This window comes from Schistocerca piceifrons, chromosome 2, assembly GCF_021461385.2.
Source record: "Schistocerca piceifrons isolate TAMUIC-IGC-003096 chromosome 2, iqSchPice1.1, whole genome shotgun sequence".
Lineage (NCBI taxonomy): Eukaryota > Metazoa > Arthropoda > Insecta > Orthoptera > Acrididae > Schistocerca > Schistocerca piceifrons.
In genome coordinates, this window is record NC_060139.1 from 604,574,560 (window position 1) to 604,646,648 (window position 72,089).

Here is a 72,089-nt window from a genome sequence, read left to right on the forward strand (position 1 = left end):
CGTAATCATTAATACTGGTTTATTTTATTAAAAATGAAATACATTGTAGTGACTGACAGTCAGTATCAGTAAGAATAGGCCTACACTTCTACCTGTTGACTTATGAATTTATCGAACCTCAGGTACTCCGGTTGATCTCTAGTGACAATGGACCATGTGGCTTGCTTTCTGTGATGCGAAGGCATTGATGTCTTCACTGTCAATGGCTATAGCTGTTTCGCTTTCGATACTGAGGATGTTGAGTTGACTAAGTGTGTCTTGGGTCGAAGAATTCCGAAGACGGTTCTATTTAAGTCTAAGCTTCGAAAATGCACAATTAGCCGAGAAAACAATGACAGGAACGGTTACAAACAGGAAAAACGCTATTTTGTTAAGTCAGCTACAGAGGTTAATGAGGATATGTCTTCTTTCAGAACATTTTTGAAACCTATAACCCGGTCCGCGAATTTGCTATACAAGTATTGTGAATTTCTTCTTCTGAAGCATAAATTAGATGTTTTAAGAAATTAATTTTGAGAAAATTGTTAACATTATGCGTACCCTCAAATGTACTTTTTAATTCGGATACAGTAATAGTCAAAAGGCCATCAAAACAGCAGCTCTGAAATACATATTTTATCCACTGGTCTATTATCCTGAGCCGGCCGGTGTGGCCGAGCGGTTCTAGGCGCTACAGTCTGGAACCGCGTGATCGATACGGTCGCAGGTTCGAATCCTGCCTCGGGCATGGATGTGTGTGATGTCGTTAGCTTAGTTAGGTTTAATTAGTTCTACGTTCTAGGGGACTGATGACCTCAGCAGTTAAGTCCCATAGTGCTCAGAGCCATTTGAACCATTTATTATCTTGACACAATTCATCAAAATGTTTTTTTCGCTTTTTGAATTCTTTTACTTTCAAGTTGTGGTGAAGTGCCCCACTTCTCTGTCAAAGATGCAACTGATGACACTGCTTCCTCAAATTTTTTTCGATAGTAAGATGAATTACCAGCTGCATTCTCAACAGGAGTAGACGCTTTAGCAACCTTTACGTTTCCCGATTGCATAATTTGAGGTGCTAAATTAGTAAAATCTAAAATCTTCGGTTGCATCACTATCTGAAAACAAATTTCTCTAATTGATTTTTCAAAACAACAGTTGTTCTCTTTCTTCCCGTTTGTTGGATATCAACATTGATTTTGACATAAGCATAAGGAAGGATTTTAACAGATTACTATCCCGAAGACCAACGTGTTGGGCAAAGCTTTTTTAAGGTAAAGAAGGTATAAAAGTTCTCATCTTTTAATACTACCACTGAAAGAAATATACAACCTTTCTGCTGTGTCATAAAAATACTTCACTTCTTGAATTACACATGTATTATCGATAAGTACGAGATTTAAATTATGCTTTGTACAATTCACATATTTTGAATTTCTTTGTCTTTGTTGAATTCTCCTACTAACACCTTTGTAGATGTTTGACGTATTGCTACAACGATCATAAACCTCTCCACGGCATTTTGTTAAAAAGTGTCCTTTTTCATCTGTTGCAGCTAGTATTTTCTTTTCTATTCCTAAAGTAATTCAATCTTTTATTTCACAAAAACCTAGAAAGCTTGGGAAACTGTAACATACCTAAATATCTGAGTTAGTTGAGCTCTTTTTGTAATGTTCTACGTCGTATTTGTAATAAAGAATGGGTCGGATTTAATATCATTAATAATTTCAGTTTCAACGGCATGGGATAGGACATTTATTAACACATGATGAATAGAAGGGCTAAGGTAGTTTTGCGTATTTTTGGTTTCTTTATTACATCGCTTAATACGGGATCGTGCTTTGCGGGAAGTTCGATAAATGCTAAAAAGATTATACTGCTTTTTTTTTCCAATTCCCTTCGTATGACCCCAAAAAGCTATATTATTGGAAGCCAGTGTTAACTTCACATTCACAACACACTCAACGATATATTTTCATAAGTTCTCACTTATCTCTAGCTTTTAATCCATACCCGCTTCAACTATGTTTTTCTTACGACACATCCGCTTTAATGTGCACAGCTAGTTTTTGTTGCACTATCTTTGGTTAGTCACCTCCCATCCAAGATGACGACAATTTATGTCCTCTAAAGAGCCTAGAAGGTTCACAGTGCTCTGATATTTTTAGATGAATAACACAGTTATTCTCTCCAAATTCTTTATCCTATGAATGTGAACTTTTCGTAATGTTTAGTGGAGAAGGACGTGTTTTCCTGCTTAACACCTTTGGGGAATGGACCCGCCACCTGATAATGGTTTTGTCTAACAAAGACCTTCGCAGTTTCATTGCTTATATCTAACCGACAACCTGCCCGATCATTTGAACAGAACAGTCTGCTGTATTAATAGACCTAATTATACCTATTATATATGGCGATTTTGTGACAGTCTTATTTTTCGCTTTCACGACTGCTGTTGCCATTTGCACTTCCGAAGCGCATTCATTTCTATAAGCATTGAGTTAACACTAAAACTATGAAAGGAAAAAAATTACTCATTTTTATTAAATTGTTTTTATTTCTGACACCATTTCTTTCATTATTTTATGAGCCAGTTATTTGTTCGTATTTAATTTCAAAAAGTTCCATTTTTCTGCAAAAGTGCACAGATAAATACGAAGAAAATGCTAAACTTTAAACTGTTCAAGATTTCGAATTGCCACATTACTTAATGAAGCACGCATTGTCAAATCCCCGTGTAGAGCCTTCTTCTTCTACTGGACTGGATGTTGGCTGGTCGTTACACTAGCACAACAGCAATTTGATAATTGGTATTGTAGTCAAATAAAGGTGTGACAGATGTTAAATGTTTAGAGAAAATGTGCAAATTGTCTCAGTTACTAATACAATCTCATGTAACTATACACTAAGAAAGAATAATTTTCTACTTGCATGTGACATTTTTATATACATTTTCACTGTTTTCATTGTTTTGTAATAATGAATACGCGCTGCTTCTTTGAGACGATCGAGGAACGTGCTGCAAAAGAAGGGTTACGAGAGACGACAAGGACAATCATCTCAGCTCAGCGTCGACCGACTGTACGAAACTGTTTTGATCTGGGCATTTCTTTGCAGACTGCCGTTTGACTTGACTATCTTGTACACATTTCCGTATTTATGTTTATATATACTTTAATTTTTTATATGCACCGTTCGTCCGCAGCTCGTGGTCAGGTGGTTACGTTTTCGCTTCCCGGGTTCGATTCCCAGCGGGGTTGGGGATTGTTACCTGCCCCGAGATGACTGGTGTTGTGTCGTCTTCATCATCACCATTCATTCCCGTTACGGTCGGAGGAAGGCAACGGCAAACCACCTCCATTAAAGACATTGCCTAGTACGGCAGTGCAGGTCTCCTGCATCGTTCCCCTACGCTCTGTCAAAAAGCATGGGACTTCATTTCCATATGCGCTTTTAACCTTAATGACAATAACAATAATATTTTATTTCATTTTCTGAGGACTCCTTAAGTACTGGGCCCGCTGTATTGAAAGCCCTGCGAGCCCTAATGTTACAACCCTGACTGGTTTACAAAGAGCGGAACATTTACAAAACTCTGCTCTATGTTCAGAACATACAAACGAGGAGTACCCGAGGAGCTACTGTTTTTGGAAACGTAAGTCTCTGTTGGAAAATGGCAGAAATACAGTCTTCAGATGACACACATGGGAATATCAACAGTTTTTCTTTACAGAAGTCATCAACGTCAATGTCGCTGGATATCCTTCAATAATTCAAAGTGCTTTATTTACTACAACTCACGTGAATTTCAATTATTTTCGGATGTGTTTTCAATTGGGTCATGACGTTCTTCTTTGAGGTAATAACATTGAACTTATGCATTAAACACGGTAACCACATTCAAAACTTTAAGTTCCAACCCTTGTGAAAATACGACACCACATGCCATAAAGAATACTGTGCGTGGCGTAGCGATATGCATGTAGGAGACTGCATGATTCGCCTTAGTGGCCCAGAGCCCTATAGAGGGCGCGCCCATGATGTGGATTTGGCATCTGTCGTCTCTGCACTCGCACGTTGCAAGCCCGGCCATGTTTCTTAGATCCTTTTAAATCACACACTAACCTGGGAAGTACATGTCCTGACACTTTAATGTGACCATTGTCTACGTTCGACGTCATTGTGGATAACTACTCACAGACGGCAAGTGGGGTCACCAGCAGTGGAAGGTACACAACGTGTGTCGGGGAGACACAGGAAACAGTGCACTCGTCCACGTAATACGGAAAAGGAAGTGCTTTTCTGACCAACAGAAGGGAATTATTCATTGGCTTTCAGGCCAAAGAAGGATGGAAGAATTTCCGAAACAGCTGAGACTGTAAAACTTTCACGTGCCGACGTAGTTAAACTATAACGTGCGTGACAAAGCTGGCAATCCAAAACTGGGGGCGAAGCCGTGTGGTGCACCAGGGGCCATAGATGACAGAGGAGAGCGACAGCTACGGAGATGTGTACGGGCGAATAGACATGCAACTGTTGAGCAGCTGATCATCCAGATGAACCAAGAGGCTACCAACAGTGCCTCCTCAAGGACTGTTCAGTGAACGCTGCTGTGAGTGGCCTTCCGCAGCAGGCGCCTGCTGGTCCATGCACGCATGCTGGCTGCTGCTCATCGGCAACAAAAGCTGCAGTTTGCGTGCCAGTACCGCACTGAGTGGTGGCAGGTGGCCTTCTCGGATGAATCACGTTTTATATCCCATCGGACAGTTAGACGTTGGCGCGTACGGAATGAAACGTCTGAAAGCTAAGATCCTGCAAAAGTTATGGTCTGGGGAATGTTTTCGTGGCAGTTACTGGGTGATCATATCATTCTGGAAGACACACCGGATCAACGCAGGTACGAATCTGTCCTTGGAGACCATGTCCACCGCTAAATGCAATTTGTTTTTCCTCGGCATAATGGCACCCACGAGCAGGAAAAAGCAACCTCTCACACACCCCGAATTGTACGTGTGTGATTCGCAGAGCACCAGTAAGAGTTTACCGTAATCCCCTGGCCAACAAACTATCAGACCAATTGTGTGATTGGATTGAGAAGTTCCTAGATAACAGGACGCAGCATGTCATTCTCAATGGAGAGAAGTCTTCCGAAGTAAGAGTGATTTCAGGTGTGCCGCAGGGGAGTGTCATAGGACTGTTGCTATTCACAATATACATAAATAACCTTGTGGATGACATCGGAAGTTCACTGAGGCTTTTTGCGGATGATGCTGTGGTGTATGAGGTTGTAACAATGGAAAATTGTACTGAAATGCAGGAGGATCTGCAGCGAATTGACGCATGGTGCAGGGAATGGCAATTGAATCTCAATGTAGACAAGTGTAATGTGCTGCGAATACACAGAAAGATAGATCCTTTATCATTTAGCTACAAAATAGCAGGTCAGCACCTGGAAGCAGTTAATACCATAAATTATCTGGGAGTACGCATTAGGAGTGATTTAAAATGGAATGATCATATAATGTTGATCGTCGGTAAAGCAGATGCCAGACTGAGATTCATTGGAAGAATCCTAAGGAAATGCAATCCGAAAACAAAGGAAGTAGGTTACAGTACACTTGTTCGCCCACTGCTTGAATACTGCTCAGCAGTGTGGGATCCGTACCAGATAGGGTTGATAGAAGATATAGAGAAGATCCAACGGAGAGCAGCGCGCTTCGTTACAGGATCATTTAGTAAACGCGAAAACGTTACGGAGATGATAGATAAACTCCAGTGGAAGACTCTGCAGGAGAGACGCTCAGTAGCTCGGTACGGGCTTTTGTCAAAGTTTCGAGAACATACCTTCACCGAAGAGTCAAGCAGTATATTTCTCCCTCCTACGTATATCTCGCGAAGAGACCATGAGGATAAAATCAGAGAGATTAGAGCCCACACAGAGGCATACCGACAATCCTTCTTTCCACGAACAATACGAGACTGGAATGGAAGGGAGAACCGATAGAGGTACTCAAGGTACCCTCCGCCACACACCGTCAGGTGGCTTGCGGAGTATGGATGTAGATGTAGATGTAGAATATTTGGGACCACCTCTATTGGGCTGTTCGCGCCATTGATTCTCAGCGGTCGGCCACTGTGACCGAGACGTTCTAGGCTACGGTCGCAGGTTCGAATCCTGCCTCGGGCATGGATATGTGTGATGTCCTTAGGTTAGTTAGGTTTACGTAGTTCTAAGTTCTAGGGGACTGATGACCTCAGATGTTAAGTCCCACCGTGCTCAGAACCATTTGAACCATTTGATTCTCAGCGTAGCAACCTAGCGCAACTTGCAACGGTACTTTCGCGTTCTCGTCAATACGGTACCAGAACGTTTAAGTTCTATCACTGTAAAGACGGAAGATCTGCGATTCTGAATGTCAGAACTGTGCAGTAAGTAGCGGCAGGAACACAACTACAAAATTACGCAGCACTAATACTCCAAACCATCGACTCTCGGAGAGAGATTGTAAGCGTGTTCAACCTAATGGTAAATTATCGAACTATTTTTCTCCAAATCATACAGTTTGTGGTACAAACAGTGAGAATAATTACTTTTGGAAACCTTTTATCAGACAAAGCCTGTTTTAACAATAAACCGGATTCCTTAATAAAACGGCCGCCAGCCCAAATCGAGCACAGTACCTACACAAAAAGATGAAGTCAATTTTCGACACTGAGTAAATAACTACTTTCACTTACTCCGTAATTTAAACACAACCACTTATTTTCCATTTACTACGGTCACTTGGCAGTAAGTACTATTAATTCCACTTTCTGTTACTTATGGAATTTATCACTATACTTCAGTAATTATTTAAAGAAGACACACAAATGTTTCAACAAGGATACAAAAATTATTAAACTTATACCTATCATTCATATAACCAAAATTATTGTTTACCACGACTAAATTTCATTTCTTTAGGACTCTTATTTGTTAATGTTTTTTCTGGCTTTCTTTGACATGGAGAAGCAAAACGAACAATTACTGTTAAGATTGTTGCAGTTAAACAATTCAGTTACTTTACTTTCAGAAACGCTATTGAAAACTTATCCTCATGGTCACGCAAGTGGTGGCCCTTAAACTGATACGTGCAAACTTTAGTATTTAATAATGATTTTCAGAATTTACTACCAAAACAGTACTATTGCCAGTAATTTACTATTATTCAAGCTTCAATAAACATCAGGATACTCGGAATAAATTCGTTTAGGTAAGGACCCTACTGAGGTAAATGAAATAGGAAAATTACGGTTAAACACAAAGGTACATTTAACACTTATATTACACTGATTGAATATGGATGGTTCATACTATGATACACTTCTAAATAAAGTACTTTGCCTGTTACTGATGTCGAAGGTGGTGTGAGGCGGTGCTGCATAGTAACATTGCGCAGGTACGGCTCTTGATGTACATAGCTGTCTTCCTCTTGGTGGCTACGATAAAATTGCAAATTTCTGAGCTATTAATTTATTGCCGTACTGCGCCAATCATGTAGAACACTTCCGAGGCCAAGACCCAGTCTTGCAGTTAAATTCGGGGCCTCTAGTGCTTGACCAACGTAATGCGTGTTCACCACTTGCAGGCCAGCTACCGACTGTGTGAGCCACTTGCGCGTCAAACTCACTCTCGCTCCCCACCATCTTTTCCATTCCACCACAGAACGGAGTTCCGTTCTACCTACGATCCCTACACCTTTTCAATTTACACTTCTGCTTACAAAAGCCCTAAGTATGAACCATCTACAGTTGCATGACGGCATATACATACAAAATTGACATAATTAATTACAGTTGTACTTGAAATATTACATAATTATTTACAAAATATGTTTTAATACGTTTATTCCACCTACGTCAAAGAGGTTATTTTTAACAGATAAACTACACTTAACAAAAGCTTACTTTCGTTATAGTATTTGCTTAATTTTTCAAAATTATTACGGAACAAAAAATTTTAAAATATACAGATTAATGGCAGTATTATATTTACAATAGCATTACAAACTGACCACGACACTGCAGTCGATATGACTTCTTATCCGTGTCAGGAATCATAACCTCATTCTCTCTCTTCTTGCACGTTCTCCCGAGTCCGCGCTGCAAAAGGTGATTTTTCATGCTTTTGACAGGTGATCGCATTAATGTAACTGGACAGCGTAACCAAATCATTTTTGTGTTTGCTGTCCTTATTCCTTATTTGCTTCTACACTTTTGGGGATTGGTCTACACTTTTGGGGATTGGTCCCGCAGTGCACTTAAAAATTGCGTAGACAGAACAAACTTCCAAAAATAGTAAAGTCGTTTCCCATCTACTAATCGGTATGCAACTTTATGTAGCCTTTCAGAATAACAACTGTTAAATTCCGTACGCATTTCTGTTTTACACCTCAGATATTCAAAATTACCTACGTAAAATTACCTAAAAGTTTTCTAGCTTTTGGCCGGCCGGAGTTGCCGAGCGGTTCTAGGCGCTACAGTCTGGAACCGCGCGACCGCTACGGTCGCAGGTTAGAATCCTGCCTCGGGCATTCATGTGTGTGATGTCCTTTGGTTAGGTTTAAGTAGTTCTAAGTTCTAGGAGACTGATGACCTCAGATGATAAGTCCCATAGTGTTCAGAGCCATTTGAACCATTTTGTAGCTTTCAATTAAAAGCAGCATCGTGACCAATTAATATGTGTTTTGTGCATTCAACAGAAGATCTTTTAAATTAAACATCTTGCCGATAAATTGTTAATTAAATAGTATTTTGTTTTCAATTTTAAAACCGTTATTATTATTATTAGTTGTTTGACATTATTAGCTTCAATTAATCTGCTGTCAAGGTCAGTGAGGGGTGAATAGAACATTCATGTTATTGTGAGACTTGGTATTGTCAGTAATTAACGATGTATGGGCGTGTACGTCACATAATGTAATCGTCAGTGTATCAACATAACAGGCATGAAATGGTTGTTGTAATTCAGCCAATCCACGGATTCTAGAAACGGAATTTTCTGTCCTTAAGTAAAGGCGGGATTTATTGAGTTTATTTGTTTTCGAAAAATACAAAAAATTGGAAATAATTAAATGATATTCTGAGTTGGGTTTTGGGAAGGAAGGAAATTCTACTCTGCCCGTGAAAATTTATGAAGGTGACTGGCTGCATTATATTTCAGCCATAAAGAATGGGGAACCATCGTGTGTTCTGCAAGTAGCAGAGATTTGTTCTCGTTCATCTCGAGGTGTGATGATTGACGATTGGTAGAGAGAAGATAAGTAGTGATAATTTTGTGAAAATGTAATTCGTTTAGTCCAGACAATTATTGTTTCAGAAACTTTAGAGATCTGTTGTACATGACGCTTCTGGAAGTTTCGAGATTTTTTGACGAAATTATGACTTGTGTGCTGGTGAACTCCACGTAGCAATCAGATTACTGAATACTAGTGAAGCGTGTAGTACCTTGCGACCATACTACCCTGAAAACTATGATGTGCAGTTTCTAACTTTTTACTGACCAGTAAAGTAGCGACTCACTAGATAGCAGGTTTCGAGTTCTGTCTTAGAGAGAGAATGTTCAATGTGAATTAAGGAAGTAATTCAAACTACGTGCAAGTCTATACCTTTACGCCAGGAATTCATTGTTAAGGCGGACTTGGTAGAAGGATTTGTATTACTAAAGAGAGAATATACACTAACTGACAACAAACGTAGAAAACAAAGAAGGAGAAGAAATGAGACCTCGCGGGTTGAGACGATGTGCGACGTTATTTGGGTGATTACAATCGCAGAACCGCGATTCATCGCTGAACACAATATGACGCCATTCATCAGCAGTGCCGGCCTCTGTGGCCGAGTGGTTCTAGGCGCTTGTCCGGAACCGCGCTGCTGCTGCGGTCGCTGGTTCGAATCCTGCCTCGGGCACGGATGTGTGTAATGTCCTTAGCTTAGTAGTTCTAAATCTAGGGGGACTGATGACCTCAGATGTTAAGTGCCATAGTGCTTAGAGCCATTTGAACCATTCATCGGCAGTCCATGCGTCACCTCCACGGCAACACTCTACACGCAACAGTCCGTATTGTGTTGTTAATGGCAGTGTGCGAATGAGAAAGTGTTGCCTTATTCCGGTTACCCCTAGTCTCCGACCAACTGTACGGGCTGACAGGGAATGTTACATGGAGTTCTCGGGAGTCGAGCGCCGATGTGAAGGGATTAGGATGTGCCTCGTACGCAATACGACGATCCTCCATAGTGGTAGTCCGACGTGCTCCACGGGACCTTGGCGGCGATTGTGTCTAACCTCATGTTCCCATGGAGCCCTCCACCGGCCTACTTCCACAGCCGAACGCCCACAAATCTGGATACCGTACGATCCCACCACACAGTCAGCTGCATGATAAATCTTTATTTGTGATCCAACTACTTTCACGGCGTTAGAGCCACAGATTCAGGAGTCCAGTTGTATGTAAATAAGAGTTAAAACGAATAAAGGTGTTGTTTCGGTTAAAACCTAGTTGTATTATACACCGAACAACGTAGGAAAAATTATGTACTCACATTTATAATTTATTGCAAATGATAAGCAGTAGATACTTTGTCCCAAGACGTCGGTAGCCCATTTTAAAATAGAGCAGAATGAGTGGAACATCGCTCAGAGACAGGAAAGTAGAATAAGAATAAAGTGGTGAACCAAATGGATGCCAGAGATAAAGCAAGTGATGTATATAGGTGGTGAGTACTGGCAAGGTAAAATAAATCTCAAAGCAGAGCTTGTATGATTGTATGATAAGTCAAGTTTAGATAAAACGCTGCACACATAATAGACCGTCATCGAAATAAAATGGATGGAGAAAGGAAAGCACAAAATCTTAAACAGACATAGCTAAGGCCTAACATCGTCGTGACAACATGAAGTTCGCAGTGCCCGCGTAGACTAACTGAGCTGAACCAGCACCGGCGGTGGTTAGGAAAACGGACGCAAGCGCGTACGAAACTATGCGAAGGAAGGCGACAAGGGAATAGTATTTGAAACAGTGGCAGAGAAAGTTAGGTAGCATATTTGCAATTACCTTTACACGTTAAAGGTAGAAGAAACTATAATACAACTGTCATTTTATTTTGTTTTTGAAAAAAGAGGGCAACCACGCATAGTTGGATATTATAAAATAAATGGAATTACATAGAACTTTAACAATAAACTCCTTTATAAAAATGGCTAAAATGGCTCTGAGCACTGTGGAACTTGGCTTCTGAGGTCATCAGTCCCCTAGGACTTAGAACTACTTAAATCGAACTAACCTAGGGACATCACACACATCCATGCCCGAGGCAGGATTCGAACCTGCGACCGTAGCGGTCGCGCGCGTCCAGACTGTAGCACCTAGAACCGCTCGGCCAACCCGGCCGGCGCTTCTTTATAAATCGCCAATGCAAAAACAGTGTTGTTGAAATCTCACAGTGCATAACAATAGCAGAGGTTAGGCACGGAAAAACGGAGTAGGGAAATGTCGCTTCAGGAACGACTATGAAATAGTCGCGTGTAAAAATGGTTTAAATTAGTGAGTAGACCTATCTACATCTACATCTACGTCCATACTCCGCAAGCCACCTGACGGTGCGTGCGGAGTATACCTTGAATACCTCTATCGGTTCTCCCTTCTGTTCCAGTCTCGTATTGTTCGTGGAAAATCGCCAATACAAAATCAGTGTAGGTTGTTCTGTTTAAGCAGTAGAAGTTTGATAAACTATTGCAATGACGCAACTTTAGCTGTCCAATGAGGCTATAAATTGGGAGATGCTTTTTGCGCCTTGATTTTTCGATCTCTTCGAGAATGTTGAGATTATGTTCCTCCTTTGCCCGAAGAGCAATTTTTAAATTATTTTGCAAATTTGTAATGGTATGTCCCTCCTCACGCCGAAGGTTACTTCAAGCTGACTTATAGTTAGCTACATTTAGGCTTTCTTTAAATATCGCTCAGAAGCTCCTGCCTGTTTGTCCAAGGGACATAATCTGCCCGTTTTCCTTATCAGCTCTGGCGCCGGTTGAGCTCACTTCGTCTAGGCGGTCACTGCGGACCTCATGTTGTCGCTACGGTGCAAAGCCTTACGTATTTATGTATAGCATATTATGTTTTCCTTTCTCCAACCCTTTTATTTCGATGGCGGACTATTTTGTATGCAGTATTTTATCTGAACTTGTCTTATTGTACATCATATAAGCTTTGAGATTTATTTTAGCTTCCCAGTGTAACGTAGCTTTTACCACCTACACATATCAGTTTTTATATCATTGACATCCATTTGATTTACCACTTTATTCTTATTCTACTTTTTCTGTATACGGCTGATGTTCCCCACATTAAGATCGATTTTAAATTGGGCTACCGACGTCTTGGGGCAAAGTATGTTGGCTCATTTACTGCTATTCATTTAGAATAAATTATAAATGCGAGTACATAATTTTTCTTACGTTTATCACGGTCTGTCAGGCAAACATAATGCTGTCTCACATGAGTACGCACACATGCGCTCACTGTCGTACGTTGGAAAAATTTACTCATTACGGCCTGTATACTCTACCAGGCCTGATAACAACGCTACTTATGACCAACACTATCGCAAGCTGGTGCACATTCGAACGGTCACAGAGAATTGCAACTCTAAACGTTTTCATAACCCCCGATGGTGTGTTCTCGTAAAAGTATGAAGTTACACCGACATTCGACCATGTCTTCTGAGTGTTTCTGTCCTTTTTTCAGGCTGTTCAAATGGTTCAAATGGCTCTGAGCAGTATGGGACTTAACATCTGTGGTCATCAGTCCCCCAGAACTTACAACTACTTTAACCTAACTAACCTAAGGACATCATACACATCCATGCCCGAGGCAGGATTCGAACCTGCGACCGCAGCGGTCGCGCGGCTCCAGACTGTAGCGCCTAGAACCGCTCGGCCACTTCGGCCGGCTTAAAGGCTGTGTAGCATAGAAAATATTACGAAGAACTTAATTAGTAGCTTCAGTCAGTCCTGACAGAACAATATATGCTGCCTTTGTTTTAAACAGCTTCTCCGTGTTCAGGGCAGGCCGTGGTCCTTGTTAAAAAAAAAAAAAAAAATTCAAATGTGTGTGAAATCTTATGGGACGTAACTGCTAAGGTCATCAGTCCCTAAGCTTACACACTACTTAACCTAAATTATCCTAAGGACAAACACACACACACACCCATGCCCGAGGGAGGACTCGAGCCGGCCGGAGTGGCCGTGCGGTTCTAGGCGCTACAGTCTGGAACCGAGCGACCGCTACGGTGGCAGGTTCGAATCCTGCCTCAGGCATGGATGTGTATGATGTCCTTAGGTTAGTTAGGTTTAATTAGTTCTAAGTTCTAGGCGACTGATGACCTCAGAAGTTAAGTCGCATAGTGCTCAGAGCCATTTGAACCATTTTGGAGGACTCGAACCTTCGCCGGGACCAGCCTCGTAGTCCATGACTACAACGACTCAGACCACTCTGCTAATCCCGCGCGGCGTGGATCTTGTGATTTCATTTATGTAAGTGAGTAAATTCCAGGAAAATAATGACCTCGCTCGATCTCTTGTGTACCATGGAAGATAGGATTTTGGAAACGTAGATCAGTAGGGAGAGCTCATTCCCACTGATCAGCTACTGTCGTCAGACAACGCGACCTCCTCTTTTGCATTAGGTACGCGTTAGGAGTTGTTCCACATACGGTAAGTGTGAGAACACAAAGGAACCAGGCATTCACCGTGCCGATCCCATGCGCAGGTCAACGCTAACACCTGCTCTTATGGGAAATCTAACTCTTACTCACAGTACTCCAGGGGTCGGTTTGAATCCCCAATCCTGCTCTCCTTTGTGCGTACGCCATGCGTTTCGGTGCTGACATGTGCGCGAGTTGCGAAACAATGTCTCCTGGTTCTAGGTGACCTATATATACATCAGATCTGTTTATTTATGTTCGATCTGAACGAAAATCCCTTTCACTTTGGCATCTGTTTCACCTCCATCGTGCCATCGTGGTCTCTTGAACATAATAATGCAGTAATTGAAACAACGCAAGAAGCTGCCCCCCCCCCTCCCCTCTATTTGGAAATTCAGAAAGTGAACTCGTAGAACAAACGTCAGTGGAGTTCAGAAAATTCTCATCTTACGTATGCGAACGACATAGCATAATCTTTTTTACAGAGAAAAAGAGTTAACGAAAACACCGATGGTAATTTCACTCACGTCAACGCAGGACCACACACTACCAGTGAATCTATGATAGGGTAACGGAAATTTTCTTCTAGCAGCAGTTTACACTTTGTAACTTGGAATGGTCGTTATGTCACGAGAGGGTGATACGGCAGCATAAACTTTGGGGCGGGGGGTTTTGTGTTGCAAGCAGAGGAGCAGTAACACCAGAATGGGTCGTTTAGGAGAGCCTAGTGACTTCTAACGTACAGCAGTCATTGGGGTCGTCTAAGTAAAGTCATTTTAACCCTCCGTAGCTGCCCAAATCGACGTTGTGATTAAGTCTGAAAGCGAACGAACAATCACAGGTAAATCAAGACCAATCAGACCTCGTGTACTGCGGACCGCGACCGTGGAGCACTGTCAAGGACGGCTACATAATACCATGAACTCAGTGGAAGGAATCACTTGTGAGTTTCAAATTGCTACCAGCAGTGCAGATAGCTGGACAATTGTGTGTTTGAAGTTAAAAATAATGGGGTGCATCTGTAGAGGAGCTCCTTATAAGACGCACATTTCTTTCGGCAACGCTAAGCGGGGCTTGACGTGGTGCAAAGAGCGACACTACTGGGCAGTGGATTACTGGAAACAGTGATTTTTGAGTGATGAATCATATTATACTGTGTGGCAATGAAATAGAAGGATTGCATTTTGCGAATATCTGGAGAAAGTTACCTGCTATCATGTATAGCGCAAACACTTAACGGAAAAGATGAAGTTACGTTGTTGGGGTTTGTTATCTTGGTAACGTTGTTGTTCCCTCACTGGGATTAAGCAAATACTAAATGCAGAAGCATATGAACACACTATACACAATTGTGTCCTGTCTACCATACAGGAACTGTTCGTAAACGACGATTGTATGTATCAGCAGATGAAACAGCATGAGTGACTCAGTGGTTTGCGGACAATAATATTCCTGAAATGGACTCATTTGCACAGGGTTCTTACTCAATTACAACGTTGATTCGCTCGAGAATCCAGCGTCCAACGTCACTACCGTCTTTGGTTTCATCTCTTGAAGAAGAATTGGCTCTGTCCCTCCACAGATATTCAGACACCTCGTTCAATATGTACCCGGAAACGGGTAGAGAAACCTCAATATTAATCTCCATTAACAGGTATCCTGATACTTCCGATCATATAATGTATGTTCCCTAGGAATGAAATTAGAAACAGGTGCGATGAATCTAAATAAAATGAATGAAAAGAACTTGTAACCGAGAAAGAAATAGTCCCAAAACAATCTGACTTTGTGTCCGGAATGTTAATCATTATTTCGGAAACTTAAAAACTTATAAGGTTTGGAATACGTAGCAGGTGCGTGAAGGGAGCACGAGGAAGAGTTGTACAAGCAAGACGTGAAGAATTTTATGAATCGACCTAAGTTGACATCGTGGCACCAACAAGTAAATACTATGATGATTGACACGGTTTTGATATTGACATTACATTTGTTTTTGCTGCCAGACTATAACTCAGCATTTCCACTGTCATTAATTTTATGTGGTGTTGGTAGAACGTCCTTCTGCTTCTCGACAAGTCTTCTATAGATCCCAATGAAAATTTACGTTGAATATCTTGTCTTAATATCATGCTTACACTACGGTTCGTATATTCACTCGACTCCATATAATTCCAGATAGACCAAGTGCACATATGGTAACTTATCATTTGATAACAGAAATAAAGTCGCTGTTACTTTTCATTTGGATGCAGTATATTATGCGCTGTAAGGACTCAAAACCGAGCGCACTAACTTCACAAGATAACGACGCTTACCCAAGGCTATTACTAATCGTGCAACGTTTCATCAATTTTCCTTGCCAAATTTTGCGTTTTACATTACCAACAGAACCACTTAATTCCTTAGGTTTGTGTTTTCTAGTGTATTGCGTTAAGTTCGTCGGTTTATTCTTATTTTTCTTTTGCTTTCTATGACCCCCCTAGTCCTTTGATTACAGAAGTTCATACTACTGGTAGTGTGTTCGCCATGATCTAGAAATATTAGTTAACCTTCTCGATACCAGTATCTCTTTCCTTAAACTATTAATGCTTGACACGAATTTGTATGTCAAGGAAAGCGAAACGCATGCAAGGAATTGATGTTAAGGTGTTCAGTGTGTGACCTGATGTATAACGCATTCATATTTTCCTTTGTTTTGTCAACATATCATCAAAAACGTGTCCATGGAACCAGAGTCTCTGGATAAGACCACCTTTACCTGTTCTCTAGATGCAGATGTTTTCCGATCCTTTAAGCACGTGCACATGAAATATTTCACACAGAACTACCGAAACGATCGTTTCATCACCCGCTGAAATATTTACTCGCTGAAAACCCTCTAATTAAGGGTAAGCGTATTACAGAAATGTAAACGGCGGATATAAAGCCTTTGTTTATTCTTTAAGAGTTTCACAGTGTGTGAACAAAAGATCTGCCCGTGCACGTATATTCTGTTTGATTTGAAACTTGTTATTAACTCCACTGAGGCACGAAGCTTGCTATGCCGTGCCTTTTATAAATATCGCACAGAATTTTAAGCTTACCTCCGTATTATACCGTGTTTAATGCCGCAGTGTACCTTCCATTATTACATTCTATGCTACTAATTAGAAGCTGCGGCGTTCGGAAGTCGTATTCTCTCTTTTTTTTCGAGGCAGAATAACAGGTTTCTAGAGAACAGCGAAGAGACGAGAAAAGTTTATGAAGTTCTCTTTCGTAAAGGACGAGTAGGCTTTGTAGATGGATTAATCTACGTTAAGACGCTGACCTGGTTAACATAGGCGGGCCTAAACTAGGTTTTATGGTTCACCCTATTATTGCCAAGACCAAAATGGAGCGCAGAAACACACGTGACAAAGCGACGGAAGGAGACGTTCTCACGTGGGGAGACACTGCAGACTCTGTGCTGAAGTACAACATCCGCCAGCTGAACGTGTGGGGGGTGTGGCCGTTGCCCGGCTCGGCTCTCTTCCATGCCTACACGGTCTTCATATTCGCGATGGGCCTCGGAGGGCTGGCGCAGGACCTGGCGGGCGTCTACGTCAGCTGGAGCGATCTGCAGGAGGTCACCATGGCCCTCATCCACATACTGTCCGTCTGCGGCGGCTTCGTCAAACTCGCGTTCTTCATTCGTCGGCGGCCCATGTTCAACGTGCTGGTGCGCCGTACGGACCAGATGGTATCTGCCCAAAAGGAGTTCTGCGCCTCGGACGAGAGCCTGCGAGCTATGTTGAAGGCGTCGCACAGGAAGGCGGTGTACATCACGCTGTTCGCGTACGGCTACCTGTTCCTGCAGGGCGGTATCTGGCTGCCGATGCCACTGATCGCCTACCCTGGGCAGCGAAAACTGCCGTTCGTGCAGGTGCCGGGCGCCGACACCACCAGTGTCTACCTGTACGCCCTCTTGTACTCTCTGCAGTGCTTATCGTCGATGTTCATCACCTTCGTGGGCGTCACCATCGATTGCTTTTTCGCCGTCGTCATGATTCACACAGTGGTGCAGTTTAGGATTCTCAATGCCCGCATCAAGGCTTTGCGACCAGATGTAGCAGCGTCTGCCAGCTGTAGAATTGTAGTAGGCAGACAAACGAATTTTCACGATAACATGTATAACCAGCTGTGCCAGTGCATTCAAACGCACCAACGTTTGCTCAGGTATGTCCGTGCAACAAACGGTGAACAGTGCTTTTTGTGTGCCATCAAACACAAGAACACCTACCACAGGAACAAACACATGGAAACACACACACACACGCACACACACACACACACACACACACACACACACACACACACACAAACACACACACACACACACACACACACACACAACACACACACGCGCACACGCACTCACACACACACACACACACACACACACACACACACACACACACACAGACGCACACACACATTCAATTGATCGATTCCTGTAGTACCATTAATCGAAGTCACATATATTACTGCTCTAAAGACAACAATCTCTAATACAGTGAGAGCGAACGAGCTGACCTAGTGGATAGAACACCGGACTCCGAGAGAGCCGAGAACCGATTCTACGTCTTGTCGTCCAGACTGAATTTTTCCTTAGCTTACCTAAATCGTTTCCTTTGAAAACGACACAACCGATACACTGATGGGCAATTTCTCAATCACAGCCCGTATAAATCAGAATGTTCCCAAGAGACTATAAAAATGAATAATTACATATTATGAACAAAATACAGCTGATCGGTGAAAGAAGGAAGTACAAGAATGTTAAGGGAAATTCGGAAATATAGAGACACAAATCACTTAGGAATTAAATAAAGAGAAAGTGCAGGGAAGTAAAGGCGAAATGGCTGCTTGAAAAATGTAAAGAAATCGGAAAAGAAAGCCGGCCGCGGTGGCCGTGCGGTTCCGGCGCTGCAGTCCGGAACCGCGGGACCGCTACGGTCGCAGGTTCGAATCCTGCCTCGGGCATGGGTGTGTGTGATGTCCTTAGGTTAGTTAGGTTTAAGTAGTTCTAAGTTCTAGGGGACTTATGACCTAAGATGTTGAGTCCCATAGTGCTCAGAGCCATTTGAACCATTCGGAAAAGAAATGGCAGTCGGTAGAAGGACTGACTCAGCATTTAGTAAAGTCAAAACAATCTTGGGTGAAATTAGAAGCGAGGGTGGTAACACCACGAGTGCACTGAAAATTTCTCTGTTAAATCCAGGGGAGAGAACTGATAGGTGAAAAGAGTACACTGAAGTCCTCCACGAGAGGGAAGACTTGTTTGTTGTGATAGAAGAAGAAACAGTAGTAGATAAAGAAGAGGTAGGGTATCCAAGTATTAGAAAAGCCACAATTTAAAACAGCTTTGGACGACTTAAGATCGAATAACGCAGAAAGGATACATAACATTCCATCAGAATTTCTAATATAATTGGGGGAAGTAGTAACAAAATGACTAGTCAAGTTGGTGTGTAGACTGACGATATGCCATCTGACTTTCGGAAAAACATCATCCCCACATTTCTGAAAATAGCAAGAGCTGAAAAGGGTGAGAATTATCGCACAGACAAGTAAACAGCTCATGCATCCAAGTTGCTGACAAGAATAGTATACAGAGCCAAGTTGCTGACAAGAATAGTATACAGAGGATGGAAAAGGAGATTGAGGACGTGTTAGATGACGATCAGTTTGGCTTCAGGAAAGGTAAAGGTACCAGAGAGGTTACTCTGGTTCAAATGGCTCTGAGCACTATGGGACTTAACATCTATGGTCATAAGTCCCCTAGAACTTAGAACTACGTTAACCTAACTAACCTAAGGACAGCACACAACACCCAGCCATCACAAGGCAGAGAAAATCCCTGACCCCGCCGGGAATCGAACCCGGGAACCCGGGCGTGGGAAGCGAGAACGCTACCGCACGACCACGAGATGCGGGCAGAGGTTACTCTGATATTGCGGTTGATAATAGAAGCAAGACTAAATAAAAATCAAGACACATTTACAGGATTTGTCATCTGGTGCTAGGTGTTCGAAATTCTGAAAGAAATATGGGTAAGCTACAGGAATAGACGGATAGTATACAATATGTACAAGAAGAATAAGAGTGACAAACGGAGAACGAAGTTCACGGATTAAAAAGGGTGTAAGACAGGCATGTAGTTCTTTCGCCTCTATTGTGCAATCTATACATCAATGAAACGATGAGGGAAATAAAGGAAAGGTTCAAAAGTGGAGTTAAAATTCTTCGTCAAAGGATGTCAACGATATCATTCGCTGATGCCATTGTTATTCTCAGTGAAAGGCAAGAAGAACTGAAGAATCTGCTGAATGAAATGAACCGTCTAATGAGTGAAGAATGCGGTTTGAGAGTAAGTCGAAGAAAGACGAAAATAATGAGAAGTAGTAGAAATGAGAAAATCGAGAAACTTAGCATCAGGATTGGTGATCACGGAGTAGATGAAGTTATTGAATTCTGCTACTTAGGCATCAAAACAACGAACGGCGGACGGAGCAAGGAGGACATCAAAAGTAGAGTAGACTGACAAAAAGGGCTTTACTGAACAAGAGAAGTCTTCTAGTACCAAACGTAGGCCTTAATTTGAGGAAGAACTTTCTGAGATTGTACGTTTGGAGCTCATCATTGTATGCAGTGAATCATGGACTCTGGAAAAATCAAAAAAGATGAGTATCGAAGCATCTTAGCTGTTCTGCTGGAGAAGAATGCTGAAAATTAGGTGGACTGATTAGGTAAGGAATTAGGTTCTCTACAGAATCGGCGACGAAAGGAGTAAAGTGAAAACACTGAGAAGAAGGGACAGGATAGTAGGACACCTGTTACGGTAAGACATCAGGGAATAACTTGCATCGTAATAGAGGGAGCTTTAGAGGGTGAAAATTGTAGAGGAAGAGAGAGATTGGTTCTCATCTAGAAAATAATTGAGGACACAGGTTGCAAGTGCTACTCTGAGATGAAGAGGTTGGCACAGGAGGAGAATTCGTGGCGGGCCGATTTTTTTTTTTTTTTAACGTCCCGTCGACAACGAGGTCATTAGAGACGGAACGCAATCTCGTGTTAGGGAAGGACGGGGAAGGAAATCGGCTGTGCCCTTTCAAAGGAACCATCCCGGAATTTGCCTGAAACGATTTTAGGGAAATCACGGAAAACCTAAATCGGGATGGCTGGAGACGGCGGGCTGAATCAAACCAGTCAGAAGACCGGTGACTTTATCAGCTGATAGCTGTCGAAGATTTCAACATGAAACTCCTCAACCTGCAACCCTCCACAATCTGCCGGACAACAAATGGTGTTCTTTGTGGTTTTCATGTGATGTGTAAAGGCCGGTAATTATGATTTTCTTAAGTCGGTTATTATGTGTAAAATAAGTTAATTTTTGATTTTCATTGCTGTTGGTGAGGATATGACATTCTGTGGTTTTACTGAAACAACTGAGTTGATAATTCATCCCCTTTTTTTAAGTAAGAGAATATTATTAGAATCTGCTTCTGTCTAATTCTGACGTCACTAAATGTATTTTTCAGTCTCTTGCTTCTAGTACAATAACGTGCTCATTGCTTTTCTGTTACACAGAATACATATGAGATATTCTGAAAGGAGGTCAGCGCTTTACATGAAAGGTAAAGTTACAGTCTAACAGAAATTAAAGTTGGAGAAGGTGTACCAAAAATAATGTAAGGATTATGTCTGGAAGACTGAAGGTTGAAAGGCAGCACATTAGTCACAATTTTGCAACAACATTCTCACTCAAGTTACAAATGTGTGGTTGTAAATTGCTTCTGTAACCACTTCTTCTAAAATCACAGTAATTTTTGTAACCTAGTTATTTAATGTACACACCAATATCTCCTCTCATGCATCTATTACGAAATTAATCAATGCAACTGAAGGCTACAAATTTTATGAAGCAACTGTAGGTTATGGTAAGAGCAATCGTTGGCACCATGTTTGAGGCAGAGAACAAAAAATCTGAAACAGATTTGGCTTAAAATGTGTGCTCAAAATATGGAAAATCCCACATGAACGATGTATTTCGCAAGTGCACCGCGACTAGAGGTTCTGCTTTTTCTTCGGTGCCAGCACTTCAGAGCTCAAGTCAAATTTATTGGTGGAAATGGAAAAATGTTCTCTTTTCCTCCAGAGAAAACAATCCATTTAATTTTTCAACTTTTAGTGCAGATTTCGATTAACAGGAACTGCTAGTGCTCGGTTTCCCACTACAAGTCTTTGATCGTTCTTAGTGAACAAGAAACACCATTTGATAGGTACGACATAAAACTAATTTTCAGTGTACTGAAATATCTTAAACTTGTGACTGTAAAGATTTTATTTTTTTACAGTTTTTGATGTTACGCTTCTGCTCTAAACTGGATTGACAACGCCTTCGTTTGCTTTTCTCGATGGGGTTCTGGGTTCTGTTGACTAACTGTACACCGCCATGTTGTTCGTTGATGTAATTTATCTAACTTGGTAATCATTAACATTTCAAATGATAGTAGCTTCGTAAGTTTCAAGTTCCGCTCATTGTATCCTACCTTCCTCTGTATTGAGACTATACATTTTATACAAATGTGCACTTCACAAAAGCGATTGTGTGAAATACTAATACTGACAAATTGCCTGTTACTTCGGTCTCGGTTTCTTCGGCCGACTTTTGTTTGACAATTTTTCTGTCTTTTCGCTACCGTGGTGGCTGGCATTGTCGATGCTTCTCCCTCCATTGCTGATGGTAGACTGGATTGAGCTTCGCGATTGCGGATTAAGTGTACCTGGTGCGTCTACGTCCAGGCGTTTTTCTGTGGTCATTTGCACTGCGGTTCTCTCGTTGCTGCCTGCAGCGGTTGTTCTCTGCAGCATTGTGATCCAGGATCCAATCACCTTGAGGCTATCTTCTTTCTTGTTGAAGCTGTTCTCATGTTTGTGTGTTTCTGTAGCTTCTCTGAACAAGCGGGTGTGACAGCTCTTCTCTACAGCAAGAACTTCCGTGTCGGCTAATTTCAGTATGTCGTCGATCTCATACAGCGCGTGTTCCGCCATAGCCAGTTCTCTATTTGCCCGAAACTGCAATTCCGTTTATGTTCAGTGATCCTACTGTTGATTGCTCGTCCAGTCGTTCCAACACAGACATTTCAAAATGTACTTGGTATTCGATATATTCAGGACATAACAAGAGGGTTCCTTGTCTCCTTCGCCGATTTTTTTTTAATAGTCGTTACACCGTGTATGCGCAGTAGACGACCGCTTCTGTCCGCCACTCTGGAAATGTTTGGCTGAATGACCGAACACGACATTTCTTTTTCCATTGTGTCACTTCGCCGAGTGTTTGATGCTGTAAGACTTCTTGCGTAACTGGTGGAGTACCCATTGCTTCTCAGAACACGTGCCAGGTGTTGCACCTCCAGCCTGAGGTGCTGTGGCTCATATATTGGGCTTGCTCGGGTTACAAGCGTGTTGATCGCGTCTCTTCTATAGCTCGGGTAGTGATTTAATAGTTTCTCCAGGTATAGGTACGTGCGTGCCGGTTTTCGGTACAAGTTGTGTGCCAGGTTTTCACCACCCCTCATGACCAGCAGATCTAAAAGAAAGTAGCTGTTTGTACATAGTAAATTATATACTAAAGATTTAAGAAACTGGTACACCTTCATAATATCGTCTAGCGCCCCCGCAAACACGCGCAACATGATGTGGCATGGACTAGATAACGTCTGAAGTAGTGCTGGAGGGAATTGACACCATTAATGCTTCAGGGCTGTCCATAAATCCGTAAGAGTAAGAGAGGGTGGTGACCTCTTCTGAACAGCACGTTTCAAGGCATCACAGATTTGTCCAATAATGGAGCCACTCTGAAGCAATTGTGGACGTGTGGAGTGTCACATTGTCCTGCTGGAATTGTCCAACTCCGTGGTAATGCACAATAGACATGAATGGATGCAGGTGATCTGACAGGATGCTTACGTACGTGTCATCTGTCAGGCCTCCCATATCACTCCAATTGCACAATTATAGAACCTCCACCGCTGTGAACAGTCTCCCGTTGATATGCAGGGTCCATGGTTTCATGAGATTGTCTCCATACGCGTACGCGTCCATCCGCTCGATACAATTTGAAATGACACTCGTCCAATGAGGTAACATGTTTTCAGTCATCAACAGTCCAATGTCGGTTTTCACGGGTCCAGGGGAGGCGTAAAGCTTTGTGTCGTGCAGTCATCGAGGGTACACGAGTGGAAATCCCACATCGATGATGTTTCGTTGAATGGTTCGTATGCTGACACTTGGTTGATGGCCCAGCATTGGAATCTGCACCATTTTCCGGAAGGGTTGCACTTCTGCCACGTTGAACGATTCTCTTCAGTCGTCTTTGGTCTGAAGATCTTGCAGCATCTTTTTCCGGCCGCAGTGGTGTCAGACATTTGATGTTATACCGGATTTCTGGTATTCACGGTACACTCGTGTCGTACGGAAAAAAAACCACGTCATTGCTACCTCGCAGATGCTCTGTCCCATCGCTCGTGTGCCGGCTATAACACCACGTTCAAACTCACATAAATCTTGATAACCTGCCATTGTAGCAGCAGTGACCGATCTAACAACTGCACCAGGCACTTGTTTTACGTAGGCGTTTGCCGACTTCTGCGCCTTATATTGCCTGTTTACATATCTCTATATTCGAATACGCAAGCCTATACCAGTTTCCTTGGCGCTTCAGTGTATGTTGGTATGGAGACTGTTGAGATGACATAGGGTGTCACTGAGCTGTTCCTCAGCCTGGCACCACACAACGAAGGTATCGTCGACGCATCTGTACCACACCTTAAGTTTACAAGATGCCAAGTCCAGCGCCTGTGCTTCGAAATTTTCCATGCAGACGTCGGCCACCACTGAACTACGTAGACTACGCAAGGTGAGACCTTCTAGATGTTACTGAAAGTTTCCGTCCCACATGAAATAGCTCGTGGTGAGACATACATGAAAGAGCTTGTCTTGCGTGGGAAGGGAACCGATATACTCCAGCAAATTGCTCAGTGGCACTTTGGTAATCAAAGGAACGAAAGCAAAGCTGATCAGGATGTCGTTTGGTCCAAGTTTTAGTTTCTACAGCTTCTTCATGGAATGTACTGAATCCTTTATGTGTATGACAGCCTTTCCGAAGTGTGACCGGACCGAGAAGCCAAGTTTATACGTCGGTAGGTCAGAAGCGCTGCCAGTCGGTCTTAATGGAACATTATTCTTTCGGATATTTGGTAATCCATAAAGCCGAGGTGGTAGGGCTTCTGTGTTGGGCAGGTTCCCCTGTATGTCCGCCGAGAGAGAAGATGCCTCGATTAACCAAATCACAGTCCGTGTGATCTACTGCGTCGGATCTGTGCTTCGTTTTCGGTACATCGTCGGATTTAGCTGGTCCCGGATCTTCTGCTCATACTCTTCGTTCTTCATTACGACAGTTGCATATCCCTTATCGGAAGGTAGTACCAATATATTCTTGTCGGATTTATGAATCTTGATAGCTTGTAACTCTTCTTTCTTCATGTTGCAAGCTAGTGGTTTTATTCGGCGCAGTATCCTGGCAGTTTCAGCGCATATTTTAGTAGATTTCCGAATAGCCGCTTCGGCATTAGAAGTGATATTCTCCATAGGTATAATCTTCGAGATAATAACGAAATTCCCTCGATTTGGAAGGACAGACTGTTCCTGACTGATTAGTTGTCGTTCGGTGAGATTGATTACTGTGCGTGACATGTCGGTAACTGCCTTCTTAATTTGCTTCTCGCATCTCGCAAAGTTTTTCTTCTTTCCCTCAGTTTGTTCTGCAGGTTACTGTCAGTGATTCTGTCGACCTCTTCCCAGTCGTCTCGATGCATGTTGCTCTTAGTCGATAGAAAATGCACAGAAGTTCCTCGTCCTTATTTGCGGAGTATCTCCGTGTTACATGAATTCACTCACGAAGAGAAGCTCGTTCCATTCTGCCATAAGTAAGATGTGATTGGGCGGTGGTGATTAGGCCCTTACATTTCAAGAGCTCTGGTGTGGTCCCTTCAGCTCGGCACCGCTACAGAAAAGCGAGAGAGTACATCAATCACACCCTCTTCTTCCGTCGTTGGTCAAGACGTCGGCAAAATCTCTGAGTCTCCTCCCCATAGAGGCCTAGTAGAAAATTGTTAAGGTTTTCGTGGGCACTTGTTGACAGATGCCTGTTGGCTTCGTCCCAGGTTCTTCGGCCGACGTTCGTTTGAATAAATAAATAAATAAATCCAGCTGCAGGATCATTGAATGGTACATGTTGTTTCATACATGTCAGAAAGAATAAACACCACATTTATAAATATATGCGCCTTGATGGCAAATAATGATACCTTCCGGATGCACTTTTTGTTCACCTCAATCGGGAATTAGGTGTGACTGCGAGCAATAAGAATAATGGACAGGAACATTAAGTATGTGGAGTGTGACATAGAGCTGTGGAAATTTAGGATGGATGGGAAGTATGTTTAGACAGCTAAAGTGATTATTGTGATAAGCGAAAAGATGTGTTCCGGTCCCGGATCCGGCACGAATTTTCGCTTGTCACCACTGAATTTATTTCTACGTCCGATTTCAACTAATATCGGAATTTCTCTTTCGTCTAACGTGTACGGGTGCACGATCACTAATGGTGTCTGTTCTTTCGGACCTCTTTCGAGGTTTTACGGGAACCAGGTGACGTTGCGGGCAATGAGGATAATTGAGAGAGAACACTACGTATGTAGTGTGCGACATATGGGAATTTGGAATGTACAGGTAGCACGCTCGGGTAGCTGAAGAGGTTGAAGCGACCGCTCGCGATGATTGAGATATGTGGATTCGTGTCCCAGTCCGGCATAAATTCTCACCTGTCGCCGTTCAGTTTATTTCAGTGGCCGACTGCAGCTGATGTCAGAATTTCTGTCATGTATATACGGCTCAAAATCGTTATGGTGTCCGTAAGTGAAATGGAAAATAGACAAGGATATCTGGTTAGATGAGTATAGGGTAATATCAACAGCAGCAGAAAATGGTACAACGGGAGTAGGATTCGTTATGAATAGGAAGGTAGGGCAGAGAGTGTATTATTGTGAACAGTTCAGTGATAGAATCGACAGTAAACCAACACCGACAACGATAGTTCAGGTATACTTGCCGACGTCGCAAGCTGAAGACATAGGGAAGGTATATGAGGATATTGAAAGGGTAATATGGTACGAAAAATGGAGCCGAAAATCTAATAGTTATGGGGGACTGGAATGCAGTTGTATGGGGAAGGAGTACAAGAACGGGTTACAGGAGAATATGGGCTTGGAACAAGGAATGAGAAAGGAGTAGTAATAGCGAATACTCTGTTCAAGAATCACAAGAGGAGGAGGTATACTTGGAAAAGGCCAGCTGATACTGGAAGATTTTAGTTACATTACATCGTGGTCAGACAGAGATTCAGAAATCAGTTACCGGATTGTAAGGCGTATTCATGAGCAGATATAGACTCAGATCACAATGTAGTAATGATGAAGAGTGGGCTGAAATTCAAGACATTAGTCAGAATAAATCAATACGCAAAGAAGTGGGATACAGAAGTACTAAGGAATGACGAGATACGCTTAAAGTTCTCTGAGGCTATAGATACGACACTAAGGAATAGCTCAGTAGGCTGTACAGTTGATGAAGAAAGGGCATCTCTAAAAAGGGCCATCCCAGAAGTCGGAAAGAAAACATAGGTACAGAGAAGGTAACTGCGAAGAAACCATGGGTAATAGAAGAAAAACTTCATTTAATCGGTAAATGGAGGAAGTACAAAAATGTTCCGGGAAACTTAGGAATACAGGAATACAAGTCGCTGAGGAATGAAATACATAGGAAGTTCAGGGAAGCTAAGACGCAATGGGTGCTTGATAAATGTGAAGCAATCGAAAAAGAAATGTTTGTCGGAAGGACAGACTCAGAATACAGGAATGTAAAAACAATGTTCGGTGACATTAAAAGCCAAGGTGGTAACAATAAGAGTGCAACGGGAATTCCGCTGCTAAATGAAAAGGAGAGAGCGGATAGGTGGAAAGAATACATTGAAAGCCTCTATGAGGGGGAAAATTTTTATGATGTGATAGAAGAGGAAAGAGGTGTCGATTTAGAGGAGGTAGGGGATCCAGTATTAGAATCAGAATTGAAAAGAGCTTTGGAGGACTTAAGATCAAATAAGGCAGAAGGGATAGAATTCCTAAAATCATTGGGGAAAGTAGAACAAAACGACTATTCATGTTGGTGTGTACAATGTACGAGTCTTGCGAGATACCATCCGACTTTCGGAAAATTATCATCCACGCAATTTAGAAAATCTCAAGGGCTGGCAAGTACGAGAATTACCGCAGAATCAGCTTAACAGCTCATACATCCAAGTTACTAACAAGAATAATACACAGAAGAATGGAAAAGAAAATTGAGGATGTGCTAGATGACGATCAGTTTGGCTTTAGAAAAGGTAAAGGAACGAGAGAGGCAATTCTGACGTTGCCGTTGATACGGGAAGCTAAACAAAGAAAAATCAAGACACTTTCATAGGTTTTGTCGACCTGGAAAAACTTTCGACAATGTAAAATGGTACAGGATTTTCGAAATTCTGAGAAAAATAGGGGTAAGCTATAGGGAGATAAAGGTCATATACAATATGTACAACAATTTCATGTTCCATGAGCATCGATCGTCTTCGCGACCGATATCTGTATTGTTTAATACCGCTAGTTCTCAGGAAAAGGAGAATATATTGTGTTACCAGGTGCTTTTCTTCGAAGGTTTTTAACAGGGTTGAAACTGAAACATTTGATGGCTACTTACAAGTCACCATTGGTGTTCAGGTCTGCCCCCCCCTCTCCCCCCCGCTCCTCCACACATTCCCTGCTACAAACGTCCGTATAGGGGCCCTTGTCCATGGCTTATTGATGAAGCCATTCCATCGACCGCCTGAAGTTGCATTGGAAACCATCGACTACTTAAATCAGGATTACAAAAAAGTTATTGGAAACTCGAGCTTCCTTAGGAGAAATACAGCCTATTAACTAATCATCTACCTCACTTGCTCAAGCCGTCATCAGCTGTTGGTCATATTTGTGAATCCTTCAGGTTTTGCGTCTGTATTCATCATGTAAGCTCCTTTGCATTGAAGTAGACTCCTCTGAAGCAAAATGTAGTTTCTAAAATCTTTTGATGAGTCCTGATTAAAATTTACCTTCCATCACGTGCTTTTCAGTTCCATATTTTTCGTACCGAAATATAAAGAGGTTCACTAAATTGAACCACTTGTTACTATGATTTAAATCTATGTTGTAGATTGTGGAAGAATTACGAGGCCAGATTATCCGAAGCGTCGTCACAGAATTCTATAACTGTCATTGTCTCCTACCTTTTCCGCTGAAGAAACAAACGAAATAACTTCAATACATACCGTAGATTTGATGGTGGGATGTGGCGCAGAGAACACTGGCCTCAAGATCTGGAGGACGACCGTTTAGTTACCCGTCCAGCCATACAGATTTGGGTTTTCCGTTATTTCACTAAATTGTTAAAGGCAAATGTCGGATTGGTTATTTCACAAAGGCACGGCAGATTTCCACCCCTAACCTTTCGTAATCCAAGCTTGTGCTCTAATAACCTCACTGCCGATGGGAAGTTAAGCTCTAACCTTCCTTCTTTTTTTAGGGTATTTTTGGTAAGGGCACGATCGATTTTGCCGCAGTGGTAACACCGGTTCTCCTCAGATCACCGAAGTTAAGCGCTCTCGGGAATGGCGAGCACATTGATGGACGAGTGTCCAGGTCTGGAGTCTCCAAAGTGTTGTTGGCATGTTGGGTGCACTCAGCCCTTGTGAGGCCTATTGAGGAGCTACTTGACTGAGAAGTTGCGACTCCGGTAACGAAATCTGACCACATGCCGCGCCATATCCACATCCAGTGACTGCTATCGACTAAGGATGACAGGGCGGTCGGTAGGTACCGTTAGGTCTTCCGAGGCCTGTTCGGACGGAGTTTGTTAAGTGTAAGATGCAATTTCAGTAGGAAGGGCCAACACTGTACCATCAAACTAGTGTAACATGATGTCGCGAATGAGAACATTTACCGTAAAGGTGGAGGCTAGCTGTGCAGCGAGTCTTTAACGACATTAAAACTTCAGTGATATTTCTATGTACTGTAATAGGAGCAACTGCAGTACGACTGCCGCGCGGTGTATCCGCGCGGTCTCAAGCGCCTTGGCACGGTTAGCGCGGCTCCTCCCGCCGGAGGTTCGAGTTCTCCCTCGGGCATGGGTGTGTGTGTGTGTGTGTGTGTGTGTGTTGTCTTTAGCAGAATTTAATTTAAGTTAGGTTAAGTAGTTTGTAAGCCTAGGGGCCGATGACCTCAGCAGTTTGGTCCCATAGGAACTTACCACAAAATCAAAATGCAGTGCGACTATATTGACTGTTGCAGGTTTGTCAGCTTCCTGGATTCTGTTATGAATCCAATTGTTATGACACAGTTCACTTTTGGCGTCATGGTTGCAGGAGTAACGCTCTTCCAAGCAACATACGTAAGTTAATGCCCTACTATTAAGTGAACGTTTCTACTAGTTTCGTTGTCAGAAGACGTTGTACTATTGGTCACTAAGGTTGTTAAATTGTTGATGATAGCTATCTGATATACGACTAGTGTAATTTCGGAATTATATTTGATTTTTTAAGTAAAAAGTACTCCAGTTACACAAAATTATTTCCAAAATGGTTATCGATTAAATCCCACCCCTCGAAACCGCTTTAAGCTGTGCACAGTTTATTATAGACTCTGACGGATTCAAGAAGCTTGAAAGTAAATTTTAACTTCACTCCTATGTTATGTAGAGAGCCTACGAAAAATTATAAAATTTACATTCTCACTCATTCAATGTACAATATATGCAGAGTAATTTACAAAGAAATTATGTATAATTTCTACATAGCACTTATTCACCATCTCCTAACAGAATGTTATAAACAAAATGAAAAATTTGCTATTGTACAGTGTGTTACAGGTAAAACGCTCAAGTCACAAATTTCCTGAAGCGTTTAAGATACCGTAAATCATCTTTCACCCGTATAAACTGAGAAAAACACTCACAAAGCTACGTACAAAATCTTTTCGTAGCGATTATAATTAAGAAAACACATAAATTTAAATTTTTCAGGCGGAACTTAGGCGTGACGCTACTACCCCTCAATGCGATTAATGGTTTCGGAGAAACTACAATATTTAAAAATTAATATTTATATGCTTTGTGCATGAAATCGATAGCTGCCTTGCACAGAAAGATCGCGTCAGTGCGATGGGGTGCTCCAACTTGACGCAGCTAAATAGAGTCTGCTTACAAAAGCACATTCGTGAAGAAAATCTTAATTTAAAACTGAAAGTAACGACATTTGGTTGCATGAGTTTGGACAGGCACACCAACTAGAAGGTGAAGGACGTGGCGTCTCAGGCTCATTCACCAGCTAACCGCGCTAACAATTCTGCTGTGCCACAGTTTTGAAAGAAAGTTGCACATAAAACAGAATGGACTTGTAAATCGCGGAACTGAGATAAAAACAACGTTACATAATAACTTCACGTCATGACAAACACACTTAAGCCGCAAATTACATCCGCAACAGCAACAGAAGGAAAATCACAAATAATGTGGTCATAAACACTTCCTTGAAATTACATTTATATCACATGGTGTTAGAATTTCTCACCGCCTGATACAAGTTTGCAGTCGCTATTGCAAAGAGTTCTAGACTGACAGGAGAGCTTCTTATGATATTAATGAGTGTGCTCCAATAATACGATTTTTTGCACTTGTTTTACCCGTTGAGGTTTCATTAACGAAGCAAGAACCAAACACGTAGTCTCCAATACTCCCACACCGAATGTTCACACTCCGTTGCCTCCGATGTTGCGGATCCTCAAGGAAAAATAAAGCAAACACTACGTGATTAAAAGTATCCGTACACCCCCAGAAACATACGTTTTTCATAATAGGTGCATTGTGCTGCCACCTACTGCCAGTTACTCCCCATCAGCGTCCTCAGTTGTCATTAGAATGGAGCGCTCCGCGGAACTCACGGATCGAACGTCGTCAAGTGATTGGGTGGCCCTTGTGTCATACGTGTGTACGTGAGATTTCCAAACTCCAAATATCACTTTGTCCAATGTTTCAGATGTGATAGTGAAGTGGAATGTGAGAAAAGCTGGATTTCATGGTCGAGCGGCTGCTCATAAGCCACACATCACGCCGGTAAATGCCAAACGACGCCTCGCTTGGTGTAGGGAGTGTAAACATTGAACTATTGAACAGTGGGAAAACGTTGTGTGGAGTGACGAATCACGGTACACGATGTGGCGATCCGATGGTAAGCGTGTGGGTGTGGCATATGCCCGCTGAACGTCATCTGCCAGCGTCTGTAGTGACAACATAAAATCCGGAGGCGGTGGTGTTATGGTGTGGTCGTGTTTTTCATGCAGGGGCTTGCACTCCCTGTTGTTTTGCGTAGCACTATCACAGCACAAGCCTACCTACATTGATGTTTTAAGAACCTTCTCGCTTCCCACTGTTGAAGAGCAATTCGGGGATGGCGATTGCACCTTTTAACACGATCAAGCACCTGTTCATAATGCACGGCCTGTGGTGGAGTGGTTACACGACAATAACATCCCTGTAACGGACTGGCCTGCACAGAGTTCTGACCTGAATCCTATAGAAGACCTTTGGGATATTTTGAAACTCCGATTTCGTGTCAGGCCTCACCATCCGACATCGATAACTCTCCTCAGTGCAGCACTCCACGAAGAATGGGCTGCCATTCCCCAAGAAACCTTCCAACAATTGATTGAACGTATGCCTGCGGGAGCGGAAGCTGTCATCAAGGCTAAGGATGGGCCAACACCATAATGAATTCCGGCACTCCGATGGAGGGCGCCACGAACTTAAAAGGCATTTTCAGCCAGGTGTACGGATACTTTTGATCACATAGTGTGTTTCCTACATTCAACTTTCCATGATTTGTAAAACTAGCTTCTTTGAAGAAAGAATGTATTGTTGTGATCTCGCATCAGAGTACAGAGTCTGTGTCGTCTGGCCACCAAGAGCTGTTCTATAGCGATTTGATCAAGGAATCCAGTTATATGGCACCTTCCGTGTATTGACATTTTACGACTGTGACGTGTGGGTATTGAAGATGGCATCAATGTAATGCCGGAACTGGTAGCATATAAGAAGTTCATAAAATAAATTTCTACAATACATAGGGCTGTTGGTAAATTATTGCATCCAGAAACTCATGAATCACTTTGGTGTTGTTGCTGTTGTGGTCTTCAGTCCTGAGACTGGTTTGATGCAGCTCTCCATGCTACTCTATCCTGTGCAAGCTTCTTCATCTCCGAGTATCTACTGCAACCTACATCCTTCTAAATCTGCTTAGTGTATTCATCTCTTGGTCTCCCTCTACGATTTTTACCCTCCACGCTGCCCTCCAATACTAAATTGGTGATCCCTTGATGCCTCAGAACATGTCCTGCCAACCGATCTCTTCTTCTAGTCAACTTGTACCACAAACTCCTCTTCTCCCCAATCCTATTTAATACCTCCTCATTAGTTACGTGATCTACCCATTTAATCTTCAGCATTCTTCTGTAGCACCACATTTCGAAAGCTTCTATTCTGTTCTTGTCCAAACTATTTATCGTCCATGTTTCACTTTCATACATGGCTACACTCCATACAAATACTTTCAGAAACGACTTTCTGACACTTAAATCTATACTCGATGTTAACAAATTTCTCTTCTTCAGAAGCGCTTTCCTTGCCATTGGCAGTCTACATTTTATATCCTCTCTACTTAGACCATCATCACTTATTTAGCTTCCCAAATAGCAAAACTCCTTTACTACTTTAAGTGTCTCATTTCCTAATCTAATTCCCTCAGCATCACCCAACTTAATTCGACTACATTCCATTATCCTCGTTTTGCTTTTGTTGATGTTCATCTTATATCCTCGTTTAAAGACATTGTCCATTCCGTTCAACTGCTCTTCCAAGAACTTTGATGTCTCTGACAGAATTACAATGTCATCGGCGAACCTTATAGTTTTTATTTCTTCTCCGTGGATTTTAATACCGACTCCGAAATTTTCTTTTGTTTCCTTCACTGCTTGCTCAGTATACAGATTGAATAACATCGGGGAGAGGTTACAATTCTGTCTCACTCCCTTCCCAACCACTGCTTCCCTTTCATGTCGGTCGACTCTTATAACTGTTATCTGGTTTCTGTAAAAATTGTAAATAGCTTTTCGCTCCCTGTATTTTACCCCTGCCACCTTCATAATATGAAAGAGAGTATTCCAGTCATCAATGCTGAAAACTTTCTCTAAGTCTGCAAATGATAGAAACGTAGGTTTGCATTTCCTTAATCTATTTTCTAAGGTAAGTTGTAGCGTCAGTATTGCCTCACGTGATTCAACATGTCTACGGAATCCAAACTGATCTTCCCCGATGTCGGCTTCTACCAGTTTTTCCATTTGTCTGTAAAGAATTCGCGTTAGTATTTTGCAGCCGTGGCTTATTAAACTGATAGTTCGGTAGTTCTCACATCTATCAACACCTGCTTTCTTTGGGATTCGAATTATTATATTCTTCTTGAAGTCTGAGGGTATTTCGCCTGTCTCTTGTATCTTGCTCACCAGATAGTAAGAGTTTTGTCAGAACAGGCTCCCCCAAGGCTGTCAGAAGTTCTAATGGAATGTTGTCTACTCCTGGGGCCTTGTTTCGACTCAGGTCTTTCAGTGTTCTGTCATACTCTTCACGCAGTACCATATCTCCCATTTCATTTTCATCTAAATCCGCTTCCATTTCCATAATATTGTCCTCAAGTACATCGCCCTTGTACAAACCCTCTATATACTCCTTCCATCTTTCTGATTTCCCTTCTTTGCTTAGAACTGGGTTTCCATCTGAGCTCCTGACATTCATACAAGTGGTTCTCTTTTCTTCAAAGGTCTCTTTAATTCTCCTGTAGGGAGTATCTACATTTCCCGTAGTTAGATCCTTGCCTTTGTCCTCTAGCCATCCCTGCTTAGCCATTTTACACTTCCTGTCGATCTCATTTTTGAGGCGTTTGTATTCCTTTTTGGCTGCTTCATTTACTGCATTTTTATAATTTCTCCTTTCATCAATTAAATTCAATATTTCTTCTGTTACCCAAGGATTTCTACAAGCCCTCGTCTTTTTATCTACTCGATCCTCTGCTGCCTTCACTACTTCATCCCTCAAAGCTACCCATTCTTCTTCTACTGTATTTCTTTCCCCATTCCTGTCAATTGTTGCATTAAGCTTTCCCTTAAACTCTGTACAACTTCTGGTTTAGTCAGTTTATCCAGGTCCCATCTCCTTAAATTCCCACCTTTTTGCAGTTTGTTCAGTTTTAATCTACAGTTCATAACCAATAGATTGTGGCCAGAGTCCACATCTGCCCCTGAAAATATCTTACAGTTTAAAAGCTGGTTCCTAAATCTCCAGGCTTCTTCCATGTATACAACCTTCTTTCATGATTCTTGAACCAAGTGTTAGCTATGATTAAGTTATGCTGTGTGCAAAATTCTACCAGGCGGCTTCCTCTTTCATTTCTTACCCCCGCCCTCCCCCCAGTCCATATTCATCTACTACGTTTCCTTCTCTCCCTTTTCCTACTATCGAGTTCCAGTCACCCATGACTATTAAATTTTCGTCTCCCTTCACTATCTGAATAATTTCATCATACATTTCATCAATCTGTTCGTCATCTGCGGAGCTAGTTAGCACATAAACTTGTATTACTGTGGTAGGTGTGGGCTTCGTGTCCATCTTGGCCACAACAATGCGTTCGCTATGCGGTTTGTAGTAGCTTACCCGCATTCCTATTTTCCTATTCATTATTAAACCTAATCCTGCATTACCCCTATTTGATTTTGTATTTGTAACCCTGTATTCACCTGACCAGAAGTCTTGTTCCTCCTGCCACCGAACTTCACTGATTCCCACCATATCTAACTTTAACCTATCCATTTCCATTTTTAAATTTTCTAACCTACCTGCCCGATTAAGGGATCTGACATTCCACGCTCCGATCTCTAGAATGCCAGTTTTCTTTCACCTGATAACGATGTCCTCTTGAGTAGTCCCCGCCCGGAGATCCAAATGGGGGACTATTTTACCTCCGTAATATTTCACCCAAGAGGTCGCCATCATCATTTAACCAAACAGTAAAGCTGCATGCCCTCGGGAAAAATTACCGCTGTAGTTTCCCCTTGCTTTCAACAGTTCGCAGTACCAGCACAGCAAGGCCGTTTTGGTTAGTGTTACAAGGCCAGATCAGTCAGTCATCCTGACTGTTGCCCCTGCAACTACTGAAAAGGCTGCTGCCCCTCTTCAGGAACCACACGTTTGTCTGGCCTCTCAACAGATACCCCTCTGTTGTGGTTGTACCTACGGTACGGCTATCTGTATCGCTGAGGTACGCAAGCCTCTCGACCAACGGCAAATTCCATGGTTCATGGTGGGGATCAGTTTGGTTATGAAGTATATAACCGGGAGTCTCTAGCTCTTTCGTTTTCTCAAGCGACGCTACTATACACGTAGCAATTGTCAAATGAGAGCTACATTTCATTCACATATTATATTTGTCAAATTAAGACACGACTGCACCTACAGAAAAGTCACACAATATTATGTAACGTTATTTCATTCGGGAAAATGGTATTTGTGTGCCTTGAATTGGGATTATCATACTTGATGAAACATAGGACCTATCCAGTTTCCAAGGTGCTTTGGTTGTTGCGGACGGTGTACAATTGGTTCCGGTCGGCCAGCGGCACTGAAGGGCCAATCTTCCACAACGTCAGCCACTCGTCGGTCTGCGATTGTGAAAAAGAAACCAGCAGACAATAAGTCAACAAGAGGCCAAAAAGCTTTAACAGTCGATCTTTGCTATCTGATTGTGCCTTCCTTTAAACGGTAGTTCAGTTACGGACTGTAACACAGACACCTCACGAAGAAGCGAAACGAACTAACTAGTCCGCAGCGATTTCAGAAAGGGGTCGAACATCAGTTTCGACTTAGAGCATTTCCAAACCCGACATTGGTCACAGTAGGCTTGCTTCAGTCTGTCTAACAGCACCCAACAAACGTTCGCACTTTCGCCAGAATCATCTGTCTACATGGCGGAGTTACTGGCTCCATAGAGGCTTTCTATTATGGCACACAGACATTCAAACCCGTACTGATCCCCACGACCTTATAAAGCATACTGCGGTTCAGTATTTGATAAAGAGGCAAACATGACTTAGACACGCATTGTGAATAGATATCTGTTCACTCTGAATGAAAGAATAGCATTCTCAATAATGAAACTGTCGATCGCCTCACCTAGAGGTGCATTACGGAAGGACAGTTATTCAACACCTCTCCATTACACTGGTCTCAAATCGGCGATTAAGGAAGCTGTTTATCACGACTGTAACTGTGAAAGGGACATATTCCATCACTATAAGGGCTGACACATGGCGACCATACAACCGAACGTCTGTTCTCAGCCACGGTTCTCCTTGGTGAAACTTAATATACGTCATGCGACTTCTATCATTCGCACGAGGCTGGGACGTAGGTGTTAACCCGTCCACCTAAACCAGTTAAAAATTATCGCTTCTGGACACAGCGATAGGGACAAAATGGCAGTGGCAGGTCTGAACCACATTATATTGACGTGCATCAAGCAGACTGCCGCTTAGGCGTTCCTGAAGAGGAAACTGGTTGCTAGGGGCTACCCCATACATACAAGTGACAAGCGTTATTTTACTGGTATGACATATGTAAGTACAAATTTCTCGTGAACTATTTAAAAGTCGCCTGTATCCAGCTTTAAACAATACGTTGCTATGGATCTCGTCTTCACATGGAACCAGCTTAGCTCGATAACAGGGTCGTAATTTTGTGTTCGTATTTTACATCACTAACTTATATTTGTACTTCTAACTTTCATCATTGTTCTATTGCAAAATTTACAATTCTCTTAAGTTGGCAGTATTTAACTACTTTTGGCTGTGTGTTACTCGTCATATTGTGTTTTTATTTTACGTTGGGAACTTATGTTTGTAATCACACTCTCATTACTATTCTACTGTGAAATCTGGAATTTTGTTAATCTGGTACTGTTGTAACTACTGCTAACTGTGTAGTAATTGCTGCCCAGAGGCGATATAAACAAATGAAAAACTGCCTCAGAAGTTTTATGGAATAAAATATGCTTATCATATGTAATTCGACGTGCTGAAATGTTGTAGCTGCGATCAGAAGCTCCTAGACACAATATCACGCAGATATTGCACACACATTTGCACAGTTTTACATGTAGTTGCAGCACAGCATTTCCCAATTCGGCTACTTGCAAAATGACAAACAGTTACTGAATTCAATGTACAGTCGATATACCGATGATACGCATCCAGTTGTATTAAACCAGTAGAAGTTGGGAAAAGTCCGAAACTAATCTAGGGGTACACAGAGAGTTCGACTTGATTTTGCGTTTATTCAGTAAACTATATTATTTGTTCAAGTTAAGAGTCACTGAGGCCAAAACACGCTGCGATGAATTTGTTTAACTGACAAGTTAGTATCAAGGAACATTAAATTTTTCCTGCACGACATAATTTCCCCTAACCCTCTCTGTCATCCTCTCGTGACGCAACTCATTCCTAGTCCTTTTCCCTTGGACAAATAGTGCCGCATTGCGCTACCTTATCGAAATTTCGTCAATCGCCACACCATTGCCTGCGTTGCCCGAAACAATTGAAAGTAATCTGGTTTAACAGGAGTTGGAACTGAGCAAATAAATACGAGTGTTCAGTCCACAGAATAGTATACATCTGCGGACAATCAGGACCTTCCAACAGACGAGGCCTGTCGTCACTGTATGAGAATGAACTGTCAGACATCCTACGAATGTCATATTTCATGGTCCAATGGAGGAATTTTCTAAGGTTTTGGTCCATTTTCTACCCATCTGCCGCAGTGAGTGCTACATACAGCTTCTAATATGACGATACAGCAAAATACAGTAGAGAGGACACAAAAATGGTCTTGTTCCATCACAAATTTCTCCTTTGGAATTCTTTGGTACCAGTGGAGCTAAGGTATTTAATGCTATGACAACATCGATTCCCTATATTGGTAACTCCTTTACTATCATTCACGCCCATTTCCACACCATGTAGTCACTACTACCATGCATTTATTCACATTTCAAAGTGAAATCGTGTTTTGATTACTTCTGCTGCTTTCGCATTTCTTGCATACTATCTTAATGGCATAAATTCTCTCTCTCTTTCTCTCTCTCTCTACCTGTGTGTGTGTGTGTGTACGTGTGTGTGTGTAATGTTCATACAATTTCTAGTGTTTCAGTAGAGCCTTATTTCGTGTCTTTTCTGCTAAAGGCACAAACTACTAAACCATAAGCACTAGATAGACACGCAAAGTACCATTAAAATTAGCTCTTCATACAAAAGCCCATTTGCGGATGTACTAAAATTGCATTGATGGTGTAGTTTGTTGAACAAAGAGACATACATAGTTTCTGTTTAGATGTAGCATAAGATCAGGACTATACTTCCGTTTCTTTGCAGAGTCCGAGCAACAGCACTATTTTCAAGTGTATCACATGGCTTCCCATGCCGAGCACTCAGATTTTTCTATACTGCTGGGGCGCCCACGACATCATGGACCAAGTAAGATATCCCATACATTTCTCTATTTAAGTCTAATTCTTCATTTCTACTTCCAGCAGCCGATTTTGCGAATGTGTCTTCTTCACAGCCCCGAGTATTTATGAGGTTAAGCCACGTAGCATCGACACCGGTGAGTCATACCAAGTCTGTTCGACGTTGTGTCCTTGTGTACATGTGCTGTTGGGTGGGTTTCCATTAACCACTATCCGCAAGTAGTGGACACTGTCGTTGACATACTGAGTGCCGATTTTTTGTGTCAAATTCAGCCAGTCTCGCAGAGACGGGCACTTAGTTGGTTAGTTAGTTACATGTTCATGTGCCTCTTTCCACGATATATTGTTTACTTTTTGCTATTTCCTCAGTGTTAATCTATTGTTCATAACTAATATATTGTGGGCAGAGTCAACATCTGGCACCTGGATATGTCTTACAATTAAAAATACGGTTCCGAAATCACTGTCTTACTAGTATATAATCAATATGAAACCTTCAGGTGTCTCCAGATTTCCTCCACAAATACAACTATCTTTCCCGATTCTTAAACCAAGTCTTAGCCATGATTAAATTGTCCTCTGTGCAAATTTCTTCTAGGCTACTTTCTATTTCATTCTTTTTTCCCCCGATCAATGTTCACGTATTATTTTTCCATCCGCTCCTTTTCCTAATATCGAATTCCTGTCCCGCATCACAATAAAATTTGCTTCCCCTTTAACTATCTGAATAAGTTCTTTTTTCTTATCTCGTCTTTCATTTCATCAACCTCTTCATCGTCTGCGGAGCTAGCTTTTTTATAAACTAGTACTATTTGATGGGTGTTGGCTTAATATCTATCTTGGCTACAATAACGCGTATACTATGGCTGTACTACCCCTGTTTGATTTTCTGTTTATGACCCTGTATTCCCCTTGACAGAGGTTCTGTTCCTCCTGACACCGAACTCACTGACTCCCACTACATATAATTTCAACCTGTCCGCTTCCCTTTTTAAATTTTCTAACTTCCTCATCCGATTAAGGGATCTAACATTCCACATACCTACCCGTAGAACACCATTTTGTGTCTACTTATGACGACATGCTCCTGAGTAGTCCCCAACCGGAGACGCGAATCAAAACTATTTTACCTCCGGAACATTTTACTAAAGAGGTTACTATCATTATTTAACCATACAATAGAGCTGCATGCACTCAGGAAATATTACGGCTTTAGTGTCTACTTGCTTCCAGCCATTCGCAGTACAAGCACAGCAAGACTTTCCTGGTTGATGATACAAGCCAGACCATTTTGTCATTGAGACAGTTGCCGGTGCAATTACTGCAAAGGCTGCTGCCCCTCTTCAGGAACCACATGTTTGTCTGGCCTCTCAATAGATACCCGTCTCTTGCGGTTGTACGTACGGTACGGCTATCTTTATCGCTGAGGCATGCAAACCATTCCATCAACGGCAAGGTCCATGGTTTGTGGCTTAGTTTCGTAATGATTCAGAAAGAGTTACCCAGAAGAGCCTAGTTCTAATTTAGTTTACGTGTCAGGCAGTTAATACCCTTGGACAAGTGATCGCAGAGTCTGATAGCAGCATTATTCCTCCTTTTTGAGCTAAAGTCAGGCAGTAGTAGCCAACCGCGACGGACGCAGCAACAGATAAGTAAACCGCTTTTGTGACAAAAAAAGGTTCAAATGTTTGTGAAATCTTTTGGGGCTTAACTGCTTAGGTCATCAGTACCTAAGCTTACACACTACTTAACCTAAAATATCCTAAGGACAAACACACACACCCATGCCCGAGGGAGAACTCGATCCTCCGCCGGAACCAGCCGCACAGTCCATACTTTTGTGACATTTACGAATTGCTAACCAGGAAGGAGTTTTATTATATCGTCTGTGTGCTTTAGTAGTTTAGTTTCTTGCGTTACTGTGTGTAAATTTAAAATCTAATAGCGTCAGTTCTCGTGTTTTCGTTTGCGTCAGAAAGTAAACTGGTTTTGTGACATATTACAAGTTCCTTATCAGGGGCAAATTATTTAGTTTTTATCTGAGTGCTTCGGTAGTTAAGTTCTTGAATGCGTATCACTAGAAACTGTTCGTGCGTTTTCGTCAGGGTCTACATTAGAGTTGCGCAGCACGTGCCAATAGTCCGTTTATCTGCGTAGTTTAGTTTTCCACGGTTTTTGGTATGGACAGTTTCTGCGATTGTTGCGTGCAAATGCGAGTCCAGTTGGTGACACTTCGCTCTCAGCTTCAGGCTGTGATGGCTTCGGTTACACAGCTTGAGGCTGCAGTGGATGGGCACCACTGTTGTGGGCCGGCCGTGAGGATCCAACGGACGTCCAGTGCGTCAGAGTCCTCCGATCGGTCCTCACCGGTGGCCAGCCCAGTTACTGCTCGCACTGAGGCTGACCGCTCACCTGTGGTCGAGTGGGAGGTCCCCCGGGGCGAAGCAGGCAGTGAAAGACTTCCCAGGCGGCCGCACGTAAGGCCTCCCCGGTTTGTCTGACAAACAGGTTCCAGGCGCTGTATGTGGCTGACACTGTCGCTGAGCATGATGCTGTCGCCTGTCCCGTTTCAGAGGAAACCACTCAGCCTGCAAGATCCGGGCAATCGCAGAGGGTGGGACTATTGGTAGTTGGGAGCTCCGGCGTTAGGCGCGTTATGGCGCCCCTTAGGGACTTGGCTGACAAGGAAGGTAAGAAAAACAAAGTCCAATCCGTGTGCATACCGGGTGGAGTCATTCCAGATGTGGAAAGAGTCCTCCCAGATGACATGAAGAGCACAGGGTGCAGCCAACTGCAGGTGGTTGCTCACGTCGGTACCAATGATGTGTGTCACTTTGGATCAGAAGAGATTCTCTCTGGTTTCGAGCGGCTAACAGAAGTGGTAAAGGCTACCAATCTTGCTTGCAAGATGAAAGCAGAGCTCACCATTTGGAGCATAGTCGACAGCACCGACTGCGGACCTCTGGTACAGAGCCGAGTGGAGGGTCTTAATCAGAGGCTCAGACCGTGTAGGCTGCAGATTCTTCGACTTGCGCCAAAGGGTGGTTGGATTTCGGGTTCCGCTGAGTAGATCAGGTGTCCACAATACGCACGAGGCGGCTACACGGGTAGGAGGAACTGTGTGGCGTGGACTGGGCGGTTTTTTAGGTTAGAGGGTCTCGGGAAAACAAAAGATGGGCATCAATCACAAAAGGTGCAGGCTGAACACAGTAAGAACATAGATACAGAAACCATTGGTATAACAGTTGTAAATTGTGGTAGCTGTGTTGAGAAAGTACCAGAGCTCCAAGTGCTAATAGAAAGCACTGATGCTCAAATCGTTATAGGCACTGAAAGCTGGCTAAAGCAGAATATAAGCTCAGCCGAAATTTTTGCGAAGAACCTAACGGTGTTCCAAAAAGATAGCCTAAACACGGTTGGCGGTGGCGTGTTTGTTGCTGTTAGAGGTATGTAGTTTAACCTGTCGCGAAATTGAAGTAGATACTTCCTGTGAGTCAGTGTGGGCACAGGTTATTTTTGGCAACCGGAATAAAATAACAACTGGATCCTTTTACCGACGTCCCAGTTCAGATGATACAGTTGCTGAAAGGTTCAAAGAAAACTTGAGTTTGATTTCAAACAACCTGACTCATACGGTAATAGTTGGTGGTGACTTTGATTTATCCTCGATATGTTGGCGAAAATACATGTTTAATTCCGTAGGTACGCATAAAATATTATCCGAAATTGTGCTAAATGCATTCTCTGAAAATTATTTCGAGCAGTTAGTTCATGAGCTCACGCGATTAGTAAACGGTTGTGAAAACATACTTGACCTCTTAGTAACAAGTAATCCTCAGTTAATAACCAGGACCAAAACCGATAGAGGAGGGTTGTCGTAGCAAGACTGAATATTGTAATCCCCAAATCCTCGAACAATAAGCGAAACATATACCTATTCAAAAAAGCAGGTAAAAATATGCTTGACGCCTTCCTGAGAGACAATCTCCACTCATTCCAAATTAATATTATAAGTGTAGACCGGATGTGGCTTAAATTCAAAGATATAGTATCGGCAGCAATTGAGAGGCTTGTACCAAACAAACTAACAAACGACGGAGCTGATCCTCTGTGATGCACAAAACGGGTTAGAACACTGTTGAACAAACAACGAAACAAACATACCAAATTTAAACAGACACTAAATCTCCAAGATTGTCCATCATTTACAGACGCTCGAAATTTAGCGCGAAGATCAACGCGAGACGTCTGTAACAGTTTCCACAACTAAACTTTGTCGCGAAACCTGGCAGAAAATCCAAAGAGATTCTGGTCGTATGTGAAGAGTGTTAGCGGCAAGAAACAATCAATGCCTTCTACGCGCGATAACAATGGAGATACTATCGAAGACAGTGCTGCCAAGGCCCTAAAGAAAATGTTCCATAATTCGAATCGAGAACAGCGGCCAACATGAGTAACGTAGAAGTAAATATCCTCAGAGTAGTGAAGCAACTTAAGTCAGTTAATAAAAGCAAGTCTTCTGGTCCAGATTGTATACCAATTAGGTTCCTTTCGGAGTATGCTGACGCATTAGCTCCATACTTAACAATCATATACAACCGTTCGCTCGACGAAAGATCCGTAGCCAAGGACTGGAAAGTTCCACAGGTCACACCAATATTCAAGAAAGGTAGTAGGAGTAATCCACTAAATTACAGAGCCATATCGTTAACGTCTATATGCAGCAGGATTTTGGAACATATAATGTGTTCGAACATTATGAATTACCTCGAAGGAAACGGTCTATTGACACACAGTCAACATGGGTTTAGGAAACATCGCTCCTATAAACACAACTAGCTCTTTATTCACATGAAGTGCTGAGTGCTATTGACAAGGGATTTCAGATCGATTCCGTATTCCTGGATTTCCGAAAGGCTTTTGACACTGTACCACACAAGCGGCTCGTAGTAAAATTGCGTCCTTATGGAATATCGTCTCGGTTATGTGACTGAATTTGCGATTTCCTGTCAGATAGGTCACAGTTCGTAGTGATTGACGGAAAGTCATCGAGTGAAACAGAAGTGATTTCTGGCGTTCCCCAAGGTAGTGTTATAGGCCCTTTACTGTTCCTTATCTATATAAATGGTTTGAGAGAAAATAAGAGCAGCCGTCTTCGGTTGTTTGCTGATGACGCTGTCGTTTATCGACTAATAAAGTCTCAGAAGATCAAAGCAAACTGTAAAACGATTTAGAAAAAATATCTTAATGGTGCGAAAAGTGTCAGTTTACCCTAAATAACGAAAAGTGTGACGTCATCCACATGAGTGCTAAAAGGAACTCGTTAAACTTCGGTTACACGACAAATCAGTCTAATCTAAAGGCCGTAAATATCTAGGTATTACAATTACGAAAAACTTAAATTGGAAAGGACACACAGAAAATGTTGTGGGAAGGCTAACCAAAGGCTGCGTTTTATTGGCAGTACACATAGAAAATGTAACAGACCTACTAAGGAGACTACCTACACTACGCTTGGCCGTCCTCTTTTAGAATACTGCTGCGCGTTGTGGGATCCTTACCAGGTAGGACTGACGGAGTACATCGAAAATGTTCAAAGAAAGGCAACTCGTTTTGTATTATCGCGATATATGGGAGAGATTGTCACAGAAATGATACAGGATTTGGGTTGGAAGTCATGAAAATAATCTTCTCACGAAGCTCCAATTACCAACTTTCTCCTCCGAATGCGAAAATATTTTGTTGACACCGACCTACATTGGGCGGAACGATCACTACGATAAAATAAGAGAAATCAGAGCTCGTACGGGAAGATATAGGTGTTCATTCTCCCCGCGCGCTATACGAGATTGGAATAATAGAGAATTGTGAAAGTGGTTCGATGAACCCTCTTCCAGGGACTTGAATGTGATTTGCAGACTATCCATGTATATGTAGAAGATGATTTTGATGATCTGTGTGGTTTAAGAAGCTCTGAAAATATATTTCTATAATCTAAATTACTTCAATAATCATCATAAAAATATATGCAGTCTATAATAAATGAAGTGTGACATACATTTTTCTGTATTTCTTTTTGTTACGTATGATGAGAGGCAAATTTTAGCTGCACACTATTTTTTCTAACAAAATGAAGTGATTTATACGCCAAACGTCTTGGACAGTTCACAGAAAACACTGAATGGTGCTTTTTTTTTATTGAATCCTTGTAAACTATGGCGAGTGACATATTTATAGCACTATCGGTTTAGTATCTGTTTTGAAATCAAAATTAAGAACTGCAAAATATATTATTATTACCGAGATGGAGTAGTATTTTCTAGAGTAAATTACTTTCTCAAAAAATTTTAAAAAGACTTCAGCAATGAAACAAATCAGTAATTACTAACTCTTATCATTTCTCATATAATGGGGATTAATTATTACAGATGTTAATCTATATGAAAAAGTGTATCCTGATTTAATGATGAATTAAATCTCTTAGAGAGTATGATGCTTACTATATTACGCATCTCTGGAACTTTATTGACAAGACTATCAGCTCTGTATCGGTTTTATTTTAGAGACAGGTTACTATTTTCTTAACTTCAGGTGATGAAGTGTGTGAGAGAATCAGATTACTAAATTTTAAGGAAGTTGCTTTCTCGATACTTTACTTTGACTTTTTTGCTGCACTTTATGATACTACAGTCTTTGCGAGAATAGCAAATGATACTTTTTAATATCTGTTACCTGTAAATCACCTTCTTCCAGACACTTAAATGTGATTTGCAGAGTGTCCATATATATGTAGATGTGAAACCTCTCCATTCAAATCAATAGGTATGTAATTTTGTTGTGCTAACTTTGTTTGCTCTGTTTCTTGTTTATAAATTTTCATTTTGTATTTGTGAGATAATATAATCTTATTAGAGATCCATGGCTCTTTGTAAGCTATTTAATGTCCTTTCTAATTAATGTGCTGGGAAAATCACTTTCAAATATCGATACATACGTATTTGAAATACGTTAAACTTGGCATCGATCTTTTGTTGCCAGCAAGTGTTACAGATGTCTTCCTTCTTCAATTACTTCATATGCTCCTTACTAGAATCGTTAAATTTTTCTAACCGGTTACCAGAGTGATTTCTCAGTACTGCGACAATGTCCCATTTATTCTAATTACCTGCACTTCATAATCTGAGAGTCGATAACTAATTGCATACATATTTATTTGCTTGAGTTAAATTTTTTCTATAACAAAGTTATCAATATGTGTTGTAATGTCTTGATCCAAATATATTAGGAAATTAATATAATTGTATGATGAAATATTGTTTCTTGTTATACATCCTCTCAGAATCCGTCGAGACACTGTCCTGAAAACACACACCATTATTTATTTATCGTTGTCTAACATGTAACATAATGGAGACACGTTGGTGGTTTCATGGTTATTACAATTTAAGCAGCAAGACGAATGTCAAATACACCGGCATATAGAGGAACTGGATCGAATAAACTATGTTGGAATCTACGTATCAAGGGCAACAAGCACTGCATATCATAAATTTTAAGTCCCAAGGTTCTGTCTCCACATCGGCGAACTCCGCGAGGCAATGTAACACGCAGACAATTGCGGCAAGAGATACGCAATTCTTTTTTGTAGTACGATGGCTGCTAAAGTTTTTATTACTTTTACCTTCGCATGAAATGTGGTTTTGATCAATATGGGATGAAGTTGATTCAACAATCCTCTATCTCTTACTGTTAAGGATTTATGTATTTAAATACAAACCTAATGCATGGATTTTTGTCGTAGCATACCCAAGCTCTGTTTAATTCATTACCATGACATTTATGCGTTCTAATTAAAACATATGGGGGCTTCACACGTTTTCAAATTCTCAAGGTCTGCGATAATTTACTGTTCCTAAAATATAATCATTTGTCTTTTGTCTTGTACCTTATCTGTGGATAATGATCAACCATATCATATGCGACAGTCTTAGCTTTGCAGTGTTCACAAGTCTTACTGTAATGTAGATCTTTGTGAACAAATAAAAATACCAAAATGTAAAAGTTATAGCTCTGTAACTACAAAGAACATGCAGTCGAACCTCTCAACGAAATTACGCTGCAGTTGATCTGAAACAGAGTAAATATCGTGTAAGAGTTCCTAACATATACATATAGTTACTTATTGGGTACAAGTAAATTATTTTGTATCAAAACTCCTAGTCCACAATCATACAATTCACCCATTTCTTAAGTTTTTTTTACTTTACCATGCTCTGATTTTATTTTATAGCCAAATCGCTTGATCCTACTTCAGATTACCTTACTATAGATTAACAAAGTGTTCTTCAGTGTTCCCCTGAAAATGAATAACGGCGTTAGATCAGGAGATGTGGGTGCCACTCCAATTCCTCGTCGGCCTATCAACCTTCCAAAAAAATTAATATTACATCCAGGAGCTGCCGCATGTCACGATGGTAATGCGACGGTGTACGGTCTCATAGGAAAAAAAAGAAAACAAGAAAAAAAAAAAACACAATCTTCATCTCGGCACATTAGGTGGATAGCTGGTACAGTTTATTTCTGCGACATGGTAAGGTACTTCACAGCTGTCACTGTTCCTTCGAAAAACAGTGGTCCTACAGGTTCTCTGACGCAGGATAATAACAACTTGTTCTTCCGCAACCTGGGATTTACCTCTCGTCCAGCACACACAGCTACGGCGCTTGACGGTTCCATTCAGTTTAATGCCTTATCGGACGGTACAATGACATGTTGAGAAGTGTCCAAGCAGCGTGCCTCAACTCTTCTCATTGCGCATAACGTTATTAAGAAAATTAGCTTCATTTTCGTATTTATAGACAATTCGATATGCAAATTAATTATGTGCCAATTTAATCTAATCTAAATCGGGGAGACAGACGATACTCATGTTTACAGTGAGGTGAAAGTCTCATGATGTACTTCCTAATATCGTGTCGGACCTCCTTTTGTGCAGCTTAGTGCAGAAACTCGACATGGCATGGACTCAACAAGTCGCTGGAAGTCCCCTGCAGAAATACTGAACTGTGCTGCCTCTATAATCGTCAATAACTGCGAAAAATTCACCGGTGCTGGATTGAACTAATCACTCGATTATGTCCCATAATGTTCAACTGGATTTACATCGGATCATATGGGTGGCCAAATCATTAACTCAAATTTTCTAAATTGCTCTTCAAACCAATTGAGAACAGTTGCGGCCCGGTGACATGGCGCATTATCATCCATGAAACGTCCATCGTTGTTTGGGACTTGAAGGCCGTGAATGGCTGCAAATGGTCTTCAAGCAGCTGAATAAAACAGCTACCAGTCACTGACCGAGTCCGTTCCATGTAAACACAGCCCACACCATTATGGAGCCACCACTGTTTTTCACGGTGCCTTGTTCACAACGGGGGTCCATTGTTTCGTGAGATCTGTACCACATTCGAATCCTACCATCAGATCTTCTCTCAGCCGAACAGGCCACGATATTCCAGTCGTCAAGCAGCCAACAAATGCCGTCACGAGCCCAAGAGAGGCGCTACAGGCGATGTGACGTCATACTGTTAGCAAAGGCACAAACGTTGGTCGTGTGCAGCCGTGCCCAAATAAAGCCATACTTCACCGCAGCACCCTAACGGGTACGTTCGTCATACGTCCCACATTGATTTCAGCGGCTATTTCACTCATTGTTGCTTATCTGTTGGCACTGACAACTCTCCACAAACATCGCTGCTCTGGGTCCTCAAGTGAAGTTCGTCGGCCACTGCGTTGTACGTGGTGGGAGGTATCGCCTGAAATGTGGTATTCTGGGTACACTTTTGACGCCGTGGATTGCGGAAGACGGAATTCCAAAACGTAATGCGCCATGCGTCTAGCTCCAACTGCTATTCCCCGTTCAAAGCCTGTTAACTCCCGTCGTGCGTCCATAATCACGTCTGAAACCTTTTCACATGAATCAACTAAGTACAAATGGCAGCTCCGCCAATGCATTGCACTTGTATACCTGATGCACGTGATGCTACCACCATCTTTATATTTGCATGTCGCTATCCCATGACTCTTATCACCCCATTGTATTTACAATTGCAGTACAACACAAGTGATGATGTGGGTGATTTCTTCGGCTGCCTTCATCTCTGCATTTGTAGACATATCTTGTATATGCATTGAGTATGAGCTGTGTCAGTCTCAGAGCAGAACGTTGAAACAGAAGTACCGAACGAATCTCTCACTGGCTCAAGAGGTAGAGGAAGCACCGGCTCTTGCGTATGGAAGATATTTGCTGAGCCACGAGCTGACTGTTATGCCGCCCGCTTCCTGGAGATTTGTCGGGTCACACGCCTCCACCTGACATGTTTACTGTTATCGATCTCTGCAAAACGTTTCTCAGCTAGAAGGAGGATGCTTAAACAACATGGACTGTTCACTGTTCTTTGATTCATTCTTAACAGGAACTTTCTGTAGCAGATACAGATCTTAAAAGCTTCCTAAAATACACCAGCAGTCTCTGGAAACAATGGTTACAAGATTCGGCCGCCGGTTCGGCACCTAGCGTAACATTTTTTCTTATTTTTATGTTCCGACGATCGAAAATAGCACGCCAAAAGTGATCCTTTTGGGTTTGTTGAAACTAGTAACATTAATTTTTCAGACGCAATTATTTGAAACTAGGACATTAGTACACTTGACTGGGACGTCCGCAGTTTCCCTACGTTGCTGGGTGTACAGCTGCGTCAGCATAATTGTTTCATTGGCGGAACACCAAATGTAATTTTTCTGATTGGCAGCTGCTAATTTGAGGAGTTCCGTTCCTAGAACGGACGCACCCTACACTCTTTAGACACTTCGGATTGTACTCCTGCACACTTCTGGTGCACACCTCATCCGAGGGCGATGCAGCAGTTCTGTACACACAGGCGCACTTAGCGAGCCATCGGCACCACCAGTAGCTAGCGGATTCATACTTCAAGAATGGTGAGATTTACGGGTGTCACCGGCAGTACAGAGCGCCTTGAACCATCCATACTTCCACTGTTACATTCAACGTCTCAGTAGATAGGCACAGCTTGACAACAGCTTCTTTTCCAACCATGATATGCAATTACTGTTGTCGTTTCATGGAGTTTCGTTAGTGAATTTTTGACATGGTAGTGAGCTCGACTTACTATTATGTGCTTCCATTTCCTAAACTTTATCAACCATAGGTCAAGCCAGTTTCTTTTCTTTTTCGTTTATTACTAGTGTTTGTTACATCCTGAGTAAGTTCTTTATTGAATTATTTGACAATGTTTACTGTTAATAAACTCAGGGATTTGTATTTGAATTTGATGTTATAGTTAATCACACCTTTGCATAATTACTGAAAATCTGTGATTATCCATGCATTTATCCATGGGTGAACCAAAAATTTGTGTTTTTAATTCCGTTTCAGATATTCAAATTAGTATGGCTCTTATTTTTTATTTGCAACGTACTCCATTACAATTTTTCTAATACTACATGTACAGTACGTGTTGTACGTGTGTCGGTGTGTTTTGACCATGATAAAATGGCGAGGGTGAAATGCGGTGCTGGCACATAGCCTGCTCCTCCCGAATAGCACCAAAGGGGCCGCCAAGCTTAAAGTCCACATACGACGGACCGATCATCGTCAACTATGTCACATGTTCTCACATCACGAGACACTGCGGAGGGTTTAATGTTTAAACCAGGACACTGGCGAAACGTGTGGTGATCAAGAACTTAACACCACCACCTACCCAACCCTTTCCGATCAAATACTGCCACGAAAGTTTCTTCCACAACCATAATTCGAACTGCCTTAAACCTGGTCGAGCGACAACGCACAAGCCTGGCGTTAGCGTCTTCGACCACAGAGGCGGGCAAAGCCGTAGGTAGGTGACGAGCTAACATCTTTAATCTCTCCGTAAAAGAGGGGGAAGGGGGGGGGGCGGAGAGCAGTCCGCATAATTAGGTGAGCCCCACCTGTGATTTTGGGCATTTGCGTGGTCTGTCGTGAAGTAAGAAACAGTCAACTGACAACAATGATTTGATCTTAGTCAGAATTTTTCTTTTCTTTCGTTTCATAATGTTTGAGATACGTTAGAACTAGGATTTTATAATTTTCGTTTAAATTTATGGCGCCAACACTTAACACAGAGATTTTCCTTATGGTTTTCTCTTCTTTTGTGGATTATATTCCACATTCAGTGAATGCCGGCCTCGATATCAGCGTTGTATCTTTTGGATGTATATGTGTGTTATGCACTTTTTGTTCTATTTGCGATTTTTATCTTGGTGGGTTTTCACAAACGCATTTGAGTAGTTCGTGGTTTTAATGAGAACGTGAAGACCGACGGTCGTTAGCAAGGGTTTAGGCCAAAGTTGATCAAGTAAGAAACATGAGGATAAGAATTGGTAGATACTGGCGAGGAGCAGATACGTTTTTCATGGAATTAGCGAGCACTCTTGGTAATGATAGCAAGGATGAGGTCACGGTCGCCTCACGTCATGCTAAAGCTACAGTAAAAAAAAAAAAAAAAAAAAAAAAAAAAAAAAAAAAAAAAAAAAAAAAAAAAAATTATTGAGGAGAAAGATAGGCCGGACACGCTGCCACAGAAACATACTCGATTTTGTTTGCGGATGTTAACTCCAAGTAGAAGATAGGAGCAGGAAGGCATAGATTTTACTGTGTTACAGTTTTCGACAGGAATCAATGAGAGGAAAGTAAGACTAGAAAAGATGATTGCAGGAATTTGACACAAAAATTGGATGAGTTTAGGAAGAGGTAAGAAAAGAAAGGCTAGGAAGGAGCAGCGGAGACTAGGAGGGAAGGAAAATAAACTAGGAAAGTGGTAGAAGAGACAAAGGAAGAGGCTAGGGAAGTGGAGGAGGAAGCAGAAAGGACGAGAAGAAAAATGAAGCAAGGTTAGAAGGTTCAAATGGCTCTGAGCACTATGGGACTTAACTGCTGTGGTCATCAGTCCCCTAGAACTTAGAACTACTTAAACCTAACTAACCTAAGGACATCACACACATCCATGCCCGAGGCAGGATTCGAACCTGCGACCGTAGCGGTCGCACGGTTCCAGACTGTAGCGCCTAGAACCGCTCGGTCACTCCGGCGGGCAAGGTTAGAATGTATAAGTAAATAAGTCATAGAAAAAGTTAGGGTATTTAGAAAGTAATTTAGGGAAAAATAAGAACTAGCATTAGCAGAAACGAAACAAGACAGGAAAGTAGCGAAGGAAGCAAAGGCTGAAGCTACATAGAGCAGGAAAGAATCGCAAGCGGCTAAAATGATAGCTATGGAGGTAAAAAAAAGGTGGAGGAAGAAATTTGATAGATTAGAACAACCTCCAGTCATGGAACGAGACCTTGAGAATATTAGCGATAAGCAGGAGGTGCAAGAGGAACGTACAGGCAGGAAAGAAGGTCGTGATTTTTATTGATTGCTTTACGTGTGCGGTGGCTCACTTGGTAGTACGAGCATTAAAAGCACGTTGACTGTGTGCGCAGGGTGAGGCCGTATGCGGGGCGCTGTACAGCTGCGGCTGGATGGAGGCGCCCGCCTGCTTCAGGCGCGCCATGAGGATCGTCATGTGCTGCGCGCAGCGGCCGCTCTCCCTCACCGCGGGCCGAGTGTACGCCATCAACAGGGCCACATTCATCTCCGTGAGTACCACTCCACTCTTTGGTAGGGCTCTGGCTGTCAGGTACAAGGTGTTCAGCCACGACAGTCTGGTACTGCCAATACCGGGGAGGCTGCTTCCTATCGGCAGGTGCTAGAGGTGACAGAAGTAGGAACGGCCTTCGAAAGGAGCCTAAGAAAATCGTTCAGACAGTGAATCACCTGATACCACCCGTCTGCTTTAAACCGTGATGTAGTTACATCAACTGCCACATTATGCACCATTCAGGTATCATCATTTTGCATTTGATTTCGAACTTCTTATTACTTCATTAGTAAAGGACAGTGTTATCTGCAAACATTTTAACAGAGCTGCTCAAATTGTCTTGCAAAATTCTTATGCAGAGTGTAACGGGTATATATGCAGATATTTTTATATAAGGAGCCTTAATATGTACATACATCAATGTCTTTGTTGCTTTTGCTCTGCGACGAATAGCCTTCCCACAAAACCTCATAATTCTTACGTTTTGATATTGTCTGCATGGTCGTACTGCACCACGCCTCTCAGTATAGATTAACCGTTTTGTGTCCACACATCCACACTTCAACACCTGACCTCCTGCCCAGGGAAAATTAAGTATTAATGGTTTGCTCTTGCGACATGTACTGACCAACCTAAAAACATATGTATAGCTACTAATGGCTATAATTAATAGTATGAAAATGTCTTAAATATTGATGCGATGTTGTTCAGTACACTGTAATCATTCACCACTGGAAATATCACTACCTGTACGCATTACACCCTGCTGCTGTTGTTGACTTCAGTCCGAAAACTGGTTTGATGCAGCTCTCTATGCAACTCTATACTGTGTGAGCCTCTCCATCTCTAAATAACTATTATAACCTACATACTTCTGACTCTGCTTAGTTTATTCATCTCTAGGTCTCGCTCTATGGTTTTTATCCCACCAAATTTCCCTCCACCACCAAACTGATGATCCCTTGACGTCTCAGAATGCGTCCTATCAACCGACCCCTTCTTGGTCAAGTTTTGCCACAAATTTTTGTCTCCCGAATTCTATTCAGTACCTCCGCATTAGTTACGTAATCGACCCGTCCAATCTTCAACTTTATTCTGTAGCACCACATTTCAAAAGCTTCTATCTTCTTTTGTCTAAACTGTCTATCGGCCATGTTTCACTTGCTCACTGTGCTGGGTAATAGCCAGTCAAAGAAATTTTAGGGAAATGGTTTAAAAAATTTATTTCAAAGACTCCAGTCAAATCATTACAAGTTTTCTCCCAGAGCAACTTCCGCTGTGCCTAGTGACACAAGTTGCCTGCTTTTCAGAACCCAGGCAGTACTGCACAGCTAAAGCTACTGACGAGAGATGTCCTGAGCTCCCTGCTGAAATTGCTAGCGAATTCACGCCATTGCTTTTAGCCAATAGCATGTGTGGGATACAGGTCACACGTGTAGACGCTGGAGGATTCTGCGGAGCAGAACACGGTTGCTTCGTTCTCTTGATATCCAGACATCGACTAGTACAGACGTTATTCTGGGGAGGCAGAGCCGCCAGCTCTAAGCCGTGTGGCCGGCCACCAACATAACATGAACCACCACCCCTTCCGGTGCTCACCTATTTAGTTGTTCGCCCTCCTAGAGTGGCCTACAACCGGTAACGTCCTCCCTAGGCGCGACCCTCGTGTTCAGTACAGCAAAATATATTCTCTTTTTTGACGAAGTTTCCTGTTTTGTCATTTAACGTCCGCCCGGGATGCCCACTCACAAGTCCTGCCACTCGACCTCCTGTACATTGTTGTCATAAGCCGGATGAAACAACCCTCCTCCCTCTCCCTGCACATGTACATTGGTGAGAGAAACGCGATTCGTTCCCACCGTTCGATCCCTTTTACTGTTGGTCATATTTGACGTTGTGTGGTCGGTCAGTATTCGCTACTGTTTGCTGCGAGCCGAGCTTGGTTGCTGCAGCGCGTCGGCCATGATGCCGCTCCAGACGATATGTCCGCACATGTCAGCCCCCAGGGCGTAGTCCAGTGCTGCCTGCCGCTCTAACACGTGCACACTGACAACAGCGAGTCGCGCCTCTCAGCACTCAGCACAAGCCGGCCGCATTAGACAGTCGTAGCTGGCGCAGCTTCTCAGTCGCTGCCAGCTTACACTGAGCCGGGCGCCGAGTTAGGAAGAAACTGCATGATGCGTCCGTGCCGCTGAGGCTCACGGAGCGCACGGGAGCGCCGCCCACTGTCTGCGCCGCTTCCCTGCCACTGCATCGCCCACTGAAGCCGCCCGTTGGCTGACTGCAGCGTGGCGGGTCAAGAACCATTGCCTCCACGCATCGGGCGAGATGTCTGCGTCGCGGACCATTTTGCCGCTGGTGTTGCTCACTAGCTACGTGACCCACCTGCCACCGAGCCGCCCCACGTTCGCCACCAGTCAACCCCTCGCTGCCATCTGCGGAAGGGTCCTGGCCTCAACGCCCGGGTCTCGTACTTTCGCCGCCGTGCAGCCAGCCGCCGCGACGCCAATGCCGCAGCTACGCGGGTACCGCGTGCGTACGGCCCTGGCGCGTTGGCCTCAGCCGCCGCCACCGCCGCCGATGCACACTGTGCGTCGCGACGCGTAGAAGTTTGTAAGTGTTGTGATGTACTGAGGCACCACAGAGAACAACGCAGTGAGCGAATAGGGATTCTCAAGCAATAAATTATAGTATAAATTTTGATATTATATATAGTTATTGCCTTTAGAGTTTTGACGTGTCTTTACTTACAAGAACGATTCAAACTTTAAATTTTTGTGAGTGCAGTTATCGGGAGGGACGTTGAATCTATAATTGTTGCTAGATAAGCACTTCAGATGTATGTTGTTTGGATAGTTAATGCCTGTGTAATTTAAACTCATAATCCCGTTGAGCCTGTGGACTGCAGTGAATTTCTTATCTTTGATTTAAATTCTGTTCTCGTAGAAGTATTGCGTGGTTAGTTGTTGAGATGAGAAGTTTCATGGCGTATATTTCTGAGAACTTTCAATTAATCTCCACGGATTTGTAATTGTAACGTATGTTCAGCAACGATAGAAGCTCCCAGCCGTTCATGCCATTTTATTCCTTTTAGTTTTCGCGTCATAATTCCATTCTTTTTTCTTTCATCTTCCCTCTAAGCATAATTTCTGTGCCCCTGATGAAAGTAGGTCCCTACTCCTTGCTCTATAGACGTGAGCGCTTCAAGGGTTCTGCAACCCCCTGTGCCTCCATACCGCGTCTGCAAGATTTCCGAAGTCGTTGGCGCAATAAATCGTTGTACTTTGATGGAAGTGTGTTTTTATTGCAAGACCAGGCCAGATGCTAAATCTTCTTTCTCGTCTCTCTACATGCTCTTTCACGATCTGTTATTGTTTTTCCGTCCATGCCTTCCGTTTCTCGTAACGGGCAGTTGCTAAAATTGGTTAAGCCAATGCACGAAGCTAAGATGTATAAACCTATGAACCGTAATAAGAGTTATAATGAATGTTGAAAGAGACCTGATCTTTTGTACGCCTGTAAGTTATTAAGTAAAGATACGACGACTTTCGGCTATTATCCCCCAGAGGGGAGAGGAGTATTTTTGATGTGAAGAGATGTATGAGGTTGTTTTTTAAAGGTTGTCTGCGAGCAGCAAGAGGTCCTGTGGTTGATGTGGTTGTAGGTAATTATGTGCAGAGAAGAGTTCCTATCAGTTGTTTTAAGTTATGTTATTTCTGTTGTATAGATAATGTTTTATCATGGAAGCTGAGATGGATACAATGAAAGCTAATTATGTTGCTAACTGTATGAGACAAGACGACTGAGTGACGATATAAGATCTATTTGTTGCTGTCGCCCCCAGAGGTCAGAGTAGAACAGTGAACCATGCTTAATTTTACCATGCAGCTAGTTTCCAGTCGAGACAATGTGTTTCCGAAATCTTTTAAAATGCAGCGTCATGTTACCAGTCAAAGAATACTGTAAGCGGAGATCACATTATATGAACACGTGGACCGCTACAGCTGTCGCGTGCGATAAGCCAGCCACGTAAACACGTTACGATTTCTCTCCCACATCTTCGTCTTGTCTGTCGTAATTAAATCCAATTTTCATATATTCTTATGATTTATAAGTCATTTATGGCATAGGTTTTGAGTGACAATGTACTGAGAGCATTATAATGTGTATAAATTTTAAATGGTTGCAAACGTTAATAGTTAATAATGGTCCATGTGCATACCTATTTGTACTTTGTGGGGAGCTTAGATATTTCTAAAGATTCTCGTCTGCTGTATAGATCTATGTAATTTGATTATATGAAGAAATTATGCAGCTTTTTTGTAGATGTTTTATATACTCTATTTCATTCGTAAATCTCTTTTGTTGACAAGCATTTTGTTTCGAAATAATGCATTAAGTTTACCTTATTAAAGATTTTCCGTAATGCTACTTTTTACAAGCCTGCTTTGTTGAGTGTTTCGTTTTGTTGCTAAACAAAGAATGTTCAGCCCCTCTTTTCGGTGTCCATTCTGTTTGTCTTTTACTGTTCAATAGATTGTGCTAAGAATTTTCATCTAGCTTTCGTAACTAATGTTTTACTGCTTTGCAGGTAAGCTAATTCCACTGACGCTTCAGAAGCTCCGTTATTTTCTTTCAGGGCGCCACTCATAAGGGTTAATAGTAACTGCATGTATTTAATTCTCATGTCCGCCGAAATGACCGTTTCCCTACAGTCTCTCTTTATAAAACTGTCCTAACCTTTGTCCAGTGAAGTTAAAATTTGATTTTCTCTTACGTACGTGTTTTACACGGTATGAAGTGCTGCAGTGCTCTATCACACTCCAACACCTACGCATCAAAATTTTCGTCGTGTTGAGGTGACTCTATTGTAGTTCTTATACAGACGAATAGCTAAAACGACTGGCCAGCGTTTTTTTAATTCTGTGTTTGCTGAAATTCAACACTGAGATTCTCTGAGAGATGCACTCTATCACCTGTTTCTGTTTCAAACCTAAAACAGGTACTGTCCTGACGGTCCGAGCTAACCCTTCTTGACCTTTCTTTTTATCACATAAAAGTTAAGATCCTTTCATGTACAAATATAAAAAATGTAAAGTCAGACGAAAGCTGACAAGACACATTTCATTCTTGAACTTTGTCGTCATAGAGGAAAAAATTGAGGTTGTAACCGATTCTGATTTTCTGTTGACAATCCAAGAAGTGCTGTTTCTGGCCTTGTTCTTCAGTATTTCTCGTTATAATGTTAGTTATGCAGAACATTTCGTTAATAATTATCGTAACAAGCTTGTAGAACACTGTGGTGGAGTGACACCATTGGGAAAAATTTTGTTATCGTGAGCACTAGGTCTTGTGCAAATATACTAGGCGTTATGGCGAGATCTTAAACTCCTGGTGTATTTTCTCATTTTACCTCCATAGATAACGGAAATTAATAATTTTTCGTGTGTTTTCCTGCCACAGGGGTAGAATGGTACTGAATCAGCGGATTGCAGATTAACACAGTGTTGACTGGTGACCAGTATTCTTACGTAAGATAATGGATATTAACTACTTGTCATAGATCTTTTCAATCTCCCCCCCGCCCCCGAGCTCAGGGGTGTGAAACGTCATAACGACAGAAAGGTGTGGTTTGGGAGAGAGGGACGACTCACATCGAAGCGTGCGCAGAAACATAGGCAACTGTGTCAGAACTTTATTTTGTTGTCAGAGTTCGCATCTCCCTCTGAAAATGTCTTACAATTTAAAACGTGTTTGGAAGCTATAACCGCCATTTGACTGTACAACAGAATTTATTCCACATTTTATATTTCGGCCTAAGGCCATTTTCAAGTGTTACAAGATTCAAAAATAATTAGACTCGAGTAGAAATCTATATTGTCGAATAAAACCTGTTATACAGTCAAATGGCGGTTATATCTTTCAAAAAGTTTTATATGACTGTGGCTCCACACCAAAGTAAAATCCTAAACCTCTGTCTTACCATTATACGATTCATCTGAAACCTTCCGTTGCCCTCCAGGTATCTGTCACGCATACAGCCTTCTCTTATGATTCTTAAACCAAGTATCTGCGATGATTAAATTATGGTCTGAAAAAAATTGTACCAGGTGGCTCCCTCTTTCATTCCTTTCCCGGTGTCCGTATTCACCTGCTATTTTTCCTTCTCCTCCTTTTCTTGTTATCTAATTCCAGTCCGCCACAACACTGACATTTTCGTCTTTCTGTTATTTCATCATACGTTTCTTCAATCTCTCCATCATCTACAGAGTTAGCAGGCGTATAAACTTGTACTACTGATGCAGGCATGGGCTTCGTGTGTCTCTTGGCTACGCTAATGTGTTCACTTTACTGTTCATAGCAGCTTATCCGCATTCCTATTTTCTCATTCGTTATTAAACCTACTCAGCTTCCGTGCTGAGTCTGGTGTTGGTGCCACTTACTTACATCAGGCTCCTCTCTTTTTATCTTTCCTATCTCGCCATCCTCGGCCTGTCCTTGTTATTTTGCGTCCCCGAAGCTCTTAGGCCCCTAGGGCTATCGCATCTTTCACTTTCCATCCTCTTCCTGTTACATATTGTCAACGGCTTGGAAGACGGAGGAGGGCAGTCTGCAAAGCCTCAACGATGGAAAGGGCGGATGAACCATATTTTCAACAAAAAAGAAGTCCTAACTCGCAAGTGCAGCGAAGATGGAGACCATCGTTATGGTGTAGTTGGCAGATAATTGAAATAATAATCATAAAAAAGTAGCGTCTGTTCTCCATGTCAGGAGAGGCCTAAATTAATGCTGGCAGCAGCTTCTGAAATGATTGGCGACACACTTTGTGACAAGCCGGCCGTAAATCCACCGTCCTTATGGAAATGCTATCCAAACGATTTGGTACCACTGTTAGGGCGCCCTCGAAAGCGACCGTCGTTGGTACTAGCTAAGGCACACGAAAAAAGGTGTATTGATGTCTGTGCAGTTCAAGAAACAAGATGGAGTGGGAAAAAGTCGTATAACATTGATATACCGCTGAACAACCAACGGCACCGGCGTTGTCGTATCAGCGAAATTCGATGGTTCTGTCTAAGAGCTGCAGCGTTACGGCGACTGCCTTATGACAGCTACCTACATTGCAGGCTGACGAAAAATCCACTTCTTCAGTGCCTGTGCCCCACAAACCGACCTGAGTGCGCAAACCAAAGATGCCTTCTGGGCACTGCTTGACGAGAAGACTACAGAAGTCCCAGCAGTAGACTGCTCCATAGTCGGTGTTGATCTGAATGGACACGTCGGGCAACGGAAGGAAGATCCTGACGCAAATGGTGGACATGGGTATGGAGAGAACAACGATGAAGCCAGCGAATCATCGATTATGCAGAAACTCATGACTTAGTCATAACAAACAATTGGTTCAAAAAATGCAAAATACACCTAATCACCTATTATACTCAATCAAATGCAACTCCGATTGCCTATGTCCTAGTAAGACGTCAGAAGCTCGAAGATATGTTAGACGCGAAAGTTGTCTCACATGAAACTGTCGCAATGTCAACACCGACCAACTTCTAATCTTACAATAAACCCAGGTCAGGATTCTCTGCCAGAAAAGGAACATAAAGAATCAAATGGTTGCGCTTCAAGGAGAAGAAGGCTGACGTTATGAGAGAAATTATGGAGCTACCAATTACCACAGTCGTAGGTAGCTGGAGTAGATTGAAGACCTTTGTTCACGAAGCTGCAGGCCTATTCACGGAACAACGGAACGAGGACGACGAAGGATCATTAAACAACTTGGCTATGGAATTACGATAGTAAGGATACCGTACGCAAAAAGAAAAAAAAATTACCACGAGTTTCTTGCAGACAAAATATTATTCAATTGGAATGCTAACAGACGATCCCGTAGAAAGGCGAAGGAAGTCATTGCAGTCACAAAACAAAACGGGTATTCAGATCTTTACACTAAACAAGAGACACGCAAAGGAGAAAGTGACATTTACTGACTAGTCAAATCAAAACATTGGAAAACGGAAGACATCCATCACTTTTACGGCATCAACGACGCAACGGGTGAGCTGTTGGTCGACAGAAAGAAAGCAAGGGAACGCTGGCGGAACTACTTTGAGAGACTTTCTACCGAGGAATTTCCCCATCCACCAGCACCAACCATGTCATATGTTGAAGGGATTAGTTAAGGAAATTAACATTCCTGAAGCTGAGGCTGCTCTGAAGGAGATGAAAAGATGGAATTCCACTGGCCCCCGATGACCTCCCAACAGTGTTACGGTGTTCTCCACAGTGGAATGAGACACGTTATGTAAAAGATCTTTTCAATCAGATTATTAAAGAATGTAGAACACCAACAGACTGCTAGTAGAGCATCACTTAACGAGTCTTCAAAAAAGAAAGGAAGGCGTACTGAGTGTTCTGATTACCGCCCGATCACATTACTGAGCCATGCGATGAAGATCCTTTCACGTATTCACGACAAAAGGATACATGAAACAACTCATATCACTAGGAACCAAGCTGGATTTGTAAGAATTGTGGCACAACTGACGCAAGATTCCGATGGGAAACTATTTTACCTCCAAAATATTTAATTCAAGAGGATGTTATCATCATTCAACCACACAGCAGAGCTGCATGCTCCCGTGAAAAGTTAGGGCTGTAGGTTCCCTTGCTTTCAGCCGTTCGCAATACCAGCACAGCAAGGCCGTTTTGGTTGATGTTACAAGCCCAGATCAGTCAGTCATCCAGACTATTGCCGCTGCAGCTACCGAAAAGGTTTCTGCCGCTCTTCAGGAACAGCATGTATGTTTGGGCTCTCAACAGATACTCCTTTCTTGTGGTTGCACATACAGTATGACTACCTTTATCGTTGACGCAGGCAAGTCACACCACTGACGTCAAGGCCTGTGGTCCATCTACTCTGTATAGATGAAGAATAGGTGAGGCTGAAAACCAGATATCAGTTCTGTTTTAATTTGTTGACTTTCCGTGAATTACTACGGTCTTTGACCTTTCTGACAACAAATCAGGAATCCAGTCGCACGACTTACATGATATTCTGTGGGCGCGCAATTTCATCAGAAGCAGGAACGGTGTCAAAAGCCAGTAAGGAACCATGTTCAGACCCAACCAATGTTGAGACCCCTATCGATAGCACTCATTACTTTGTATGAAAGAAGATCTAGTTGTGTTTCAAAAGAACGATATTTCCTGAATCCTTGATGACTTTGAGTCAGTATATCCTTTTTCTTTTTTTCAATATAATTCATAACATTTGAAGAGTGTTTGTGTTCCAAAATCCTTATGCAAATTGACATCGGTGATATGGGTCTGTAATTCAGCGGATTGTATTTGTGCTACAGACGCACATGAAAACACTGCATCCTGGTACACATACACTGGCTATTTAGTCAAACGTAGTGAAGGTTGAAACTTTTGATAATTGCTTGAAAACGCCTGACGGTCGAAATTGGCTAATAACACAGACACTAAATAGATTACAACCTGCTTGCCCCATCTTTTTGTCTTTGAAACGTACTGAGGCAGTGGTCACCCATAAGACCAAAATTCTAAATACTGTTATTTCCTTTTTTATGACCTGAATATATCGTCCATCAGAGACGTCTGTTCTTTGCACCAACACCAGTCATGTAAGCAAACACGTCTCCACCTGAAGATGATGGTGTGAACAATCGGAACGCATAGTGACAAAATAAACAAGCGACTGACGCAGAAACTCCTTTATTTGTACTGGTGTGACATGTACTTCTCTCCATTATTTAGGTACGAGACGAGTGAAGTGGTGTGGCGCAGTGGTTAGCACACTGGGATCGCGCGTGGGAAGATGACTTCAGATCTGCGTCCAGACATCCAGATTTAGGCTTTCGGTGAGTTTCCTAAATCGCTCCAAGCAAGTGACGGAATGGGCCCTTTTAAAAGGCGCTGCCGATTTCCTTCCACATCGTTAAACCGTTTTCCTTCCTTTTAGGTACAGATATTTATTACTGACAAGTTTGGAGTGTATCAGAATGGTCAGATTGGGACCTGATTGCATAAATTCTAGACCGGAAGCTGCACATTTCTTAAGCCGTTTCCCTACGCCAAGGATATATACTTCTAAATGACTCATATTGGCAGCTGTTGTTGATTCGAATTCTGGAATATCCGCCTCGTCTTATTTGATGAAGGAAAGTCGTAAAACCATGTATAGAACCTCTGCTTTAGTGGTTCAGTCCTTTACTGCGAGTAGTCACCCGTATTTCAACAGCTTCCTTCAGAACATCGTGCCAAAATAACGTGATCTGTCGTTCATATTTCGTTGAGTCCTCTGTAGTTAAACAGTGTTGCGCTACGGCCGATTTTGTTGATTGCTTTTGTGTCTCCTGTTCTATTGACACCTTATTTCCAAAGTCCTCACCTTCCGTCCTATGTAGGCCTTAACGTGTTTGTATGGAACACGATAGACATCCGCTTTACGGAGCGTCAGGTTCTTTAACCGTAAGTAATATTAAATGAGTTTTCGGAGGTAGATGGAAAACACATATAAATTTACGCCAAGTCAATATTCTGCCGAGTGAGGTCTATACTTAGCAGACGTACAACATATTTTCCGTTGTCTTAAACTCCATGCGGTGTTCGGTATGTTGGGCCTAAAACCAGTTACCTGGAAGCCGTTGGGGGCGTCTCCACCGTATCCGTTCTTAGTCATTGCATTCTTAAGGTGGCTGAGTATCGAAACTTTTGCTTGGTGCTATAGAAATATGATAAAAATCAGGTAGACTGATAAAATGAGGAGCATTTACACATCAGAGAATGACGTCCGTGGTACTACAGGGAGCGTTAGTGGATAAAAGCTGTACCGGGTATAACAAATGAAGCGTTATGGCTACTTTTAGTACTAACCGAAGTTTTCAGTACCATCTTCTTTTCAGTAATGCTTATTCCGATTCTCGGCTACAGCAGGAAGAGAGTCAAGTTTCTCATTTCTGCGTTTATGAAATTTTATAATTTTCCAAATTTGTCTGCAAAGGTAAAAATATATTTCCATGTTGCTGTGAGATAATATTTTACTATGAAAATTGGTTACCCTACTGATTTCGGTTTGTAATGCTGTCAACACAAATTGGATTATGTACTAAAGCAAAATATGGCCTTGTTTTTGTTTTCTCTTCATTCATAGCAAAGTACATGTATTTCGAATATTTTTCCAAATGTAATTTACATAGTTTTCCATAAAGTTTTACTAACCACTAAATATAAAACCATTGCTACATTTCAGAAACTCATGTATATATTTCATCAATAATTATTAATTACATATTTTGCAAAATCTAAATAACTAGCACCTTATAACTACATGTGTTATATTCCATAATTTTTAAAGTCACACCAAATAATTATTTGGAACAATCTATATTACTATTTTCATCTTTATATTTTTGTAAACATCAAAATATGCATTTGTGTTTAAATTGTGCGCCTACAAGAAGCTCCTGTTCGAATACATGTATCTGAAACTGTACCAAAGCGATCACTTCAGTTCATTTCAGTTCCTCAAGTCAGTGAAGACACATCTTGTCAGCCTCTTTGTGCAGGATGACTGGTCTGAATTTCTACAGTCGCAATATATTAAAATATGCAATTAAAATTTGTGTTGTGATATTGTGATGCATCTTTACTATGAAACTAATATCCAGGGTCTTAGGGCTACTTCTAGACTGAGTACGAAAAGCCTGATATCTGGAATTCCATCAAAAATGAATATAATTTTTACCCACATAATTATTCATCTACAAACTTCTAGTTATTGTTATCTCTTTCCACGTAAATTAGGTATGTAATGAAAGCACTATTAGTTAAAAATGCTAGAAGAGTACATTTTTATGACACTAAGTTTTAGCAGCGATTTTGATGCAGAAGAGAAAGGAGCACCATTATATGCGGATCCATAGTCCAAGATCCAGTACGTATTACTGAAGACACTCAAAACATTTCATGTTTAAGATGAAGGAAGAAAAATATACATGTTTCTAAAAATTTGTTATCAGCAGCAAGAAGAAGAGAGTACTAGAAGTAAACTGGATATAAGAAAGGTAAAAATACAGATGAAGTAGGTATGAAGAACAATCACTGGCTCTCAATGAAAGTTATAAAACCATTAGAAGAATAATAAGCTTAGCTCCACAAGAAATGAAATCTTAAAACATGTCCTTTTGGTTTTATTGGTTTTTGGAGTTAAAATTATGGTCTAGTCTGAAGATATGCACAGTGAAACAGTAGGGAATGTGTCAGATCTGAATTAGACTAAAGAGGGAGCATAAGAGATAAAGAATCCAAACTAGGCAAGATTATTGGAAACATTTTTGCTGAAAACAATAATTAATTGAGTGAAATGAAGTTAGCAATAATAGACAAGAGTGAACACTTAGAGATTTAATTGTTGGAATACAATAATCAGTTAAGTGAACTGAAGTCTGAAATGAAAATTTTTCAAAGACGAAGTTAGACAGCGAATATCAGATAAGACTAATCAAATTACAGAAGTAAAAAGCTATTGCGAGTCTAGGGTGAGTGTACATGACAGTGACAATAGTTTTGTTGAAGGAGAGGATCCAGTTGAGGCCACCAGTAATGTTGTTGTACAAGATCATGATTTAAGCAGTAGTGTAACAGTAGAACTAAGCAGTGCATTTGTTGATACAGTATCACCAATTGCAAGATTACCTGTCATCCCAAATAGGAAAACTTCCTATTACACGCACAAACCTGTTATCAGAAAATGAGTTGAAAGCAAATCTGAAAAACTAGCGATCTATATATTGAATATATGAACAGGACCAAAGATTAAAGTGTCTGCATGTTATATCAGTACAGCGAAGAACTATTGGCTATTTTAAGGTCTTTTGAAATTATTTACTTTTAAGATGGTTTGAAAAAAACTAAAAACTATTTTTGGCAACATATTGTAATTATGGAAATATATTGTTACTTTTTAGAAACATACTTACACACAGATTCAAATAAGTTCAGTTAAAAACACCTTTACGTTGTCTACTTGGTAATATGTGGTAAAATGCTATATATGGAAGCGTTATAACATTGGGTTGCTAGTAAAACTATGGCAGTATTTGAAACTGATGGGGTACAGGAAAATGGTGGTGAAAAACGCCTATAAAGATATGCCCAGGGTGTCACAAGTTATGTTTGTGATTAGCATTTGGTGAACTGAAGGTCTGGAAGCTAAAGCACTATTACTTCTAAAATTTTCTCTTTCCATCCTGCAGGTGTTCTCCAAGTCATGCGTTTAACCTTTCAAATTATCTTCTGCTATCGATTTGTTGGTTTCTTGTGTGGAAATCCTGTAATAAGTATAGCAATTTTATCTGATAAAAATAATCTCAATAGCAGGGAAAATTATGTAGTATTTGAATCTACTGAATCTTAAAGTGTCTTGCTTGTTAAAAGTAAAAGTTTAATTCTGACTAAGTTTAAAAACTCTTTGGACATGAAATAAGTGTTGTTGCACATTGAAATGTTAATCTGTATTAATTTCAAGAAGGTTGAATGAACAATAATTTGGTTATATGTGGGGAACGTCTATGCTCCGTTCAAACAAATTTAGCATCAGGTCTGGTTTATTTACACAGAGAGGGGGTATCCCATATTTACCTCAGTTGGAATGTGTAGAATGTAAATAGATGTGAAGTATCACTGCTTTTGGAGAATTTTTGTGCAGTTTGCAAAAGAATTTTGGTTTTTGTAATACGAAAAGTCAGACTGAAAATTTTACTATTTTATTGGTATTAGGTATAGCTAGCCATTTAATATGGCTACTGTGAAAGCATCTGAAGTATCAGTGTGAGAAAGTGAAGGACATGGAGACGCTTTAGTTCTCATAAGCTGTATCAACTTTGCTTCTATATATTTCACACCATTGTGAAAGGTTAGTAGTAAAGATGTTTATCAGGTCACAACAGTGACCATATTGTCAGAATTAAGAGCTGTATAAGTACTTAAAAGAAATGCTTCAAGAATACGTTGATATGTGAGAGGTTTCTTGGTTTGAGGAATATACTATGATGTTATGGTATGAGAATGATCTTCAGAACACTTTTATATTTGAGATAATATGATACAGTTTTGTGGAAACTATGGAGAAGAATTATTTCATGATTACGATATTAGGTGACAGATGACGGAGAGTTGAGGAAATTATGGTGATTTATCAGGTGATAATTATCAGGGGACTTTAAGTAATAGTTTAGATTAATGATGGTAAGTTGATGGTGTATTGTATCTCTACACACTCATTGAGCAGAGTAATGCTTTTCTTGAAGTAGGAGCATTTTTTTCTATGTGTTGAAGTTAAATTTGGGTCTATGGAAACTGGTATTAGGTATCTGCTATGGGTCTGACATGTCTCAAGTATTTTAATTCCACTTGACTAATTTATAACGATGGCATTATTCGGATGTGAAAATTATAATGATGATCTATGTGAAATAATGGTCATATGGCTATAGCTGACTAGAAATAGATACCAACTGCATCCAATTTTTAAAAGAAAATCCTATCAATTTGTAGGTAAAGTAAAAGAACAGAAGCCTGAAAAAGTACTTGAAGATTATGCAAATATAATTTCTTTGAAAAAATTGGAATGGTTTTTGCAGTTCTCAGTAATGATGTGGAAGATGTGTCCAATTTGTGTAGGCCTTGCTATGAAGCCAGGTTCTTTAGTTCAAGGTTCTTTGGGGGTATTTAAAACACAATGTGTGATTATAACTTGTCTTTACATTTTAAAAGATAAATATTTAGCACAATGTCGAAACAAGTATCATTTTCCATTTGCTTTTGTATTAACATTTTCTGAAAATAGATGTGCATTCCTTGTTTGATCAAACATTCTTGCAAGAACAGTTTTACTATGTGATAAATTTCTTAGCTATTATATGACTCTCGATAGAAGAGCTAATTAGAATATAACTGTAACAGGGGGCCAGGAAAAATTGGCTTCATAAAATTTTTCAGTTTTGTATTACTAGGTCTTCTCATTGTAATATGCTTTCTTGTAAACAGTTTTCTACAGTTTTTGAAAAATTGTGACAGTTAGTTGAATTTTAGTCCAAACCGCTACCAATTACACTGAATAAAAGAGAAATAGTTTATCTTGCAAGTTTTTTGAATGATAATGAATCCAGTTTGCATAATAATTTTTTCTACTTACAGCTAAGTTACAAGTTTCAGTAAAGATTTGTAACATTATGTTATATAAATTATGTAATCAACACCCAATGCCAAAAAATCTAAGACAGTTTTTGCCTACAAGTATGCCAGAATTCCAACCAAATGCAGTGACAAAATATTTTCAGCTGTGTGTTTGATATGACCCGACAGAGCGTAATAGAAAAGGAACTGAAGATGATTTCAGTCAGGCTAAGGCTGACACATGTCAAAACGACGCAATTCCAAGATAAAAGGCTGTGCGTACAGTGTAGAAACAATCAAAATGAACCGGATTAATAAAGATCAGTTTCCTTGAACATGTAAATAAATTATTACTTTCCTTTAAATTATCTTCATCATTGAAAGAAAAATTATGGACCAATAAGTTCATCTCCATTTGTAGAAGTGATAAAAAATTTTAAATGTTGTAAATTTCTATTTTCTTTGTTGATTCATTGATAAGGAAAGGTCAAAAGATAGTGTCTCTGATTGGTAATCGAAAAGTCCTGGGTGCCAACTTCGAACCCCACCTCCACATAAATTCTGAATAAATAGCATCCAAATAGTGTCTCATGGCATATGGCATAAGATGTCACTCTCATTCTACGAACAATCTTGTCAAAGAGGGAGAATGAGCGGACAGAGATTCAGAGCAAGTTTGCCTTTTGGATTAGTAACTGTCCCTAAAGTTGGAAGAATCAGCAATGACCAGTGCAGTGGCATGAAGAAGCAGAAGGCACTGCAAATCACTGCATTAAAGAAGACACACAATGCGTGTCCACAGGACATATGGCCTGTAATCGAGAAACTGTCTTCATGATCTCTCCATTGGCAAAAGTTGTCAACAAGTCAACCACTCGGACCTCCAGGAGCCTACTGCTGAGGAGGAGGCACCATGTGAAACATATTGAAAAACCAGTCAAAGGATAACGTTCTATGAGTTGGGGCATGGAATGTCAGAAATTTGAACATGGTAGGGAACCAAAAATCTCTGAAAAGCGGAACGCTAACGCTTAGTCTAAATATAGTGGGTGTCAGGGAAGTGAAATGGAAAGAAGACAAGGATTTATGGTCAGACAAGTTTAGGGCAATATCAACAGCAGTAGAAAATGGAATAACAGAAGTAAGATTCGTTTTGAATAGGAATGTGAGAGATAGAGTGAGTTACTGTGATCAGCTCAGTGATAGGTTTGTTCTCATCAGAATGGACAGCAAACCAACACTGACAACAGTAGTTCAGGTATTCATGCCGACGACACAAGCAGAAAATCAGGAGATAGAGAAAATATATAAGGATATTGAGTGGGTAATTCAGTATGTAAAGACAGATGAGAATATAATTGTCATGGGGACTTGGAATGCTGTTGTATGGGAAGGAGTAAAAGAATGGGTTATGAGAGATTATGCACTTGGTGGTAGTAATCAGAGAGGAGAGAGATTTATTGGTTTCTGCAGTACTTTTCAGATGGAAAAACATATATTGTAATTAGTTATGTGAAATTTATACTTTACTATCTGCTTTTAATGACATATTCTGAGTTATGAAAAAGTATGCAAAATGTTTTACATCCAAGCATAAAATTTTATGCCATTTCATACCAAAGTTTGTTTTTGTTACCTGAACATTCTTTTAAAGAATCATTGTAGTTAAATGTAAAGACGATTTGCCTTGAAAATTTTACACTAGCGAACTTTTCAAATTGCAGAATGACAAACTTTTATAAAATCATATGCTACACAGAGTCATGTAATCACACTCTTATTCTAAGCTCAACATTGTGTGAGCGGATTTCATAACAAAGAGTTAAGAAAATGTTCTGGGTAATGCTTCTTCACTTTCATTAGGAAAGCAATGTCATCAGAATTACTTAACAATGGTGTCCTTTCTGAAATTTGCAGTACAATTTTCTGTTCAGTAATGATTATTGAAATTTTTGGCTAAAAAAGTACGAGTGTCAAATGTAGGTTTACAACCTAGACTATTTTTGTCTACTGAAAATCTATCACAGCAGCTGCACCATGGCAATAGAGTATGAGGATTTATAATGAGACTAATGTTTCTCTATTAGTGATGTTATACATTTCGCATTTTCAAAATTTTATATCTTTCCACATTCGTCTATCAAGTAATAGCGGTTGTTACATTTATGGGAGATAATGTCGTGCTATGAATATTAGTTGTCCTATTGATTCCGCTCTGTAATGATATGAATCCAAATTGCAATACGTACTTTTACAAAATGTGGCCTCATCTCTCCATTGGCAAAAGTTGTCAACAAGTCAACCATTCGGACCGCCAGGAGCCTACTGCCGAGGGGGAGATAATTCATACCAAAGGCTATATATTTCTAATGTTTTTCCATGTGCAATTTACATAATTTTCCATAAAGTTTTATTATTCGCAAAGTAGAAAACTATTTGTATATTGAAAAGACTCGAGAAATTTTTTCAGTGATGTTTATTAATTTATGTTTTGTAAAAGCTAAATACATATAGCATTATTTATGCAGTATTTTCAATAATTTTAATGATTGTGTGTCACAATTATTTAAAACCATCTATATTACTATTTTCATGCTTATATTTTTGTGAACATCAGAAGATGCAAATTGTTGAATCTATTCATTTAGTTTGAACAGAAAATTAATGCAACAATTAATTTGATCAATTACCGCTTCTAGAACACGCCAGAAGGTCACATTCTAGTGGATACATCTGAATCCAAGCCAAAACAATCACTTTTAGATTTCAGTTCCTCAAGTCAGTGAGACACATCTTGTGAGATTTTTGTCCAACATTAAATGTATTGCATAGTTAGTTCATGTAGAAACTCTTTTTAGAACAAAAAGGAAGGTTGGTGTGAATTTAAACTGTCTCAACATGTCAAAATGTGTAATTAAACTTTGTGTTGTGTGGGCAGAATATACAGTTTGGAAATTCGGCGAAGACGAGTATAAATTTCACTCACATTATCATTCCTCTACGAAATTTTAGCTAACGTTGTCTCTTTCCACGTAAATCAGGTATGTACTGAATGAATTAGCAATTAAAAGTGCTGGAAGAGTTCATTAATATGACATTAATATTCAGCAGTGACTATTATGTAGAAAAGAGAATAATATGTGGAGGGCCATGCAAAAGTATCTAGAAGACATAACTTAAAAAAAAATAAAACATGTTTACGGTTAACCTATACATCTGTTACGTACTGGCAACAGAGCGTGGTTGTACGGATTGTGGCCAGATGATTGCTAATATTCGATTGTCCCGAAACTGAATTGAAGAAACTGTCCTGAATTTTCTTTCCCCGTTTGATTTATTATTGTCGGATGTACTTTTCTCTGTGTGCTGGGCTACGGACTTAACTCAGGCAGGCGTCAGATTCCGCCCTTGCGTTGTGGGAGGCTTGGGTTTGGCTAGTTGTTCTCTCTGCTCCTTCAGAGAAAGATATGACTGCGGCAGTGTCCCGTGTTGAAGCCACGTTGGAATAAATGGTTTCTGTATGTTCTTTCTTTGGAATGGCTTAAGTTCAAGCCAGCTACAATAACTACCTATAGCAAATATTTGAAGGCATTATATGATGCTGGTGGCAGAGTGGGGGGTTAGCGATTTGTCATTGTGTTAAA

The 72,089-nt window shown here is 41.3% G+C and overlaps 1 protein-coding gene across 1 annotated transcript; it reads left to right on the plus strand.

Annotated features, from left to right (window-relative positions):
* Positions 1-17,086: 17,086 nt before the first annotated feature.
* On the plus strand, positions 17,087-55,277 carry LOC124775648 (odorant receptor 7a-like). The gene is made up of 4 exons (XM_047250476.1): positions 17,087-17,910; positions 30,216-30,315; positions 53,084-53,239; positions 55,194-55,277. The coding sequence occupies exons 1-4, from the start codon at positions 17,087-17,089 to the stop codon at positions 55,275-55,277; spliced, it is 1,164 nt and encodes a 387-aa protein (XP_047106432.1).
* The last annotated feature ends 16,812 nt before the right edge of the window (positions 55,278-72,089 follow it).

Coding starts and splice junctions, on each gene's coding strand:
- LOC124775648 (XM_047250476.1), top strand. CDS start 17,087: ATGGAGCGCAGAAACACACGTGACAAAGCGACGGAAGGAGACGTTCTC. Junction 17,911..30,215: donor ACGCACCAACGTTTGCTCAG/GTATGTCCGTGC, acceptor TGACTGTTGCAG/GTTTGTCAGCTTCCTGGATT. Junction 53,240..55,193: donor ACAGGGCCACATTCATCTCC/GTGAGTACCACT, acceptor TGGTTGCTGCAG/CGCGTCGGCCATGATGCCGC.